Genomic DNA, 72,089 nt, shown 5'->3' on the forward strand with positions numbered 1-72,089 from the left:
CCAATGTGACTGTGTCACTTAAACTTTTGTAAAGGGAAGAAAATCCTCTGAGTCTTCTTATGCATATTCTGATCAGCTCACAGAAATGTCAGAATCTTCACACAAGTAACTGGTGTGTGAAAGTCTTCAGCATTCAAAGGAAAAGGGAAGAAAAAAGCCTGGATAATCTGCCTGCACTGTAATCATACAGGTTTGTAATCAAATGGTACTATCCCACTACTAATTTAAAGAAGTTGAAGAGCAAGTCCAGAACAGAAGCTAGTCAGATAAATGGGACAGTTAGAGCTGGCCTTCTTTGACACAGGAGTTTCACTTGGCTCTTGATCATCTTGTCCACTAAAGTCACCACGTCCTTCTCTGGAAAGCTGTTTTTCAGCTATTGGTCCCCAGCCTGTGCTGGTGCCTGGATGTTTTCTATTTCAGAAGTTCAAATTTGTATTTGGTTGGGTTTTTTTATTTTGTTTTGGATTTTTTGGTTGTTTGCTTGGTTAATTTTTTTGTGGGGGTTTTTTTGGGGGTTTTATCTGTTTGGTTTTTTTTTCTTTGAGTTTTTGAGGTTTCTGAGGCTCTTAAAAATTCGTAAGTCAACCTATATTCAACCCTAAACTAACTGAACTTTTTATAGATTAAAAAAATAAGTTAAAACAAATTAAAGGATATTTTCCTTCAGATGGAAAAAATTTCTTCCCTGAAGGGCTTGTCAAGCACAGGGACAGGCTGCCCATGGAAGTGGTTGAGCCACCATTCCTGCAGGTATTTAAAAGACATGTAGATGTGAAACTGAGGGACATAGTTTAGTGGTTGTCTTGGTAGTGCTGGGTTAACAAAGATCTTGTCCAGCCTAAAAAGTTGCATCATTCTATGGTTCTATGGTTCTTGGAGGCATTGCAAACCTGCAAGGCTGCATTCTGCTAACCACAGAGGAATGTCTGAATGCAACTGGTGATCCTTACAAATAACCCTTGGTTAGAGAATTATTTTCAAGAAACAGAAGGTCAGTAATTCACACAGTACTTTGGTTCATCTTCAGACCCACCATTTTGCTTTGACAGAGCATCAGTGTAAAGATTTTATTTTAGGAGGAAATGTAGGGCTGAACAAACTTCTCAATTCTTTTTTTCAAGCTTCACGCTTCTTAGATCAAACATTTTCATACTGAAAGCAGACATTCTTACTTATGAGCCTGATATCTCTTCTTCATGAGACAGCTTTATTTACAGCCTGAAGGCATAGACAGCCACAACCATTTCAGGAAAAAAAGTTCCTGGTATCTTTATCATGATTATGCAGGTATTACTGGTAACATATTTTGCTTTTAGGTTCTCCATGGACTACAAATTATGGTAGTCTTAACAGCCTTTAATCTTCTTATTTGCAAGAATTATTCTTCTCTGGAAACTGACACTCTTCTGCCTGGAATAAAAAAATAAAAGGAAATTATCTTATTACTGCTATTATTACTTGCAGCACAGTTTCTCCTGCTGATGGCAAGGGTAATCAGGGTGATGGAAACCCACACACTTGATTCTCACTCAATACATTGAAAGATGTAAAGAGGCAAGTCCTGAGCTCCTTAAATCAGATAAACTTCAACTGAAAAAAGGCACCTGAATAGCAATTTACACTTAAGTTTAAATTAGACACATAGTAGCCATTTTTTAATCTGGGTCTCAGTTTATGTTGCTTATAGTTATATTGGCCATTTATAAACTGAGTTGAAAAAAAAAAAATCACATTTTACCCCAACCAGATAACCAGACATTTAACATAACATATTTATATGCCATGTTAGGAATTTAATGTCACAAATTTCAAAATTTGCTTTACCCTGATAAACTCGCTCTATATAAAGATGCATATTTCAAACTACTCTGCAGTGTTTCAAAACAATAAATGGGAACATTAAAATATTTAGTTTAAGGTATCTTTATATCTCTATATATATCTTTAAAGTGTGGTAATAGATAAATTCCTTGAGGAGAACAAAGGATGAGGAAGGTCCTTGAAAGAAAGTGCTGAGGCATTTTCAAATGACAAGTTGGCAGCACCAGAACAAGCAGAAATAAGTGATCTTGTAACCTTTTATTAATGCTTACATGTTTGTGCCTAAATCAAGCCTCAGGACAGAGACTGCATGCTTTGGTTAGGTTTTGTTTGTTATTTCACTGTTACTGATTTCCTGTTGTCAAGTAAACCAGAACAAACTATACACTATGCTAGGAATAATGTGGTCCATCTTGCAACTACCACAGCAAGGAAGGAACTCTGGTGGGGATGGTCTAACCTGTACAGAGCATCATCCCACCTTCCCCTAAGAGCCCCTGAGTTGTAGGAGTCCATTCCTGTGGCTGTCCTGACTGTGGACATCTGGGCTGTGATTGATAGATGGAAGCTGGATCTAATGGACAATTGCCTTTCCCTTCCAGTTAGCTAGATGGCCTTCACTTTCCCTGAGTCATTTACCTGCCATATAATTTTTCATTCCACACATCCTTACACACATTCAAGATTGTTAATTTCAGGCACCCAACTGAGTTTTCTCAAAGGTGAGAGGGAAATGTCAGTGAAAATGCACTTGCCTCAGAAATGGTATCATTTTCTAGGAGCAATTCTCTTGCTTTCTTGGTCTTGAGAGGGGATCTTAAGAACATTTTCTCGATTTAAGGAGGGGTCATGACTCCTATAGGCTTATAATTGGATAATGAGGAAAAAAAAACCCACACTAAACACCTCCCCAACAGATTGTCTAAGTCTCTCTGAGATTGCTGGAGCTCACTGAAGTAATACTAAGAACATGATTTCATGTAACAGCATTAAAAAAAAAAAAAAAAAGAGTCCTGATCAGTCAGATTTTGTCATCCCTGACAACTGTATCCTCCTGCATGCACAAAGTGATTTCACTCATGAAAACCTGTCTTAGCAAAGCTCAATTTGCAAATATGGAAAAATGACAAGGTTCTGCTTGGTACTTCTGCTTGCTTTAAAAACTCTCTGAAAGACAGTGGTGAGGGCTGAAGCTAAGACAGTCACTAAGGAAAGTGGGATGCTGGCATGAAAAACTAGTGCAACTGCACTCACCCACCATCAGAGAAACGAGTAATTTATGGTCTTTTTAACTGCAACACTTCTTTTTCTGTATCTCCATGGAGCTGAGCTGCAGACTGGCTGACCTGATGGGAAGGGGAAAATGGGCAACTGTGTAAAAAAAATGAGTCACATACTGCCTGTAAACCAACCCAGCAAGATCCTCAGGATGACTGAAAGCCAAACCCATGCTCAAAGCATCTTTACATTTTATTTTTTCTTTTTGTTTGTGAATGGACACCTAAAGGTCACTTAAGTCAAATCTGGCTTGAGAGTGGTGAAGTAGCAGAGCAAGCTATCAACATTTCCTTGGCAAGGGTATTGCTAGTGGCTTGCTGCAGTCCTGCATTGCCTCTCTTGGCACAAAGCCCCTCTGGCAGCTGTGAGGAGTGAAAATTCTCCCTCAGTGGCTGTTGTTGGTCATTCCTACTGAGTTTCTGTGCTCTGTACTCTGGTGTGTTTTCCAGCTCATTAGAGAAGGTGATACATAATCCTGGGACAGAAGTCTGGCCCTGCTTTCTGGAGACCAAAGCACTGCACAACATAAATATAAAACTGTCAGAGCTTCTTGTGGGAATGCTTCCAGGTAGCTCACAGCAGGGTGCCAAGGGACTTGGTCCCAGACAGCATCTATGACAGATCTACATAAACTTGGTGCCATTGTAATGACTTGTACAGCCACACAAACAGCACTCAGAAGAACAGTGACCCAGGCTATCATAAGATTAAGAAAAACTACCCCTGATGAGGGACAGGCTGTACACCTGCCAAGACCATGGAGTCATAGAATCCTAGAGTGGCTTGGGTTGGAAGGATCCTTAAAGATCATCTTGTTCCAATGCCCCTGCCACAGGCAAGGACAGCTTCTCTAGACCAGATTGGTCAAAGCCCCATCCAGCCTGGGCTGAAGACCTCCAGGGATGGGGCACCCACAGCTTCTGTGTGCAACCAATGCCAGTGTCTCATCACCCTCGCAGTAAAAAATTTCCTCCTAATACCTAAATCTACTCTGACAGCTTAAAACCATTACCTTTTCTCTTCTACCATTACATTCACTTGTGAAAAGTCCCTCACCTGCTTTCTTGCAGGTGGCTTTTATGCTCTGGAAGGCTGCTATAATGTCTCCCCAGAGACTTCTTTTGCCCATGCTGAACAACCCCAACTCTCTCTCTTAGACTGCCTTCTTATAAAAATATGATTATTATATATATATGAAAATGAATATTAAGGGAAATAGTTTTAGGCAGGCTGTACTATGCTGTAAAATATCTAGAATGAGTTCTGAGTGCCTGAAATAATTCTATTTTGGATATACTTTGAATAACCAGATAATACTTGAAGAATTACTAAAACAACATTTCCCCTCTCTTTATATGCTTCAGGAGATCAAAGTAATAACTTCATAGTAATACCTTCATTTGTTCAGAGTTGGAATACTAATAACTTTATTTATTTATAGTTAAAATAATCAGAGGAGTTTATATTCTCCTTGAAAGCAAGCTGTGCTGCAGTAGCTGCTTAATGAATTAACAACACTGACCACCTTGGCTTCTTCTGGCAGGGAGAAGGCAGCTCAAGTCCTTTCCAAGGAAAATAATCCCATTTCACTACATGTGTCCTTGTTTTGTACCACAGTGGAGAAGTTCAGAGGCAAAACTCTTGCATTCCTTGAAAATGAATGTTCATAGAAGTTTCACATTACAACACACCAGTATGATCCAGCTAAATTTTTCAAGTTAAGTCAACTTAAATATATTGCTTAGTTTTCTATGTCCTTTACAGACACTCATATGAAATAGTTGCTCTTTACTCTTTTCATTATTAAATTATGAGATTGTAAAACCAGCATTCAGAAACTTGATGAAAAGAACAGCCAAATAAATGATGAGTTTGAAAATTCTTTAACCTTCATTTTAAGCACTCCATACGGCAGCGACAAATCATAATCTGATAGTGGGAGACCTTTCACTGTGTTGGTTTTGGGGTTTTTTTCCCAGAAATCCTGAATACTGGAAGTGATTTAATTGTGCTGCATCTTTTCCCTGCCAACACATGGTAGTTTCAAACCAGCCAGACTGATGTGCACGGCAGTTCTGAAGGGAACTCTGCAGTGGCAGTCATGGTGTTTAGTTTCCAACAAAACATTCCTGCTAACTCATTACTGGAAGTTTGAAAATGCCTTGAAAGAAAACAGGCCTGTGCTTTCATCCTTCCAAAGCTGGGGGAGAAAAAGTGTGTGCTATCATTACAGTCATGTGGTATTTATTTCCCATCTAGCTGAATGTCAGCCTTTTAAAAATCCGCCTTAAAGGCTCATTACAACAGCACACACCAAAGGCAGATTCTCAGGTGAGCTGGATGGTGTGGAAGAGTAGACAATAAACAGTGATTTACAGACATGGAGAGTGTCCAGCTGCAAAATCAAATTTCTGTGTTAATCTTAAAGAGAGTTGAAGGAAAGTTGAGAGTTTAATATGCTCTTTGTTCTTCTGGTCTATTTTTGCTTTGGAATGGAGAAAATGTTGGTTTCACCTTTCAGTTCTTATGCAACAGAACAAATTTATAAAAATGTTTACATTTTTTCCTGAAGGTTTTTGCTCTGACTGTGCCTATTATAAAAGTGTTGTAACAACAAGAGCTTAAAAAAAGTGTATCTTGCCCTTAGGTTGTGCAAACAGCAGCAGTGTGTGCCCTCTGCCAGCACGACTCAGTGACTTTTAAGATGAGTAAGAGGGTCTTTACAACTCAGTTGGTTCTCCTTCCTTAATAACTATATTTTCCTAAACCTACCAATTTTTTCTGGTGGAAAAAAGTTTCAAAGATAAAAAAAAAGAAAAAAAGAAGCAAAGAAAGGGAGGAAAGCATGGACCACAGGCAAGGCTAGTTCAGTTTCCAGCTCTTTGAAGAAGGAAGCAGAAGGCAGAAAGCAGAACTTTGTCATATAATTTTTTGTTATTTCCTCTGCTTTTCAAAGCACCTTGGCTATTTGATCTCTAGCAGAGAGGCACTGTAGCCATTTTTATGCCAGAGGCTTTTTTCACATACACTTTTCAGAACTATATTTCACAGTGAATGGCAAGGGAAACTACTGACTGATCTTCAAAACCACTTGCAAGCAAAATGGTAATCTATCACATAATTGTTCTCTTAATTCTTCTTTCTGAGGCTCACTTTAATTTTTTTCTTTTTTTGTTGGATTATGCTCTCCCAATGAGTGAGGTACTACTTGACCTTTAAATGTCAAAATCCCTTTGAATGGCATTACTGTGAACTCTGGAGCCATAAACCACATCTGAATGGCTAATACATGTAGGAATCAATAGGTATATTTCATGATGCACAGCCAGGCTTATGAATTAATTTTATTACTCCTCTCACCTCCCCACCCCCACAAAACCAAATTTTCAACTAGCACTGCTATTTTAAGAAGAGAGTAGGGAGAGAATATACTGGCAGGCTGATTGACATAAGTCAGCCAACTCTTCCAGCTAAAGGTCTGAGTCTGCAAGCTGTTTCTTGTGGGTGGATCTCTGAGCTTAGATTGAAAAGCCTGAAGAATTCAAACTGAAATCAGCTACAGCTAAGTTACAAGCCATAAACTCACACTTTGAAAGTTATTGAAGTGAAAAAACAGATTGAAGTCAGTTTTCATATTATTATTATTATTACCATTTTCCATTTGCTCCCAATCAGTTTTAACGTACAAATGTTCTCCATATTTTTTGTGTGCGTTTCTCTCACTTTGGGCAGCAAGAAGAGGTTTCCATCTCTATATCTACTGGGAAAAAATCCAAAATCTGAGTCAAATATCCTATCTCTTCCCTTGAAAATGTATGGAGAAAGTCAGAGCAGGGGAGCCAGAGATGAGGAGGGAACTGAAAATATTCCCAGTACAGTTGACAGTTTCATTCAGGCTCATGTCTCTAAACCAAGGGTGTTTGGCAATGATTCAGTCATAAGGGATGTTCTGTACCAATCTCAGCTAGGACAAAATAGCAGATTTTGTCCAGTTCTCATGCCAGTAAAGAAAGGAAGATTAAAGGACCCTTTCCTGCATCAGTTTCTGAAGAAGAACGTGACAGATTTTGAAACCATAAATTCAAAGTAATGCCCAAGGCACTCTGCAAGAGAGACTGTGGATTTCTACTTGTGGCTGTCCTTTTGCCTGCAAATTTGGACTGCTCTGTTTTACCCTTTGGAGGATCCTTGTCCCTACAGAGAAGATATTTAGCCTTCAGGAAGGGAGAATGAGAAACATTATTAACTCGCCATGATTTCTCACACTTGGTCTAGACTGGTGGAAGTGGCTGTCACAAAGAATCAGGATCAGGGCTCTGCTGTGCTGCAGATGCAGACCATGACCTGAGCAGCCTGCAGGAAACTAGGCACTGCAGAAATCTGGATATTACATCTTTCTGGATGGCCAGCCAATAAACCCAAATAATCCCATTTTTTGGTATATGAAAAATATAAGCAAGCACAGTTTCCACCATTCATTCAATTTTCTTGTTTCATTTTTCTGAGTTAGAGGACTCTTGCAGGATTTAACTGGTAATGCCTGTCATGCTGAGGTGGAAACACCTCTAGAACATGACAGAATTATAGTGCCTACAACGCCCACAGGAAACAGTTGTTATCCCACAGACAAGTGAGAAATTGAGTCACTGTATCATCATCATCTCCTACAGCCCAGCCGAGTGTCCTAATTATAACACCATTCCATATTCAGAACTGGCTAAATAAAATGAAGCCTTAAAGGTAAGTGCCTCCCCATACTGCATTGCCTTGCTGCCTCACATCTGAATTACAGACACCTAGGCTGGGTCAGGACCTGCAGGGGCACCTTGGCAGGTGGTGTAGACCAAAGCAAGGGCTGTTCAATATTCACCTAGTGAAATGCTTTATCCTGAAGAGCACAGGTCATGGCCATCACTGGGAGCTTTCCACCCAGCCATGCAAGGCTCCCTCCTGTGTGCTGACCCAGCACTGTGTTAGTTTACTGAGCTTTCCTCACAATCAAAGGAGCACATTTGATTACTTAATGGCCCTTAGAAAGCACATTTAGAAGTGATCATCTATTTTTAGTTCAACCACTTCTCCTTTTAAAAATGTTTTCCCAAGAGCCCAGCCCAGATGAATGGGATGTCATCCACGGAGCTGTGCAGCTTGCCTGCAATTTCTACCCACCAGCCTGGAGAAGGCACCTAATAGTTAAAGGTACAATACAGAAACAAGAATAAAACCCCTCTTTTTATGAACCCAAGAAAATCCTTTTTTACTTAGGTAACTGTCACCTGAGAATAAAACTACAGGAACTGCAGATTTTTGTGGATTGTCTTGCACTAGCTTCAAGTTTTCTCATGGAATGCACATGTCCTCCAAGTGGGCAGACAGGCTGTACATTCACTCCCTACCAAGCATGATTCCACTGGTAATAGTGATGGCTATAGATAATCCTAGAAAGCAAAATCTGGATTCCTCCATGCTAAAACCACAGCTTCCAGCAGCTGGAATTGTGCCTTCTACCTGAAAATTCAAAGACAAAATAAGAGACTCATAAATATGAGTCACTAAAAGTCATTAAAAACCTTTGGTATGAAATACTTCCCACAGATGTGTCCATTTTTTAGTAGAAAATAAAATACATATTTTGGAAAAATAAACATTAATATCTAGTAGTGTATTTTTTATTTAATTAATTTTTTTCTGATATCAAAAAATGTCTTTATTCCAGAAAAGCTGCATGCACATGTTGTCTAGAACAAATTCAATTTCCTAGCTTTTCTATCAGAAAAATCAAGGAGTTTTTCTTGAAAACTATTTTCATTTCTCTGGTTTGTGTTTCCACCACCCAGTTAAGGGTCAGATGCCACAAAATAACTTTAGATATTGTCACCTTTAATGCTTCCAGCACAGGTTTAAAAATGCAGGACAATATGTATAAAAATAGAAAATGCTTATTTGATAACAGTGTCATACCTGGAGAGAAAATATTCTGGCATTTCTACACACACTGAAAAAGCCTGAACTTATCAAGAGATACCAGCCTGACTAATCAGCTCATAGACAAAAGACTTTTGATATCACTGCTTTGTTAAAATTGTCAAAATCAAAACTTCAGGCTCCTAAATATCAGTTGTATTTAAGGTCAATGAAGAAATAGAAGAGGGAGACTGACCTGTTATATTTAAAATAAAGATTCTTGGGCAACAGCAAAGAGAAATAACTAAACTGGGAACAGCATTGCTCCCAGAGATGTGCATAATCGAAATGTTGATTTGCCTGTTGATTTGAGTGGGTGAAAAGACTACACAAAATCTCTTCAGCATTCCTTATTAAGGAAACCTTTTTCTTTCCCTTGATTAAGATTACTCTCAGTATTTTTATATACATACATTTCAAAATGTGAAATGGTATTTAAAAAAATAAGGCAATGAATAACCTAGTTTATTTATTTATTTTATTTCAGCAGAGTGTTTTCTGTTTGTCAAACACCAGAGAATTCTGAATGACTGAGAAAAGCACGTGTGTTGCAATGTACATAGAATGACACCAGTGATGAATTCATTTCTGCTCTGTAGAAAACTCCAGTAACAAGAAACCCTCCAAAGGCTAAGCTGTTCCAAGGACATTTAAGCATCCTGAAATCAAGCACAGTGCAGAATTTTCTGGTTAAGTTGCATTTCATCATGAAATGGCCAATAATTGAAATGGAAGCTCTCCCCACTTGGGCTGGATAAGACAAAGCAGAGTTGACAGGAGTTCTCCACCATTCCTGCTCATCATTCTGGACTACTGGCTGGCTGGCTTAGGCTTCCCCCATTCAGCATCTGAGTACTGAAAATCTCATCCTACAATTTTTAACTTTTCCCATTCAACACACAGCCTCAGCAGCACATTCCCCTTCTAGAAAATAACTTGTCAGTCCTATATAATTCAGGCCCTCCTTGATTTTCCTCTGTAAAGTCCTTTGAAAACCTGATTCTTAGAATGAAATACATTTTATATTATCTGGACCATTTCTTTTTAGGTGTCCAGAAATCTACTAGATGCTCTTAGGCCATTTTCACACCAGGCAAGTAACTCAGCTATGCTTACACTCCACAGCTCTTAAGAATGCCAAAAGCATGCAAGTTTACTTTAGAATATCTCTTTTTTCTCTATATAGGAGCATTACCAGTCCATTACACTTGTTAAACTTTATTTTTGAAAGTAAAGAAATTATGGCCTCAGCAAACTTTTTTTGTTCTGTAGCAGAAGTTATCTTCCTTGCCTCTGAGTACTATTTTAGATTTAAAATAGTTCCTTGAAAGTATTTCTTAAGTAAACTTTCAAAGGCTTTTATAGGGTAACCTTCCTCCTTTTCCCTGCTTTGTACCAATGCTTATTTAAATTTGAAGTTTATATGAATTTTGATTCTACAATGTTTTTATAGTCATGATGAACTTTTCCTCAAAACAACTCTAAACTTGTATGACCCAGTTCTGTCTTTCACTGTATAAACCTGTTATTAAGATTTTAGGAGGGGTCATTTTGGGTTGGGGATTTTTTTTGTTTTGGTGGGGTTCTTTTGTTGTTGCACCTCATCAGAGCACTGGCTGAGAAAGCTGCAGGGTGCTTTGCTCTCTGTAGTGTTAGCATGTTCTTTTTCCCATTTTCTCTATCTTTGGGCACAGACTTTGGGCACATCTTTCCTACTTAGAAATGCCATAGGCACTGCTCCTAAGTGATAGTTGTCCATAGAGCCATCCTAAGCAGTACAATTCAAGTAATTTCCAGTGAAAGTTTTGATGGTGAGAGGAGACAGGAAAGACAGTTCAGAGAGGACATAGCAGGCACTACTGTGGCTAGTGCTGGCACTAGTAAACAGATGGCTACCAGGCCATAAAATAATAATTGAACTCTTCTATGGCTCAGGCTGCAGGTGACCAACTTTAACAAAACAAGTTGAAGCTTTAAGTCTGCAGCCCTGTGAAATGCTGCAGTGAGAAGGGATGTGCTGCAGACATCAGAAAACAGAAGAACCAGCAGTTTAAGCAATTAAGTAGGCAGGGGAGATTACCAGGAGGAGTGAGAGAGCTATTTTTGCCAAGAGTTTTGGAATTTGTGCCCTAAAAACTATTATAACTTCCCCCACTGAATGCTAGCCCAGGGGAACAGTGTGAAATGCCAGATGTCTGCAGAACCCCTAGCACAAGCTCCATCTTTGTATCCTTCTTCTCCTTCTCAGGAAAGGCTAATTGCAATGATATCCACATAGTGACAAAATGAGTCAATGGAGGAGAATGTGCTGCTATCCTGAACCATGAAATACTGTCAAATGCTGATATCTACCATTAAAAGCCTTCATGTTGATTTAATTGTTGATTTTTTTTCTGATTGTCACATGTCTAAAACATGTGGCTTCCAGTTACATGAGAGATCTTAGCATGAAGCAGGGTCGTGGAGAGGACAGAGCAAGTGCATGAACCCACCACCCCTGTAAGGTAACTCTTACACACGTGCCATGTGCTAACACTGTAAACCCCAGACTGCCAGGAACAATCTGGGGCATGATAATCCCATAATGAGCAACAGCAGGTGCTAAAGTGCTTAAAGTAAATCACTCCTGCAGTCAGCGAATTGTTATTTATGTCAGCACCACCCAAGAGTGCAAATCTGACAGGATGGGCAGCAGCCAGTGACCCCTGAAACTGGGGACTGGGAGCTGCACGGGATTCCTGGGCAGGCAGGGCAGGGCAGGGCAGGGACCATCTCACTGCCCTCACCAGGAGCAGTACAAACTGGGGATGGAGCACCAGGGGCATCTCCCTGGGGACAGGGACAGCCCAGGCTGGGGCAGGACACCTGCCTGCAATGACTGAAGCATCAACACAGAGCCAAGACACTGAGTGTGGCTTTATAGTTTGTTGTTTTCTAATTTTGATTAAGATGGAACAAGATATTTCCTCTGTCTCTTCAAGCTTTTTTTTTTTGCGATGAATTCCTATTATTTTTCCAGTTCAGCATATCTGTAGGTACACCCAGAAACACCAGCCACTGGAGGTATTGATACATTATTGGCCAAAGCAGGATGAACACAGCAGAACCTCTCCCTCTCCCTCTCCCTCTCCCTCTCCCTCTCCCTCTCCCTCTCCCTCTCCCTCTCCCTCTCCCTCTCCCTCTCCCTCTCCCTCTCCCTCTCCCTCTCCTGAAGGACACAGAGCTCTCACACCTCTCTGAACCATGGCACAGGAGCAGTGTCCATCCTCACTGCACAGGTGTCAATGAAACTGAAGGTCTGGCCTGATAAGTGCTTTCTGATGGGCAGCCTAAGGCAAGGTAGATGATTTCATCCAAACATTTTAAGTATTTGGACAAATTATTCTTGCCCTAGGAATATATTATACTAATGAAATTATGCTGTCAGCCATTGCAGACCTGGCAGGAATTGCAAACTATTTTAATCCTCCAAGAACATATTTGCCCAGGCAATAATTTGATTTGTCATCAGTAAATCCTTAGCTCAGCTTTTCAAGAGACAGGAACACACAAAAAGGAATTGATCTCTGGTTTATTGATTCCTATCACAATTGCATCAATTTTTCTTCTAAAGTCTGTAGCAGATTGATCTATGGGCTGTATTTTCCTACCTGTATATTGGAGGTCTACAGGCTTTAGGGAGGGTTTTTTAGCATAATGCAGCAGCTTGTTGGTTTGATTTCAAAAGGACTTGGAGCTTGCCAAATGTACTCAAAGGGAAGAAAAAAAAGAAAGGTAATTTGTCCTTGTAAGTACTGATGCAACATGAGAATAGATCTGTGGCCTTGTAAATTCAATGCCTAGAGAACAGGTCCTTTGTTGAGTGCTGGGCTGCTGCAAGAGAAAAAGATCAGCCCAAAGAAGAGTCAAATTGCAGCTCAGTATTACTTCTTGGCTGAGACCCTCTACTCATCTGTCCCTAGCCAGATCAAGAAAAATAAAGAAATTTACAAGAACAGGATTCAGCTTACCTTTCTACATGCTGGACAGGTTATCCTGAGTTTGTCATTCTATATTCTCTTTCTAGTCAGGGGAAAGAAATCCAGCTGATGTGTCATCTGATCCATTTTAAGTATCTCTGTTAGAATGAGAGAAGCTGAAGGTGTCTGTTTGTTTTTTTTCTCATTGACTACTCATTGAGTATACAGTGATTAGTTCAGACTTAGATGTATGACTTTTAAGCTGCAAACTGGGACAGATTATTCCCAGGTTAATTTTTCTTCTTTTCATCTTTTTTTAAGATTTCTCAGTATCCTATTCCTAATCAGCACAGGACATGTCAAGAGTGCAAAGCCTTGTTGGTTCATCCTTCCCCCAGAATAACCCTTCAGCTGTGCCTAATTTTTCTGATCTGCAGTCTGCATTGCTCTGTTATACCACATCATTCCTGAGCAGATTCCCCACAGGACACTTGCTTGTTGTGTGAAGGGATCAGACAGATGCAGGAGGAAGTGCCTGTTGTAGGGTGGTGAGGGAATGAGGCCTGTCCTGGATCTCAGATGGGGTCCTTCTCTTTTCAGAGCTGACATTTTTCCCTGTGACAAGACTACCACAGCAACTGGTGTCACTGCTGTGTCACACTGGGTTGTGTTCATTAGGAAATACCCTGACATCAGTCTTTACTGGTAAGTCTCTTTGGAAAGATGCAGCAGCCACAGCTGTTCCTGCACCAACAGAGCACCAATATTATCCATCTTCATTGCAAGACAAAAGAAAACCCATTTGATTTAGGTCAGACTTACTCAGACACATCATGGTTTTACCAGCTGGCTTCCCTCCAGCACTGGTGGATTTATTTTTGTGTCACTTCTCAGCACCAGAAACATACTGCTCTCCCCAAATTACAGTTGGGCTGCAGAAGCAAAATTCATCTTCTCCCAGGCAACAAAGGGAGGGGTGAGAAGTTACATGGGAACCAGAGCAGAGGAACTTTACAGCCTAGGAATGGAGCCTGTGAGAGGCCTTTCTGTGGGGTGGTGCACTGAGTTGTGCCCAGAACCATGGGCAAAGCCTGGCCCCAACTGCATGCTACTCCTGCAGACATGAGAGCCTCATTTGATCTCTACATGGTTCTTAATTGGTAGTTTATGGCACAGATTAGTGAAGTGCAGGAAAACTGGATTCTAAGATGTAACCTATAAAGAGCTAAATCCAATGTTTGTATTTTTGGAAGAGAGGGTTAAACTGATCTGCCAAATAAATAAAATACTGCCACCTTTGAAAAGCCTCATTATCCAGTCTGGAGCTGTCTGCCATTAGTGTGACACCTGTGAGATAAAACTGTGGCAATTAGCTACAATTTTAGTCCATGCACATTATATCTGCTTCCAATCAGAGTTAGTTCAAAGTACAGTTTATGTTTGACACCAGCCTGGCAAAAACAGCAGAAGCTTAATAACACAGAGGTTTGCTTCCTTATTCATTAATTAATTCTTGCTACTGTGTCTGCATCATATTTGTAAAAAGGGCTGCACAGCAACCTCCTCTACTGGAAATGTATTAAAACTAAATTATGCACTTCATCTTTACCAGTGGAGATGGAATATCATAGGAATCAGGGAAACTGTCAGCTGTACCACCTAGTCAGTTTAAATACAGAGAACTCATTAAACAAAGTATTTATGCAACAAAATACCTTGATTATGATTAGTGATATCTTGAACATGAGGAAGCTCATCACCCCAGTTCTCTGCAGCCTGTGGTTATGCTGCATAATTACATAAAAATCAGCCACATAGTCAACTCCTGTCCAATAAATATTTTAATTTTTTTGCATCATAGATGAGAACACTGATGCTAAACTGATTAATTAAAAACAAATATCATTACTCAATACCATCTTTAATCATGAGACTTCAAAAGAAAAAAAAGAAAGATTTTTTTTTAAATAAGAAATGTGTGCTTACCAGCATTTGAGATTTTAAATTTATATTTTCCAGAAACACTAAGGGTAAATAGTTAAAATTACCTCAAAATCATGAGTCATCTGAAATCAGTAGAATTACATGAGTAACCATGTAAAGGAAGCATACTCTTAAGTGCTGAGTTAGGATATCAAATTTCCCAGTCCATCACTTAAAGCCACCTACAAACTACAATCAGTATATCTGGAATCCCAAGTACATTCTACACTGAAAGAAGAAGTTTGGCCAGACTCAAACCTTCACCCCTGATCCTGTCTTCCTCTGATGTTTAGCTCCATTCAATCACTGACCACAACTATGAGCTATTCAGTTTCCCATTTTTGGTTTCAGATTCTTTCAGTGTCATGTATGATGCACAGAGACTTAAGAGCAGGCAGACTTTATCTTGGTTTGCAGCACTACAAAAGATCACCCTGTTGTGAAATCAGGGGAAAATCAGACACCACTACACTCCCATATCCCCTTTAAATAAACCTAGCTCAATTTCCCCTTTAAATAAACCTAGCTCAATTCTGTCTTCTAGACCTAAAATAATACTGCATACTGTGCTTTGAAGGATTAATTAATCCTAAATGAGCTGAAATATTCACACAGAAAATATTATATAAAGCCATCTAACTGTTCATTGCCACAAATTTCATCAAACCTCATTTCACAGCACAACAATAAGAAAAGCCCACACAAGATAAATCCAGCAATTTCAAAACACTCGTTCACCCAAATCCACCAAATCAAACAAAAAATTCCTACATGTTTTGGAAAAGCTGAGAGTGTAAAAGTTTTATTTAGAACCAAAGAGAGCACACTTTTGAAACTAAAAACTCTCTTTTCACTGTTGCAAAGAAATTGGACTAAACAAATATAATTATCAGGTTTGTCCTTATTTTCAGAAAACCAGGAAGAAAATGAAATGCCAAGTAATTCAAAAATATGACTATAGAACTATAACAATTTTGCACAACAAAAATTACAGCTGGACATATAATTAGAATGTGGTTAAACACCACATGTTTTAGCAATTAATTATCATACTACTGTATTTTGAACCCCAGATCAAATCAAATTACCTGGCAAGGTAAAACAGGGACTAAATACGACATAGTCTGCTCTTTTCTCAGGTCATTCCTGTACCAATAAATGTCTCTTTTAAGGCTTCAAAAAAAGTCTCTTTTTAAGTCCTCAGTGAGGACTATCCTTGAGGGAAGCATCCAAGTCTCCTGTTGTGAAGAAATGTTCTGTCATATTTGTGCCATGTTTCCAGTAATTCTGAGGTGCTACACGGACCAGACTTGACTGCACTAATATTTGATTAAGAGACAGCAGCAGGAAATGTTTGCTGCATGAATCCAGGAACTGGATCTTCCTGAGTACTGCAAATGTCCCTTGTCTTTTATGCCAATAGAACCATTATGGTGATTTTTCCCCTATCTTTCACCACATAGACAAATGCCAGCACAATGAACATCTGGAAATTTTTCACATGAAAAACACAAGCAGAAGAGTGCTAACCTAACCAGCTGTGCTATGCTGTGAGGAAAAAACTTGCCAGGAAGACCACCTTGCTTATGAAAGAATGATACCATGTGCATCATGGTATCATGACAAATATCTGTAATAAATTTCATACTATGTAAGAGAAAAAAATGGGATTTCCATACTGAATATGCTGTACAATGTTGCAGGTCTTTAGTCTCTGCATTTTAGAATGACACCACTGGTTTGTCTTCTACTGTGGGTTTAATTACAGTGTCACTTTAATGCTGCCAGTAATAAGGAGTTAGGACTGCTCTTAAAATAAAGGGCAGTTCAAGCAACCATATTTGCTTGCCAAGAGCTTTTAAGATGTAACCCAGAGGATTGAAGCTTCATTACCAAAACAGTTTTCCTGTTGCCACTTGAAAAAGTTTTCTTGAATTTAATGACTAAAATGTAGGTAATAAAACTGCAACAATAATTGCATGCTTAAGAATGAAAAGACAAAGTAGTTCTACTTTCACTGAAGAGATGACTTTAGGACTGGCACTATTTTGGACCCTTAAAGGATCAATGCCACTGAAGAAGACAGATTTTTATGACCCCAAGACTGTGGATACAAGGGTCATCTGAGAGTTCAAATTCCAAAGATCAGCATACCAATATCAAGATATGTGTTTTTTATAGCACATATATAGTATTCAAAAGAAAGATCCCTTAATAAAAAGTGCTCAGTCTCTCTGTCATTTCTATCCATTACTTATCCATTACTAGTGCCTAAAGCAGCTGGAAATGGTGCTGTGCTTCTAAACCTTGCAGACAGAAAGCAGTAGTCAACACAAGATCTGTGGCAAGTGGCAAGTCAGCTTTAAAAAAAACTTATATTTAGACAATACTTCAGGTTATATCAGTCTGCCTTTTTCTTCTTGGTTGAGAGGTCAAAAATGCTAGAGGCTTGTTTGTTTTCCATGGCTGCATAGTTCAAGGATCTACACAGTGTTTAAAGACATTAAAAATTCTCCAAGTCTTCCAATTCCCTCACACTCAGAATCACTGATGTGAAGCAGAATGGAAGGGTCAGAGATCACCAGTACAAAGATGGCAACTAGAAGAGCAATTCCATTAGGCAGAAGAACACTTACACTAAGGCAGCCAAGAAGACATTCCAATGTGTGTCTGGCATTGCAATAAGACACAAATACTTTCATTTTCAATTTAGAAACTTTCAGTCAAATTAAATTTTTTAAAAGTGACTGGAAGTTCTTGGCATTAATATCAAATCAGTGCTTTAGTTGTGGAAGCTGGTTCACTCCTACAGTCTTTTTAATTGATTGTTTTTGAGGGTTCACCATCTTCAGATTTCCTGGAACACTGTGTCTTCCTCTGAAATAAAATGGGTGAAGTTAGTCAGCAAATGTCACATTGCCTGTAAGCTTTAACTGCTAAAAATGTGCATGCTTTCTATATTTGCATATCTGATTACTACTGTGAATTAATAAACCTGAGAAAGGAAAAAACAAGTATATTTCTAGGTTCACAGGTCAGCAGAGCATCTAATTATTCTGCAAACTCAATTTTCATCTTATGATTCCTGCTGCCTAAGTGATGTCATTTGCAGAACATGAACAGGATACTAAACATTGGCACTAGGAGAATGATAACTGGCTACAGAGACATTTTCATCAGTTAAAGAACTCCCATCAGAAAAGGGAAAAACATTTCATGTAGATGTAGTTACAGCTCTTTGCACGTATTCCACTCTGGAGAGCCTGGCTCTTGAGTCCATGATCTCTAGAAATGCCTGCAGGAGATGCTGCCAGCAGATTTTTGAAGTGGTACTCATCATGGATATATACACCATCTACATGAAAGCAGCTAGAGCTTCATCTTGATCTTCTAAGAAATCAGTCTGAGTGTAAAAAAAAATCTCTAGGGAAAGAATGGTGTTTCCCTAGGCTGGAGGGTCATTCTCTCTGCTCCTATGCAATGTCCCTTTGTTTTTCTTCCTGTTCATTACTGCAGAGGAAAGACAGCACTTTACATACTGTAACAACAATATGCAGAGCTTCATTGTCTTTCTCAAGCAAAGGCATTTTGAAGGAAAATATATCACAAGATCACATAATTATATTTGTCATGATACCCATATATGTGATAGAAGCTAGGATGATGGTATCTGTGCAAGTTTCAAATTTGTGGGGAAAGAGTCAATGAAGCCAAACCTAGTGTTCACTAGTCTTCTTGGGACTGGCACATACTTTGTTCCAGCTCTAACAAGCAGTCTTGGTCTTGAAGGGAGAAATGTGCCCATACAGATATGAAGATACTTCTACTCAGAGTTGGAAGATCACTATCCAAGGCCCCAGTGTGCTCGACAATCAATTATTCAATTACAAATCAGGTGACTACTCAAAATCAATTGATTAAACTGTAGATCACTGTTCAGCTGGACAAAGCAGAGAGAAAATGCCTGCGTGGAATTCTGCAGGCAGCAAAACCTCTTCCACTTAAAAGCAGCTGAACTTATAGACTTAGAAGCCAGGTAATTGCAGCAGTGCAGTGTTGAAACTGAGCTAACAAGCCCCACCACAAGCCTTAGTGTAACAGCAAGGGTCAGAATGGCAATAAAGTGGCTGCACATATTGCATCAGAGATATAAACCATCAAAACATCCATGCTTTTCCTAACTGTCAGCTAGCCTGTCCTCTTGTCCTGCAATAAGCACAAAAAGGACTTCTGCTAAACTTGCTTCTGTTTTGAACAGCCAGGAAACTGAATGCATCAACAATTAGTGTTCACAGCTACTACCCAAAAATATTTCAGTGCTGGTTTAATACACAGGTTGGGCTTTCTGTACCTGTTCCTACAGTTAAAACAAGCATTAAGCAGTTTGTTAGTATAATTTGAATTCCAATGTGGGTATTTTGTGAAAGGGCAGCAGAGGTGAGATAAGAACTCTACATAGAAAATTTTCAAATTATTCTCAAGAACATGCGCGTCTTCTCTTATTTCAATGAAATTATTTCTCATTAATGTTAGCTTGAACAAACAACCCCCATGCTATAAATCAAAACATAATTAAAAAGGAATAATATAACAATGGCTGTAGTTACCTTGTGATGTTCATGAGGTGCATACTTATATTTTAGTATTTTCTTAAAATACAAACTATACCAAATCCCCATTCTTACATCCAAATTTGTCCTGAAATTTCTAAGTCTCTGGTTATAAAAATCAATCATTTGAAAACTAAGTCCTTTTATACTAAGGACAATTTAAATGATGAAAAATTATCTTCATGTTTTTAAAGAACATTGAAAAGTAAAAAAAAAAAAATTTATTTTGTTATACCACACATTTGCTGAGACAGCAGTTACAGGACCTTTTATTTTCTTTTACACTTAATTTTCTTTTGTTTGATATAAAAAAAAATTACAGAAACACACTGTCATATAATTTCAGGGTAAGTAATGGTCTACTAAAATAGCTTGTAAAAAGGCCCACCATAATCACAGATCAGTGCTAACCCTCTGCAAACCTCAGTATCTGGCTGATGATATTTAATCTCTCTGCCTGGTTTTAGCTTTTTGACCTTCTCCATATGAACCATGTTAAATATCACTGGGGCCAGAAGTGATACAGTGGCATATGGGGCATTTCAAACCCACACAGTGCTTTTTATATATTGAGAAACTTCAGTTATAGAACTGAATTCATATTGTACTGCATTAATTCATATTCTACTAATATCCTCTCCTGGAACATGAAGATCTACTGTTCCAATTTATGAAATCCTGTGATTCTGTGCTTACACAGATGGAAAGGAAAAGGCTGGTATGTCTACATAATACCACCAATTTATATTTCTAACCCATAAAGAGAAGTCCGTTAAACAGTGATTTAAACAAATGTATTTTCAACATTTTCATTAAATAAAACTGATTGAAAAACAATATCAAAAATTCTGTTGAGTAATATTTTGTCAGTGGGATTATGCTGTGATATTATCATAAACAGAAAGTTGCAATGTTCAAAACATGTTGAATCCTAATCACAATCACAGCTACAGAAGGATTTGCACAGATTTACTTTCTTGAAGGCAAGAAATTTTTGTACTTGAGGAAATTCAGTATTAAAGATAACAGCTAGTATAATTTATCATCTTATCATATCTGAGATATGATTCTGTGACATATGAGACAAGAGCAATGCCACAGTTGTCATCACTGTTTTGGTAATTTACATGACTATAGAGTGCTGTTATATATGATTATTATCCATAGCACTTTTTGCTGGTACAGTTTACTCCAGGCCTATCCCAACTATAATTAGCCATTGTTGTACAAGCAGCTTTCCAGCTGTAGCAATCTATAACTATTTCATTTCTATAAAGAAATCTCAGTTGCAAGTCAGATTCTACTATGCAAGCAACAGCTTGTGGCAAAAATCTGGCCTGAAAGAACGGCCTTTTAAAAGAACTGCTATAGCTCTTCTTTGCTTGGCTCTCAAATTAATTTCTGAACACCACCAGAGAGTGCCTTTAAGATCTGTGGACTCCAAATCCCAAACCAATGCTTCTCCAGATTGAAAACAAAACAAAAAAAGTAAACAAGAATACATAAGAAACCATTGGTGCCTCTAGCATGAATTCCCAAGATTGTGAATTTTTAAATTTATTTTAAAGCTCTCATTTAAAACTGACTGCATCCTTATGGACCAGACAAGACAAACATCAAAAGCACTCAGAAGATAAATATATTTTTAAATATAAAAAAGCAGAAAAGCACTCAGTAGTAAAAAGGTAAATAAAAGAAATGGTTGCTCAGAAGCATCTTTGCCTTCTGCTTCTGCCGCAGGCTTCAGGAGGGAGCCAAAACAAAGCAGGAAATATCTAAAACAGCTGGCATTTTTTTAATACCTACCAGTAAAAAACTTCCATTCTATGATATTTTTTCCTTACTGTCAGCTATGAAAAAATTACAAACATAATGAGAGAAAACAGAGGCTTAAAAGAACACTATATCCATTCTCTGCAAATAAGAGGGTGTCATTAGGATACACTGTTGTCACAGGATAGCAATACCCTGTGGTATATTTACTGTGCAAGGAATGGAAATTGTTAGCCTATGGGCAAATCCTTCTAATTCAACAGCAGCCAATATTAGTGTGCAGAACACTGATATTTTAATACAGTTGAAAGAGTATGTACTGAATGTATGCCTACTTCTGCCTCTATTGTTAAAGTGGATGGTTAAAAGTGAAGGCATACATATACAGATTTTAAAATAATATAAAAGTCAAATCAAAGTCATGGCAGAAGAAGACCTGAAGGGAACAGATAAACCACTGATCCTTTTGAAATTAACAGTAAACCAGAGAATCATAGAATATCTCAAGTTGGAAGGGACCCATAAGGATCATCAATTCCAACTTCCTGCTCCTTGCAGGACTACCTAAAACTAAAGAGCGTCATCCAGTTGCTCCTTGAAGTCTGACAGGTTTGGTGCTACAACTAATTCTCTGGGATCATGATCCAGTGATTGACCATCCTTTTAATGAAGACCCTTTTCCTGACGTTCAATCTGCCCTTCCCCTGATGCAACTTCATTCCCTTTCCTCATGTCCTGTCTCTGGTCACCACGGAGAGGAGATCAGCACTTTCCCCTCCTCTGCCCCCCTGGAGGAAGGTGTAGTGAGGGGTGAGGTCACTGCTCAGCAATGTGCTCACCCCTCAGCCTTCTCTCATCCCAGCTGAATCAACCAAATGGCCTCAGCTGCTCCTTATAAATCTTGCCCTGCCCTGCTCAGATCAGCAATGTACAAGATAGATGTTTAATCTAAACTACTCACTTAGGCTCTGCTTACAGCTCAGGAGGAGGGACAGAAAAGTCCCTGGGGAAATTAATTTCATCTTGACCTAAAACAGATGTGATACTTTGCACCTTAGATACAATTCTTTCTTCATAGACTACAGAGGATTCCTCTACAACTACTTTAGAATGGCTATTTGACACTTAAAGAACTGAAGATAAGGATATTAATCTGAAGATGACTATTTGGTACTCAAATATTTTGTCGTCAAAATATGATACTGAAATCATGAGAGTAAATAATAAATTCCTGAAAATATTATGCACTAATAATACTACCTTGAGTATTGATGGCAAAATCTTAGACCCCAGTGCCCCACTATGCAACATGCCAGTGCCTATGCCTCACTACAAATGGTGTTTTACACATATTTAAATGTTTTTATAGGGAGCTGAACATAGGCACTCCTCTTGCTAGCATGTTCAGTAATAAAATCTGCTTTTATTTCCTTTCTTCCTCCAGAAGTTCTCAGTTTCACTGCTAATGTAGAGATATTAACAGTTATCAAGAGCATTTCCCAGGCTTTTTCCTGGTTTCATGCTGGAAAGTTCATTTAAGCACTTCTTTTAGATTTCCCAAAGTAGCAATGAACCATGTAAGATAATCAGTTGCCCACTGTGCAAACACAGTGCTAATTACAGGCTTTTACCCCAGTTTGCTATGAAAGGGACTCAGTGGCAGCAATTCTTGAATATCACACTAAGCATTACTAAAAGTAATTTATTACTTTTACATTATTTAGGAATTTAGAGCTTTTCTAGAATAAGAACTACTATGAATCTTCAGAGATTCCTTTAGAGGTTCCTCCAGTTTGTAGTATAAAACTTCAAGTATTACATAATTTGCAGCAATAAAATTTAACCTGTGATTTCACTAAAACAAGGTGTCTTATCCCTGTTTTATAAAGTTAACAGAAATATGTGTTGTATTGTATTCCAAACTGGTCAGATAGTTTGTCTTTAAAAGAAAAAAGGACAAATATGAAAAGAAGGAATTACTACTTAAGGTGGGTGTCTCTACTGCTGATAATTTGCTTCTGTTCTATTCAACTGCATAGCAGTCTTGTGACTAATGGATGGCCAAGCATCAGAAAATTGCTTTAGTTTTCTCAGTTATGGGTACTCTACTATGCTAGGGAACACTGAAACTCCAATTAATACAAAAGCAAGAAAAGAAAAATTTAATACAAATAAACTGTACAATCTTTCAATTTATAGCTCTTAAAATTTTTAAAAAACAGCTTCTGCAAGGTATTTGGTATACAAATGAAATTATAAAGCACCCTGATCTAATGGCATTAACAGATGCTGTTGTTACATTAAGAAAGCATTAAAAGTTACTGAGTCACACGTTTCTTACCTGTAGGATCTCTGAGAGGTACATGCACTGCTCATCATTAACTTTGTGGTAAGCCTACAGTCAAAACGAGATACAGGCTACCATTATGCACAAATTCTAAACGCTGAATGATACAGAAGATTCAGATATACAGCAGAGCCTTCATCCAGTGGCACATTTTGTGCAATTATTCTATTGTGCGTTCCACACACAATATCTGCTTGTCACACAACATAACCGCTTTTACAGTCTAGAGGGATAGAGTGATTACAAACCTGTGCTTCTTGTTCCAGTCTAAGTTGATAGTCCTTTAGCTGATTCTGGAGACTTGTCTTCTCCTCTTCTAGCTGTTTAAGAGTTCTCTTTAAGGAACCCTGTGGTTATTTTACAATTATTTCCATTCTCTATAAAGATCTCATCACCATAGTCCTTATTCTTCAAGCATAATGATGTTTGCCATTCTCTTTGGTTCCTGTGCATTTTTTTCATGGTTCTGGCTGGAACAATGCAGAGACAAAACAATTAACTATATGCTACAATTATCAGCTATGCATTACACATTTCCACTGCTTTAAAATGATGCAGGTACAGTTTTCCATACTGCTGCTCCTTGGCATCTTAGCAAAGTCACCTTGTGGTGACCAGAAAGAATTGCTCTTTTGTTCTAAACAAAATTCCCCCTGATGGGTCTTTTTCAGTAGGAAGATTTCACATCTTACCAGCACACCCATTTTCAAACCACTTGCTGAGAGAGCTGCTGGGCTGGTTGAAGAGCCATATGGAACATCAAAGGTAACTCATACTAATTTGGCTAGAAAAGCAGTACTTTGTGGGGAGACTGTCTTAGGTGTGCAGCATCTACCTTCTCTACAGCTGGAATGAGTATCAGCAGTAGAGTCCATTTTGGTTACTGGCACTGGCCAAATCTTTGCTTGCTGTGTAATGGAAGTAAAACATACACCCAAGCAGGTGTTCCTCTACTTCCAACACAGGAAATTGCTTTTCATAATCCCATTCCTAATTGTTTCATTCTATCCAGTAGAGACATTATCAAAGAAGTCTCTAACATACAGTTTCACCCTCCAAGTTCAGGAACACTGCATTACAACAAAGAGGAATTTGGGCAAACATGCCAGAAGGCCTGTGTGGATGAACAAGTAGCTCCTGAACAAATTCAAACACAAGAAGGAAGCCTAGAGAGGGTAAGAGAGGTAGCCTGGAATGAAATACAGGGATTGTTTAAACAGTCAGAGATCAGTTTAGGAAAGCTACAGCCCTGACAGAATTAAACACAGCCAGGGATATCAAGGGCAACATGAAAAGCTTCTGCAGGTACATTAGTGATAATAGGAAGTCTAGGGAGAATGTGTCTCCTTTTCAGAGAATGGATTGAGAGGACTCTTTAGAAGGAGGATTTGGGGAAGTTGGTAGATGAAAACCTTGGCATGATGTGGCAATATGGCTTGGAGTCCAGAAAGCCAACTGTATTCTGGGCTGCATCATAAGAAGTGTGGCCAACAGGTCGAGGGAAGTGACTGCCCTCCTCTGCTCTGCTCTCTTGAGACCCCACCTGAAATACTGCATCCAGCTCTGGGTCTCTCAAGATAAGGATGTGGATCTATTGCAGCAGAAGGACCAGGGAAGGACCATAAAAATCACAGGGCTGGAGCACCTCTCCTCTGAAGACAGGCTGAGACATTTGGGATTGTTCAGACAAGGGAAGGCTCTGCAGACCTTTTAGCACCCTCCAGTATCTGGAGAGGGCCTACAAGAGAGCTGGAGAGGGACTTATAGTGACAGGATAAGGAGTAATGGCTTTCAACTGAAAGAGGACAAGTTTAGATTATATACTACGAAGAAATTTTTTTTACTGTGAGGGTGGTGAGGCACAGGTATACAGTGCCCAGAGAAGTTGTATATGCCCCACCCCTGAAAGTCTTCAAGGTTGGATGGGACTCTGAGCAAAACAATCTAGTGTAAGGTGTCCCTGTCCATGGCAGGGGGGTTGGAAATAAATGGTCTTCAAGGTCCCTTCCAATCCAGATCATTTTATGATTCTATGATTATTCAAGGTCAGTTTACACCTGTTTGTTCTTGTACTTAAATGTATTTTAAGATAATTGTTCTCCTTCCTCCCTGGTGTTTGTCCCCAGCATGCATAAACTGAAGACATGAGCATCTTTTTTCCACATTCATTTCACTAAGATGATTAAGCTGAACTTGGAAAAATGTTCTTTCACACAGCAGGCTGTCCTTTCATCTAACCATCCTTCATCTAATCAACTTTTCATATACCAGGTAGGAGCTCAACCTTCTTATGGCTGGAGAACAGAACTGGCCTACAGCATGCAATACTCCAAGAGCCATCTCACTACCTTGAACAATGTCAGTGATTCTACTTCTCTACCTATATATATTTCAGGACTGCATTTTCCTTTTGCACAGTTGCACAATAATGGTTCACAGTCAACAAGGCATCAGCTAGAATACCCAGATGCTCCTCTGCAGTTGTATCAGTTCACAGTAAATAACATAATTTCTTTATTATTTTCTAAATCCTTTGGTATACACTATTAAATTTTACTCACATTTTTAATAATCTAGTCTTCACTGTCTTTCTAAATCACATCCAGATCCCAATTATATTATATAATTGGTTTCAAGAGAGAGATATCACAATCTAATTCTACTTTGTGTATCAAGGTCATGCATTAAATATTAAGATTCATCCTAAACCTGGTCCTGGAGGACCTCTGCTTGCTCTTACTCTCCCAGCAGACTCCTTCACTAATCACCGCTATCATGTTCCATTTGCCAGCTCTTTACTCATTTAACAAATCTACTCATTTTCATTTTCTCAAAATTAATCAGTTACTTCCCAAGTGGCATGATATCTTTATCAGAGGTCACAGTGAACAAGATTACTATATTCTTGTGACAACAAATCTCTTGTTTTACTACAGTATGTCAACAGGTTTGCCAGCCATGAGCCCCTTTTAATATATCCATATTTGAATTTTATTTTGCAACAACTATTCCTCTCTTTATCTTAAAATTGGGAAACAAAGTGCTTTTCCCCAGTGCACACAATGTGCACATGTTTATTAGAACCACTTGCTATCAGATCACTGATGTGACAAGCCAGTTCTTTCAGATATGGATTACACATTTCCCTCATTTTAAACATATCCAGCTCCTTGAGTTTTCCTTAGGAATTGGTTGTCATTCCTTCTTCCAAGTACTTGTTGACATTACTATTTTTCCTCTGTCCTGCATTTTATTGTTTATGCCTTTACTTAAACCACAGGCAATATATACATGTTTAATTTAAAGCGAATAAATTCATGATCATTTCATCTGACAGGCTTTTTTGCAATGTTCTTGTACATTTCAAAAATACAAAATAGTATTGTGTCCCTCTCGTCTATTATTTTCTGATAAAATGTGTTAATTATCCATTGAGTTTTGTGCCTCATTGTTAGCACTTGGTTTTTAGTCTTTATTGACAAGTCTAACATACAATATAATTTCTGTCAGTAGCCTAATAATATTATATCCAAATTCATCCATCCAAATATTATATTTACATGTATATTTGACTGGATGGGATTCAGTCTGAGGTGAGGGTATTGACATTTGAGTGTCCAAAAGTGAACAGAACTCCTACTAAGAGTCACAGTGAAGACAATCCATGATGTGCAGTGATTTATTCAGCTAAGCAGCTAAAGAGCTCAACTCAGTTGCATTTGAGTTGCATTAAGGAGTCCAAGACACATTCATGTGTGGCAGATATAACACATAGGTTACACAAGACATGTCCTTCTAGAACAGTAATGGGTTACTTTGCACTGAAACATCTGCAAGACTCTTTGCTTAGACAGTTATTCCACTGAAGATGCCAACCAAATAAATCTAGATACAAATCTCTGTACTCAGCTGACTGTAACTGCCTATAGTAGGAAATAAAATCCCTAGCAAGGAGGTAAACAGCTACATATTGAAAAGTAAACATTTGTGCCCTAATATTTAAGAGAGTCATATTGTTTCAATGTACATTTCAATATTATTTCCCAGTATTATTGTGACTAAACTTTGTTTTCCAATCCATTCTCAAGATGAATTCATCCAAACAGCTAATGAAGAAAGAATCAACAACATTGTCAAAGTCTCTCACACCTGCTACATACCACATCTATCTCTGTTTTGTTCTTTCCTGGCAAGTGTGTACCTTTAATACTTGTTATCCCTTCATGTTTTTGCTATCAATGCTATTACATTCCTGGTCAATCAGGTTCTTCCATTTGTTTGCTCAGATCCCCTGTGTAAAATAAGTATCTGTTCCAGATTTTTTTCTAACACAAGCACCTGCTTAGTCAAAATAGATGAATCCTTTCCTTTCTATACTGATTACTTGACCATTCCTTTAATAATCAATTTCTTCTCATGACTTAATGCTTTGCTAGGCCTTTGTTTACCAGATTTTCTGGTAAACACCGAAACAAGATAACAATTCTCCAAATATTTTCCCTTCTTTTTCCATGGGAATTTTTTTTTTTTCCAATTTATCATGCTAGTCTCAGACCCAGAAGACCAGTATCTATATATGGTTTATTTCTCAGAGAGTTTATGAATGCTTGCTGCTGGTAAAAAAATGACATCTGCCTGTTTTAAGTCTCCAGTCTTTTCTAGCAACTGCAGATTATTACAACTTTTATTCTTTTGCATAATTTTCTGCGTAACATGTTACTTATTTGGCTCCAAATTTTATTCTTAATTTTAAAAATACTGTGTTTCATGAGGGTTTCCCTAGGAACAATTTCTGTTAAAATCAAGATTTTGCAGGAGCATGGCAAAAGGCACAATACTTTTAAAACATGTTGCAAGAGAGAATAACCCCTCCCACCGTTCAAAAGGAAAAAAAAAAAAGATACAGAAGAGCTGTATCTTTGAAGAGTATTTTTCCCCTGATTGAACTGTCATTACCTTTAATTTGTTACAACTGGCATACTGGAGACATGAAAAGAATTGAGGGGTAGTTGCCAGTTTTTTTCCTAATTAAAGCAGAAGTACCTTGGATGCAGATGAAATCTTTGTCCAAATACAGAAGGCTCCTACAGTCAATTCAGGCAATGTTGGCCAATTCAAGGAGAAAAAGTAAGCTGCAGATTAAAGAGAAGATTTGTCTTAATTCCACTAGGGTCATGTGCTATTTCATTTCCACATCAGTGTCTCTACAGAATTAAACAAGACAGAGAAGACCTCAGCACTACTGAAATAGGAAACGAATTTTTTTTGCCTCCTTGACTTCACTGCACATTAAAGATTATAACCATGTGATAGCATATTTTGTACATCTTTTGTACCACCTACTACATATTTTGTATCACCACAGTAAGCTCCAATACAGTACATACAAAAGTTCATGCTGCTGCCCAGATTTGCTTTATGTAAATCCACAACACACTATTTATTTCTTTACTAGATTGTCCATCAGTGTTATATAAGACAGCAAGACTTGCTGTTGCAGCTGTTACTTAAAACAGAGCAATTTGGTATCTCCTCAGTGATGGTACTCATCTAATTTCTTTGAGTTCTTTCACTTAAAAAGTAAACTACTTTTAGATCTTTTTTCATTAGTCCTTTCAGAAGCACTGTCTATTTTTTGCTGCCAATGCAGCTGGTCCACTGTAGATGCCTGGGCATTCATTCAGCTCTGGAGCAAGGATGTTATCCAAATGCAAGCAAACAAACTGTGCACTATGCTGCTTTTGATGAGCAAGCAGACAGAAATGGGTTGATAATGTGTCTAAAAGCATACAGTTATCTCATAAATTGTAATAAACCTACCTCATAAATTGTAATAAACCCATGATTACAAATCTCTTATGAAATAAGAAACCTATAAAATACTCAAAATTTAGAGATTGGTAAGTAAAGCCCAAAATCAAAGTAGGACTGGAGCTGCAATTGCACTTCAGGCAGAATTGAACATCTTAGTGCTAATAAAGCAGTTTATGCAATGTCTCACATTCTTCACAACTGCTTTTGTCAAATAACAGGGAAGCATCTGAGCTGTTGCTGCATCGAGCTGCCTGGTTTGCTGCTGAAAGCCTCACAGAGTCTCAACACAAACCTTCCAGTGGTCATCCCTCCAACAGGGCACAACATGGCAAGAATGCTCTACACATATAACCTGGGCAAGAAAGCCTTTTCTATCTAACAGCCTAAAATTTAACCTAGAAATAAACTGCTTGAGTTACATTTCCTACAGACCTTGCATTCTCATATCTAACAGCCTTAGAATGCCCTTGCCAGCACCATACTTAACCAGTGCTGAGACAATTTTTGAAGCCAGGCTGTCAATGAGTCAGAAATACAAATATTTGTATGGAGGGAGATGGAAAAAGTGAGAAAGGCTGAAAGGTCATGGCTATTTCTGGAGAAAAGGCAGGATTTCAGAGTCACTTCTTGAGTTTTTCTTATCAACTTGCTATTGGTTTTCCATCCCTAATTGCAATCTGTTTGAATCCAAATCTAACTGCCTTTTTCTCACAGCTAATACCTAGGAAACTTACTCAGTTAACCCAGCCTGAGAACTTCTAATCCTGCATCCATGAACCCAATTGATGACACAGAGCTCAGTATGGAAGTACTGAAGTTCTTGTGGAAATCTCCTGACACGGATGTTCCTACTCAACTGAAAGACCTCTCCAAGTCCCCAAACACTATAGAATGCAATTTCAAAACCAGACACTAAGAAACTTTAAAGGAAAAAAACTTCAGAGAGGTTCTAGAGGTCTACTTTAGCCAGGACTGGTTGTAAGTGATCTCCCACTCCTACTTTCAAGGCAGTTATTGGGGAACTAGCAGAGTCCTTGCAGGTTTTAGCTGCTGTACATCAATACAAATCAAGTGAGAAACAACAGCACATAAAATCAGCCAAATCATTAGGAGCTGGATTTGCCTTTCCTGAATTCTGTGGGAAACATGCAGAAAGCAACCTCACCAAAACAGATTCAATTCTCTGTGATCATGGTTGTATAATCAGCTTAGTGCTTCATACTGCAAAACAACACAAAAGTTCACAGAAAACAGAACTTAAAGCATTCATTAACACCGACTCGTAACAGAGTTCTTACATAACAAAAAAGCCTGAAAACAAAGCAAGGACCAGTGAGAGCTCAAGAGAACTGGAAAGAGCTTCCCAGCTATGCAGATTTTCCCCAGAACAAAAACTGTCAACAAAACTCCAGGAAGAACCACTATGATAAATTCTGGAAAAGCTTTTTAGAAGTAGTTTAACTGAATCCTGACTTTTTTTTTTTTTTTAAGAAAGATTCATTACAAGTTCTTCTACTAAGCCTTGAATAGCAGGACATTGTATGCCTGAAAAAAAGACATAAGCTGACTAAGGTACTTAACCTGAATTTAAGATCCTTAGTTTTCAATACATCATCCATGTCAAACCACTCTGAGCAAGCTGGTAAAAAGCTATAAGACACACTGAGATTTTAAATGAATACTTCCTTTATATAAAAGAATTTTGCAGTGCTTAGCATGATTCACTCTCAGAGGAAAGACACATTAATCTTGTGTCCAGCAATGACAAAGGCCAGAGTTTCACAAAGGGAACACCAATTCTCCAGTTCTTTTTTTCTCAACGTTTTCTTTTCACTTGACTGAAGTTACACATTTGGCTTAATATTGCAGGAAAATGAAAATATGGAAAGATATTGCAAGTGAATGTTAAGGCCACCCGCACAAGTTGCTCTCATTCTGGATTTTTCCTTGCCCTGCTCTCAGTGGCAACAGAGGTGACAATTTCTAACAATCATTTCACAACAGACAAGGTGACAAATCCATGGGATCATCAAGCAGCTCAAACTTGTTTTCTTCAGAGCCCTGCTCATGTAGATTAATGATCCTTATGGCAATTTTCTGCCTCTTGAATTTTTGTCCATGATTCAGAACAGAAGCAATATATCTGTCACTTGTGCTGGAAAAAAAAAAAAAAAAAAGCAACACAAGAAGCCTTTTGCAACCCATTCTACTTGACATTTTTAATTAAATTAAGTTTTGTTTAGAAAATAAGCTCCCTTTCCTCCAACATGAGGAGTTGACATTCATAAGATGACTTAACTGAATCCTTTAACATCATTTTAAACTCATTAGTAGCAAAACCAAATAATACATCTTCAGTTTTACTGAAATGGAAATTGGTTTTAGATTGGTATCAATTAAGTTCACGAGTCATACATAACATAAAGAATTATACTTTAAAATTATTTAGCATAGCCTATTTCTCATGCAACATGCACTTGGATGTTGTAAAAGCATCAGAGCAGGCAAGGAAAGGCTCCCTGCACTTGTCTAAATGCCAAGTGCCCCCTTGTGGTCAGCGTCATCCTCAGATGCCAATCCAGACCCGGAGTGGAACTGCTCCAGTGCACTGTAATCGGGGTGGGATGCTCACTCCCTAAATCCTTATCTCAGTGGTCTCCAAACAATGCTCACACGGGTCATGCACAGACTTGGCAGGGGAAGTTAAAAGTTAGACCTCCAGTGCTGGTTCAGATTGACAGAAAAAGGCATTGCTGATTCAGAAATGTCTCCCTCAGCATCTTCTCCTAGTAAGCCTGAAAAAGGCTAGATTCCTTACACATTTTCTCTGAAAGACATCCCAGAATCCCCATAAATTACAAGGAATTCTTGAGAACAGACAGATAGGAATGTCACTCGATTCCAAGATTTTTCTCTGCTTCTTTTCTTTGAAACACAAAGTGTATGCTGCACACCACAGAGGGATTTGAGTAAAAATTTGAGTCTCCTGGTTTGAGCAAGGCCACCAGGAGGAACAACTAATGTCAACTTGACAAGGAAAAGAAAAAAAGGTCTTTTGGAGGTATTCAAAGAATTTATTTGAGGTCAAATGAAAGGAGTAAGAAGGGGAAGTCTGTGAGGAGGCAAGATAACAGCTTAGGGCAGCCAGACCAGAAAACTTTGGAGAACTTTCTCCAGAATACTTCCAAGTGTCATGAAAAGCTAGGATTCTAGATTTCTTCTTTCCATAGATGGCTTAACCCAGGAAGAGCAACAGGGTTCATTTAAGAGTCACTTGCTAGGAGAATTGTAATCATTTCCTATGTGATTATAAGTGCTGATGTTCCCCATAGGCAGTTATCAACGCCTACTGAAATACAAAGTCTTCACTGCATGTTTTCACAAACCCAAGATTCCCTTCCTGTCATACTGCAAACACGTATGTCTCCAGAGAGACACAGCCACACATTCTGCTTATAGTTTAAAACTGACAGCAAAACCCCTGACATGGTTGTGTGAGGCTATCAGTTCTGTGGTCACTGTCCTTATAGAAAGGCAGCTTTGCAAAGCAAGTATCTGGCCCTTAATGTCATAATTTTCTCCTTTGTGGTGCTGGACATTATGAAAAAATTGTGATTTATCACAGAAGCCCTGGTTCCTGGGCTAATCTTAACTAGAGCGTTGCTAAGGCAATGCTATCAGGAGTGTGCTCTTCTGATTTTGCAGCACGCTTTCCAGTATTTGCATACTAAAGCTGCTATCTAGGGACTTGTTCTTGCAGAAATGGTGAGAGAGAAAGGAACAGTTTTCTTTCTGTTTATATGGGAAATTATGCTTAGCAGAGAACATGCATTTTACCAAAACTCATTTTATGAAAAAATGCTAACACATGAAAGCAGCCTGTTTAAAAGAAGCAAGTAAAATTCGCATCTTGTTATTCTTTAGAGAGAATGCTTTCATTCTGTAATTATTTCTGAAATACTGTATGACATTTGTATTATTCATTGGGACATAAAGGAAATTACTGACTAAACAGTTTTCACTGTTGGAACTCCCTTGTGCTTGTCACTGTTATTTTAAATCTGCCCTCAGTACACAAAAATTATTTTCTAAACCCTGGCACTAAGAATTTTTGTGTTTAAGGTGTTGGTTCTGCACTTATTGCTATCCTACATCTACATGATTTTTCTGAATCAAAAATGGATTATCCCATATTAGTATAAGGACTTCAGAAAGATAACTGTATATATATAATGTTTTTAATAGAAAGAAATTATTCATCAGTACAATTGTAATTGCAAAGTAAAAATAGTGCTAGCCATCTGCAACAATTACTGCAATTTTTCAACACAGAAAATCCTCTGTGCTTCCTTGTTCATCACTCCAGAATTTGCATTTGTATTCTTCTCTTTCATTCAGGTTTTTATAGCTTGCTGACTACCAGGGTCCCTGATGACTAATCTATTTTTTTAAAATTTTCCCTGTAGTGCTTGATATCAAGAAAATATTTTATGCTACCTATGTCTAAATAGGTTGAATTACTCTACAGACATGTTTTCCTCCCTCTTTTCACTATAGTAGGACCTTAAATGACTAGTTTGAGGGAGCTAAATCTCTTTAATATCTTTGAGATAACTGAAAACTATTTAGTAAATTAAGAATTGTTAGAGGTTCTTCTAATAAACCTAATTATAATTCTAAGTTTATTGGGAACAGAGAAAATAATATTTTGTTTTCTAAATACATTGCTTAAAATCTACTGTCTACTGCTTGCACGTTCTAGAAGTTGTATCATCTTGCTGAAAGAACCACTTTTCAATCTTTCCACAGAGCTTCACACAATCACAGAATCAACCTTTTTGGGATCACCCATTAACCCAGCAGTGCCAAGTCCAACACTAATCCATGTTAGTTAGCCAAGTGCCCCAATGTGTCTTTTAAATACCTGCAGGGACAGTGACTCATCTAGTTCCCTGGGCAGCCTGTTCCAGTGCTTGACAAGCCTTTCAGTGAAGAACCTTTCCTGTGCAATATATTTAGGATGTATATTTTCATATAGGAATATATTTCCTATTCATATGCAATGGCAAGTTGAAAGCTGAATATCACAGTGTACTTTTGATTTTACAGACACACACGTAATTCTTTATATACCCCCTCTCAGCATTTTTAGTTTGAGCAAATGTACACTGATGACTGGTTGAAAACTCTTTGTTTTTCTACCACTCACATCTGCTTTCTGTTCTCATCTGTGAAGAAGCTAACATTCTCTCCTAATCCCTGAACAACTCTCAAAAACCCCAAAAGAATTTTAACAAATCTAAATGCTTGAACACCAGAAAAAATTACTTGTGTATTTTTACCAGTGTTTTATCTTTTAAAATTATATCTATAAAAAGCAAAGCAGCTCTTTATTCTCCAAGAGTATCTATAAATAAACACTGACTTTTCTGGTGGCTTCAGTTAAAAAAACAATATAAAAACAAACCAAACCAAAAAACAGCAAAGTCGTCATAATACCTCAATATTTTTCTGCTCTTTCCATCTCCCCAAAATCAAAACAAGGATAAAATGAAACATTTCATTAAATCCTTAAAGCACTTTCCTTTCTGGTTAGCAAACAGGAGGATTTGTTAACCCTAAGGTGGAAGAATGAAGGAAGGACTTGAAACTGCATGCAGATGCTATGGAGTTTCAGATTTTCCCAGGCTTCACTAAGTGAGCCTACAATTCTTCAGGCTCTCTTCTAGACTCCTCCTGGCAGTATGAACCTTTCAGTTGGGCTGGCATTCTTCCTGTCATGGGAACAGTAATCAAACCTCTCAGGACCATGGCTCATTGGTGAGGAGGCAATGCAGCATTTAGCTGGATTGGTGGGAAAGGAGATTATCTCGCTGGTAATGTCTCCTGGAGAGCCTGGCAAAGTGTAATTGGATTGGTTAGGAGAGTACTGGCAATTGGAAGGAAACAAATACTTGTGATACTGTAGCTATGCACACCAGTCTGTGCTTTACAGGCTGACTGGAATAACATCGCTCAAAGCAGAGTCTGCTGCAACTTTTCTAGATCAGTGTTCTGTCTTCAAGACTTTTCTTTGAACATAATCCCAGTTGTATTTTCAGATGAACTCTGTGAAACAGGAAAATGGGATGGGGAAGATTTTGTTCTCTTTTTAATTGGCTGTTAAAGAAAAGAATTTTGCCTACCTACAAAACACCATGGTCTCTAGGACAACACTGAAACTGGCAAAAATGTCAACTGTTTGAAAGCCATGGATCAGAACAGAAAAAGCAGTTAATTATTCACACCCTGTTTACAGCAGATAACAATCCTTCCCACTAAAAGAGCATGCAACCTCCTCGAGGGTCATTAAACTCCCATTAATCTTTAGAATCTGAAGCACCAAAAAAAGTCAGATGGTAACACTTCTGTAAGTATAAGCAACAGGAATAAAAATCATATCAGCCCTGCTTCATAATCTTCATTATCACTGCTTATGGTACAAGGCATTGTCACATCTTTATCTACCTTCCCTATTTCTAAAAGTGGGTAAGAAGCAGAAAAGTTGTCAAATATTTCAGCAGATAATAAGCTAAGGAAAAAGCAGGTCTGAATTTACAATGATTTTTTTACTTAGTTTACTACTTTAGAAGACAAAATGCCCATAATATTTGCTGGTGTTTTTTCCTTGGCATTTTCTTCTCAAGATTGCAGAAAAGAAAACATTTTATGCTGTGTTGAAATAAAGGATATGAAGTATGAGTGCATTAAGGAATAAAATTTTTAAAATGAAAGATGCAAAAATTTACTGCAAAATGAGGAGTTTTCCTGTGACTTTATTATGCAATATGTTATTGCAACTATTCATCTAGCTTATCACAGCTGATACAAAACTGGGATTTATTGACTGATACAGCAAAGGATTGTGTTGCCATGCAGAGGGGCCTCAAGAAGCTGCAGAAATAGGCAGAGAGGAATCATGTGGAGTGGAAATGGAGTCCTGCCCTTGGGGGAGAAATAATCCTAGGCATCAGTATATCCTGGGGCTGGCTGGTTGGGAAGGAGCCTGGGAGACAATGACTTTGGGGTGCTGGTGAGCAAGGTGCCCCCTAGAAATCAATGCACTCTTGCTGCAAGGGTGGCTGCCTGGCTGCATTAGGAAGATGTTGCCAGCAGGTCAAGGGAGGTAATCCAACTCTTATCCTTAGCACTTGTGAGAGATATCTGCAGTGCTTGGTCCAGTCCTTGACTCTTCAGCACAAGAATGATATGGACTTCCTGGAGCAAGTCCAACACAGGGCTATGAAGATGATTAAGAGACCAGTGCACCTGACAGATGAGGAAAAGCTGAGAGATCTGCAACTGTTCAGCCGGGGGAAGAGAAGGCCCAGGGGTTCTTATCAATGTGTAAAAATATGTGATGGGAAGGAATGAAGAAGACGGAGCCAGGCTCTTCTCAACAGTGCCCAGTGACAGGACAAGAAGACTGAAACAGCTGGAATTCCATTTGGTCACAACTGAAGACATTTTTTATTGTGAGAGTAGTCAAAGACTAAATTATTCCATAAGGTTTAATGTTTTCCCATTTATTCACAAATCTAGTCCAGCTATTCCATCTTGCACGCCTTACTGCAGATTCAATTATAAAACCTTCACCCAGGAAAAAATTCCACTACATAACTCCTCCCAAAATTCAGGTTTTATGTACTTCCTATGTAAGAATTTTACTCTATATTTTATAAGCAATTGCATATATGAAACAATAAAAACATCAGCTGTACTGATTGTTTGGGCTTCTGGACCAGGCTGCTGCTATTTTTTCTCATAAAAAAACAGAGGCCATATGAGTTTCCCAACTAGACTGTGATTTGTTGTCAAGCCAAGTAAATGTCACAGTACTTACCACAGGCATTTTATCAAAGGTGTGAACAACGGACAGTTTATCTACAAATAAGCAGAAAATTGTGACTTGGTGATATAATTTCAACAAATCTAATCATCACTAATTCTATTTAAAAAGTTAGGAATATCCATTTCTACCTGCTGGATTTCCACGAATAAGCTCCACCTTATCTCGGAGAATATTAATTTGCCTTTCCAGCTGTTTGTTCAATTCTGCTTGTGTCTCATATCTGGTTTTCCATTAATTACCTTAAAAAAATACAGAATTATTATATTTCCCAGATTAGTTCATGTAATTTTAAGCAAAAGCAATTTTAAAAACTATTCCTTTTAACTAACAGAGAAAGTCTTCACTTAGTAATCCTCATAATAAGCTTCTTTGCATATAAAAGAGCTTGAAAATATAAATCAAGGAAAAAATTTCACTAGGCTTACTGTGGTCAGAATATTAACCAAGTCTGTGAATTCATATTATTCATAGTTTCATTAATAATTAACAACGAAAAAGCTAGCGTGGCCACATGTAGTATTTCTTAATTTCACGTGTGAAGCACCACAGTTATAATAGTTACATTTGAAAAGTGAAAATTTAAATTTCTAAATAAAAATTTGAATCCCTGTAGGACCCTCCCAAAAGTACTATTTTTCTGTCTTTCTGAAACATTTAGCAAGAGTGTTGTAATTTCCTTACCTTCATTGTCAACAGTGTTAAGACTTTTTTTCCAGTTCTGTTACAGTGTTTCTCAGTTCAAATATTGAGCTATCAAGCATCTGCCTGTGGTATTAAAAGAAGACAATAAATTGATACAATAGCCAAATGGCTCTTGTACTAGTCCTATTCTTGAAATTAGAAAAAAAAAAAATAGACCAAATATATTTTCAGAAATATCTCTTGGTCATTCCTATGTAGTTACATTATCTTGTTCATTCTTAAATGTATTTTTCTCTGTGGTTAATACAGTGCCTTTAAAACAATGAAGCATTTCTACTGAGTGAATAAAATTACTTCCACAATAAACCCAAGATAGACATTGCCTAAAACACAATAATTTTCTAGCCAATCATCAGAATTTAAAAAATGTAGAAGGGACATTGACCCTAATTTTTCATCTAAAAGAAGATGTCCCATGACTATGTTTTCTTAAAACAAGAATATGCCTGAGAGATGTGTTATTTGAAATTCTGAATTAATTCTTCATTTTGACTTACTGCTCAATGATTAATAGCAATTTCCTAAATTGCACCCATATCAAATTCAATCAAAACAATATTTTATGACTATCAGAAATGAAAGCCAGTAATTAAAGTAAGATAAGTGTTTAAAAAAATACAGGAGTTGAAGCCACCATTTTTTAGGAAAATATATTTCTGCCCATTGATTAATCCTGTACACTGATCAGCCAGAAAGCTGAAAGGTACCATGGAAACCAGGCTCTTTCTCCCTTGGAAGGTCTGAGCAGAAGCAGAAGGGAGCACAACCCATCTGGCATGCTTCAGACAACGTGCTGGGTGACTCTCATCCTTCAAAGTGGCTAGGTGGTAGTTTAGTGTCTTACAATGAATCCTGTGGTCTTGATCACATTAAGAGGGCATTACTGATAAATTATTGACCATATTCATGCTAACAGCCTGGTTCTTTGAGGAGATGTCTATGGAGAAATGCTCCTGCCTGTGAGGTCTCAGGAAGTCAGACCACACCAGGACAGGTGCACAAAACACAATGCATGAAAATGTGGAGGCAATCTGTGGTTTTGTCCTTTCAACTTAAGTTTGAAAGGCCAAAAATATTTCAAAAATACAGTCAATGGCTCTTGGACACCTCAATTTTTCATAGCCTAAATAGAGATATTCCTGAAGAACTGAGAACACATACAAAGAAGGCCCTTTGGGAAATGCTTTACAATACCAATACAATGACTGGTGGCTTTGAAACTTAGCCTAGTTCACTATAACATGCAAGAGACAAAATTATTAGGTTGCAATATTTGGGAAGGGGGGCTGGGTGGGGAGGAGGGATGTTTAAAGGAGAGCTTTAATTTTCAACACAGATACTCATTTTCTGAACATGTCCATGAGAAATGCTCTTCAAGAAGTAATTATCTAAGTTCTAAGAAATCAAAGCTCTGATGACAGAGAAATTGCATCACCTCTTGCACTCCATGTGCTCACATTCAGTTGGTGACCCTTCTTTTTCACAGCTTGAAACAACAGATTTCAACTGCAAGCCGCAGAAGCAAACCAACTCCATAGGGAGTTGACTAGGTAAGCTTGGAATAAGGAGGGTTGAAGAACAGAAATTTTAAAGAAATATAAAAAAGAGTAATTAAGGTAAGCCAAGTTTTTTTTCAGTGAAAGAGACACACTGGAGAACAGTAGGACAGACATCTTAAATGGCAAGGAAGAAGTGAGGCTTCCAAGCCCTCCTTGCTTTATTTGTCTTTACCAATATTAAATTAGACAGGGGGCACATTGGAAAAAATAATGGTAACTTGCTAGAGACAAAAAGGATAAGATGAAACCCAGCCAAAGATAGCCTTGAAACATGACTCAAAAATCTTTAGATGTAGGAAAACCAAAGGAAATCTGATTGCTGCTGCCTGGTTTCTCCCACTCCAAATAAAAGAGGCAGATGGCTAGGAACAAGAAAGACAAAATCTTACTACATTGCTGCTATCATTTCAACACAAATAGATAAGGTTTCTGCAAAGCAGATTTCTATCAACTTCTCAGAGCTTGGAAAAGAGGAAATTATGATGACAGTGAGTGCTAAAATGGGATTTTTTGAAAGGAAATAATACTGAAAATTAGAAACAGTCAAAGCTGTAACCAGAGCTGAGCTGTATCAAAATGAAATTGTTTTCATTTGCAAAGAAATCTTAACTAAGTGCTCAGATGTAGAGGAAAAACACAGGAAGAATGAGTTCTTTAAATCTAGTGTTTCCAGTTTTCAATTTCTATTACCATTTCAAGACTATATACAAAATTTCATTTATTAGATTTTATTATTCTTTCTGCACCATTAACAAAACTGGAAGCCAAATTCCAATTATATTTTGTTCTGATTTATATATGCACAGAAATGGTAAATTGTCATGTGTCACACTGTAATTGCTACACTGACAGAAAGTCTTTCCATATGGCAACAGAAACCAGTTTTTTAAAAAAATGTAATTGTTATTAAACATGTAATACTCCACTAGCACCCAGAATGCATCCAGGGTGAAACTACTCTATTTTAGGCAGAGTATACTCACTAAAATGCAATCTGTGACCTGACAGAGAAGGGATGTAGAAAAAAACCACTTTGAGAGGCTTGGCAAGTATTTCTGGTGTTTAACGTATTGGAGTATTTTGCATTTCTGGAGTTATTTCCAGTTGTGATAGGAGATGAAGGTCATGCTATTTATCTGTTAGTATGAATTTAATGCAGCTGTGTATGGCTACCTACCTGCCCATAAGAGACTTGGTCTGTGCTTAGAGGGACTGCACTGGACTTTTTACCTGCAACTTCACACGTGTTAAACATAACTAGATTATTCAAGGCCTGTAAATCTTCTCCATGTCAATGGACAATTTACAGTTATCACAGAAGAAAACCTGTAAATCCTGAAACCTCACATGTAAGTAATCATTAGAACCTAACCACATCCTTACACACTAAGTATAACAAAATAGCTCTTGTGAAGAAAATGAGAAAAAAAATGTGCAGTTCAGATAAGAAGGCTCTGATTGAAATTACAAAAGAGGAAAAAAATGCTAGATTTCTTTTTAAGACTGTCTACAGGTATTATTTTACTTGACAATGGCAGCCACTTAGGATGAAAACCATTTTCCTGCATGTTTTGCAGGTCTGGATATCTGGAAGATGTATCAGGTAAAAGACTGCCTGAAGCAATTTTCTATAGTGAAGAGAGAAACTCAGGAGAAAAGTCAGGAGAAGCTCAGGGCAAGTCATCAGCTCTAGGGCATCAGCTCTGTAATATGGAAGATCTTTACTGAGTCCTGTAGAAGATAAAATGCACAGATTCCTTCAGAATCTATGAACAAAGCAGAAACAATATTGCACAGTGCAGGGGCACCACATGGAAGAGCACACACAGAATTGAAAGCTATGGACTCCTGACACTTGCAGTCAGCAGTGTGCTGGGAAAATGCTGCAGATTTCCTGGCAAGGAAAGCCACAGGAAATGAAATCTCACAAGCTGAAGTAGCATACAATTCCATCAACATTACTAAATAACCGACAGGCATAAATATGTCTTTAAGATCTCTTTGTTTAATAAGAAGTACACTGCAGAATTATATGCTTTCTCTCTCCCTCCCAGAAACATTTGCCATGACATTTCCTGATCAAAACATGTGCTGAATCTTGATCACAACAATAGTCAGATTTGAGCTGACTTTCATTACAGTTGGGGGAAAAAAAAATTAAAGATTTCACAGTACTACATCCACAATCATCGAGAATCAGTAGGTACATTAGGAACAGACCCCTTATGGACATGGATGATTCAATTTACTGTGTGAAGTAAAAATCTCTTCTTCTTGACTGCTAAATGAGAGTGGTAGGTGGGCTGTTAGCAAACTGCCTAATTGGTGCAATAATCAGATATGCCAGTAAAAAGATGACAAGGGTGAAATGGCAGTGAAGGAATGCAGACATCTATCTGCAAGCCACTCATCCTCAGCTTGCTTTCTACCCAAGGGAGAGAAACTGGCACCTCCTAGGGTGTGAGTCATCTCATGCTAGAACAGTCAGGCAAAGTAGGTCAGATGAATCACACCTTCAAAAAGCTCTTCTGTATTCATTGACTATACATGCCACTGGTTTAGATGGAGAAGTCAAACGAGCCTGGTCATTGGCAATTAAGCTGAATAAGCAGCTCCTGGGAAATAGACAATAATAATACTGTCTATTTGCACAAAAAGGAAATAGTTATAGAACCCACCTGGAGCTGAAAGTCTTTTACTGTCATGCCATCACCATAAAGGTTTTTATTAAATATATATTTTGCTTTTATCCATAAGTAAGTCACCATAATGTAACTTTTTACCTGAACACCATTAATATCAGGATCATGTGTCAGGTAAAAGAATTCTTGCAGGCAGAGGATAACTGATCTACTTACCCTGAGACACTACTAAGTCAGGAGATTTATTAAAGATCATTTGCTTACACGTTGGTGCAAGTATGTCCAAGTTACTTTTCGTGCCATTTTGAATAGATAAGGCACCATTTTGTCTCTGTTAGTGTTGCGTTTTCCCTTTCCATTTATGAATGAACATTGTTCAGGCAAAATGTATGAAAAGAATGCTTGAAAATGGTATGTGAATGTAAATATTGAGGGTCTGAATTAAGGCAGCACAGGAGATTCTCACATTTTCTGTTTTCATTTATTAGCACTCAAAAGGCAATCATGTTGTTTAATACAGGGAAAAACATGCAGCTTCCTAAACAAACTGGGGGAAAAACAATCCCACCAGGCATGAGCACCAACAATTATCACAGCACTGAAACAACTGCTGCTTTAGCAAGCTGCTAACAGGAACAAGTCCTCATTCCTGCAAACTGCATGCAGAGATGTTATGCCTTACCTAGAGGTCTCAGAGATATTTACTGACACTAGAGGTGGGTGAAATCCAGCTTTACACTTTTACTCAATATTGTGGAAAGCAGTGTTCATGAACTGAACATTGTCCATTTTAGTCGTCCTACCCCAGCAAGGCATGCAGCCATCTAAAAGTCTTCTGTTTTTCCTCCAAAGTACTGTGCTTGCCTTGGACACATTTAATTCTCTCCATAGTAGGTGGTATGGTATTGTGTTTCAGATTTTTGCTGAAAACTGTGTTGATAGCACAGTAATGTTTTGGTTACTGTTTGGGTCAAGACCTTTTCTGCTCCTCATCCCACGAGTGAGAGGTGCACAAGGATTTGGAAGGAAACACGGCCAGGGCAGCTGATCCCACTGCCCAAAGGAATATCCCAAACCATATCATGTCATATTCAGAAATAAAAACGAGGGTGTTGGGGCTTGCTGGGGCTGCTTTGCCTCGGGAAAGGCATTGGCCCGCTGGTGGTGAGCACCTGGAGTTTTTTTTCATCCGTTGCTTTTCTGGGGTTTGTTTCCTTTTCGTTGTTGTTATTCCTTTTTAGTTATTAAACTCTCATTGTCTCAACCCCCCGAATTTTGTCTCTTTCACCCTCCTTCCTTCTCTCCCCCACCCCACTGGCAGCCGGCCCCATCTTCCTTTTCGGCTGACATTATTTATCCGGCTCCTTCGGTCTCCCCGTGCCTGTCTCATCCCTCGTGCCAGCCCTTCCCGGTGCCCACAGCGCCCGCGGCGCTCCCAGCCCAGCCGGGCCGCGCTGAGGGGCTCCGGGCCCAGCCGGGCCCAGCCCGCTCCCGTCGCCCGCGGCGCCCGCCGCCATTTTGCCGCAGGGAGGCGGCGGGAGCCCCCCACGGGCGGTGCTGCGGGCCCGCTCCCGGGGCGGCCGCCGTGCCCGGCCTTGCTGCCGTGCCCGGCCTCGCCGCGTCCCCCGCCGGACTCACTGCTTCCGCCTCTCCCGCCCCAGCTCCAGCGCCAAGCGCTCCGGCTCTGCCGCCCGCCGCCTTCCCCCATTGCCGCCGCCCGTCCCGCTCGCATCCCCGCGGGGTGACGGCTGCGAGCGGCCGGCCGAGCCCAGGGAGCGGCGCGCTGAGGCCGCCCCACGCCCGGCTCCGACACCGTGTTCTCCGCGGTTCCCGCGGCTCTCCCGCTGCCCAGGGAAAGCCGAGAGGGAAGACGAGGCCGGGCGCCACGGGCAGCCGCTATGGCCGGTTCCGCCGGCACCTGCCCCGGCCCCGAGGAGCCGCCCGCGCTGGACGGGCTGTTCGTGCCCTGCCCAGCGGAGTGCCCGGCCGGTGGGGTGGGGGAGATAGGGCACAGCTTTGGCCCAGTTCAGAGTTTTGACCGTGTAGGTTGAACTGTGCGCCGAGCTTTTCATGACCTAGGGAAACACAGATGTGTGCAGATGTTTTCAAACATTTCTTCTGAATGACAAGTGGCACGATTTTAAGTAGACATTGTGACCCGCATGTGAAGGCAGGCACAGTACGGTAGAACCTGGCCTACAGCATGCCCAACCCATCTTTTAGCATGCTCGGTAATTGTGGTCTGTGCTATTCACAGATCAGCATGTAAAACCCTAACTTGAGACAGAAGAGTTTAGAATAATTGGCCTTAATCCTCATCACTGACCAAGTCAGTTGTGTTATTTAGTCAATATATACTAGAAAATACTTTAATTATCTCACATTAGTCTTGATTGATGCTTAAAAATATTTTATGTTGCATTTTTCAAACAAGGAATTTCAGATCAGTTCATGGGTTTCTCAAGCTAAATCTTTATGGGGTGAGTTAATCAGATTATTGCTGGAAAAGTGGTGTCACCTCTGCAAGGTTCTCCCCGTCACCTTCTCTGGCTGCTCCAGTGCCAGCTCTTGACATTTGTGTGACTTCAATGAGCCAGTACAGTTCCTGAAACACTGAAAACTTACATAAGGGGAAATGTTTAATGTTTCTGCTGGTTAGTGATCTGAAGTAGCTTACCAGCTGCACAGGAAAGCACAGACTTCATGCAAGGGACAGGGTGGGACAGGGTGAAACAGGGAGTAATTATTGCACTCTTAACTCACCATTTCACAAGACTTAATGCTCACTAGAGCAACTATCACTTTCCCAGGAAGGGAGGGGGTGGACTTTAATTTTCCTTTACTCATGAATTATGAAAAAGGGTATGGTTTTCTCAGTTCAAGTAATTCTGTTCCATGAGTGTCAATGAGTTGCAAACCAAATGCCACAGCCCTACCACTTGCTGGGTAACAGAGGCACTGCTTTAGAAGCTTAAAGCATGGGTTATGTATTACCATTATTTTAATACAGCATAAACCAGTATTGCCATCCATAAGTCAGTCCTGAAATGCTGTGAATTGTAATCTTAAAGGGGTAGTGTGTCACGTTGGAATTGCTCAAACTAATGCCCCACCAATACTGCAATTATGCTGGGCATAATCCAGCAGGATTTAATGACTGGGAGTAGAACAGTAGGATGGAGAGTGGGAAGCTTGATTCTAAGAAGAAAAAGTAATTTTAATTTCACTTGTCTGATATATATTAGAGCAAGAGATTATTTTTAAGTCTCAAGTTGTAACTGATGCTATCAGCTAATCAGTGAATTATCATCTTTGGTGTGGGCTGAATTCAGAATTTTCTGATATTATTTAATCAAGAAGCAAATTTAGAAGAGCACTGTAACTGCATTTAAATTTAGCTGCTCATTTTGCCTTCATCTTTTACTGAATGCTACCTTTTTAAGATTCATATTGAAAACACATTTCATAGCAAACCCACTAATTTAAGTAATGACTTGGACCTAGGTTAGCATTCATAACTCACTGAGTGTACTGAATATTAACAGGAAAGGTTTTAATCAGCAACCATTTTTCTTGTTACCCGTTTTTGTGAACAACTGCTTCAAGATTCATGTAACCAGCCTGAAGAATTGTTCTCAATGAGTGAGCACATTCAGAAAGCTCAGAACGAGCCCTGGAATCACAAGAAGTCTGAGAACAGAGGCACAGGGCAGCTGAGGGCTGTGTCCCCACCCACAGTGTACTCTTTCTGCCCCAGGAGACTTTAATTTGACCTTCTCTCCAGGATACTTTGAGGTCCCACCCTCACCCAGGGATTACTAGACGTCTTAACCAGGTAAGCTCTCAGGAACCAGGTCACTGTGCACATAAGGATCAGCTCAGAACACACTGGCTGGGTAGGCACAGCACAGCAGGTCTAGCTGGGTTAGATTGCTTTGTCTGATGGTTTGGGAACAGGAGTGAGAGAAAAGCCAAAGTGTCTTGTGGACTGAGGTCTTGAGTGAATGTGTCAAACTTTAAACCACCATTATTTTTAACAATCACAGCAGTAACACAGTGACACTTGCAACATGTAAGAATTTTCCTCTATTTCTTTATTCCAAATAAATTGGTTAAAATTGTGTATATGGACATCACTAAAGGCATTATCATTTAAGGCTTTTAATGGGTTAATTTTAGTAACAACAGTTAGGAAATTTGATCACAACACAATGTGTTTTGAAAACAGAATTTTATACTTAAATATGTATTTATGATATGTGAAGGCATTAAACACCTAGAGTTACTTAAAAGCAAGGTAGACCAGCTGCTGAAGGTATAAATTAATTTTTACAAAGAAGCAATTTCTGTAGCACCAGTAACTAAGGTATGATGAATGGCTGTGTAGGTAAGGGGAGACTTCTGGATTTGTATTTTGACTTTACCAAGGACTTTGATGTAGTCTCCCTAGTACTTTCATAGATGAATTGGTGAGTTCTAGATTGGATAACTAGGTCATAAGGCTGCTGGAAAATTGGCTGGGCCATCAGGCTTGTAGTGTGGTGATCACAGTATGACTGCTTGACTATGGGATCAATGCCTGAGCCAATACCCTTAATTCCTGATTGACAGTCTGGAAGACTAAGCAAAGACTGACTGGCTCAGCAAATTTGATGGTGATTTGATGATGAGTTGAGAGGATGCAGGAGGAAAAGGGTGACCATTCACAGGTGTGTGTACAGCCTGGAGAAACCTAATGAAATTCAACAAAAATCAAGTGCAAAGCCCAGTGTCTGGGACTGGTAAATCCCATGGATTGATACAGGCTGGAGCAGTGTCTAGAATGCAATGTTGTAGAAGACACAGGCTTCCTGCTGAAGCTGCCATAAGCCAGCAACAGCTTACAGCAAACAAGACTGAGGGGCTCCTGGGCTGCCATAGGAGCCTGAGGGAGATGCTTCTTCCACTCTGTTCAGCACATGCTGAAGTGCTTAGCTTTTGACTCCCAAACAAGTGCCAAGGGCTGCATTAGGTCAGGAACTTGCCTTTGTTCAGGCTGGAGAAGGCATAAGGAGGGCTTAGTGCTGTAATCAGCTATGTAATATGGAAGTCTAAATGAGGAGAAACCAAAGTTTCCTCCAGTGTGCATGATGGAAGGATATGCAATAAAATGCACCTGCATATAAAAATGTTTGGCTTTGTATAAGGGGAAATATGGAACAGAGTGAAGTTGGGCAAAGGTTGCCCAGAGGGGCTGTAAAGTTTCCATCCTTGGAGATAATCACAATGTGAGCAGAACTGGGGCAGTACTGTGCTCCAGGCTGGACCTGTTTCGAGCAGGAGGGGGATTACAGACCAGGGGGTTCCTTCCAACCCTCATCATTCTATTGTAAGATGGTCAGCATGTTTTTTGTAGTGGAAGGTAGGTTTACCAATTCTTTTTAAAGGATTATGGATTTATTCAGGAAACATTAAAAATAGGCTATTCTAAATTGCTACAACCCAATCAAACGACCCTTGGAATCTAGAGGAATCCATTCAAATACAGGGGTTTAGATTTGAAGTAAGAACCGTGGTTTGTATCTACACAATGATTAAAATGCCAGAGATGGCAGTAGCTTAGAGTGACATAGAGATCATTGAAAGTAATCCTCTCAAGACAAGATCTGAGACCAATATTGTAGCAGGAAAGACTGAATAAATTTGGAAATAAGAATGCCTTAGGAAATCAGGTAGTAGTTCATGCACTACACAGCTTAGTAAAACTTCTAGGACTGCCATGTATCAAAAGATGTTCAGCATTCAAAGAAACAAAACCAAGCTGTGAATAGAAAGCCAACCTAAGACAGGAGGTTTGGGGAGCTTAATGTATCAATGAGGCAGTAAATGTAAGAAGGCTATTGTATAAGGTAGAAGAAGGGAGGAGAAGCCTGTGGAGCTGCTACCCTGGGCCCAAGAAGTGGCAGGTGAAGCAAGGTAAGTTCAACAGCATCTTATTATTAGCTGGCAAAAATTAAACTTTGGAACAATGTAAACAGGAAGGTTATGGATATATCACATTACAAACTGTTAAATGGGGTAGGCATCATCCAAAAAAGTTTTAATCTATTTTGAAAGACTGGATACATGTGAAGAGAACACAGCTGGTTAAGCAGGACACCACTACTTGCCTGATACTGATGGCATTTAAATGTTTTTCTTCAGTGTGCTCCAATGTGGTCTCTTGAAGACTGTAACACCTTGATCTTAACTGTTGTTTTAATACAACTTGTTGTTTTGATGGTTTATAGACTAAAGGGTATGAGCTATATGCAAAACCTCAAAATGGGAGGAAGAAAGAAGATACAAATGCCTATATCCCTCTTGTAAATACAGCTCAGAGCAACAAAAATGTTTTTGCTAGTGTGAAATCTTTAGCAGTCTCTGAGTGGTTACACAAGCTGGCAAGTGGCAGACTATGTAACAGAAATTGTTGCAGTCTACCTTGGATGGAACCTTTTAGTTTGAAATATGTAAGCTGTAGTTGATGAGCTTGTTTATACAGTAGATATACCCCAATATATTTTATAATTTCTGAAGGAGCCCTAGTTTTTCCACTTACGGATCCATATAGTAGCTTCATATCGTAAAAAGGTTGAGCACAGATTTTATCTTTATTTCCATAAGTCAAAGTTACACTTCAAGTGGTTAGATCCATTCTTTCACATTTCTCACCCTAAGCACACATCTGCAGTAGCTACCCCAAAATATGCACCTATTACCATTCTAACAGACTGTAGCTGTTACTGCATTTTTTCAATCTTCTACAAATATCACTTGCCAACAACAGTTTATAGTTATTTTCTCCATCTATATGAAATGGAGATGAGTTGTAAATTGTTGACATTCTGTCTGTTGCAGGTCCAGCCAATATTAGAATGTGCAGCAGCTTTAAACTCAATAGTAAAGTATTAAATAAGTAGCAGTGTCAAAGCATCTCATGGATTTAATATTTTGAGTTATTGTACACTGTGCTACAAACAGGACGACAAATCTACACAGCAGTATCTATTCTACACAGCTCTTCATTAAAAGTTTTTCTTCATAGTCTTATTAAACACTTCACACCCTTGTGCAACATATGAATTTAATGGAATAAAGATGATGACCATTAGAACTATTTGTTCAAACATTAGGAATCTTCCATTAGGAGGTCATGATATATGATAGTACTCTAATATTTTCACAGAAAAATAATTTATGCAAAACCATACTTATCCTCTCTACATAAAAGCCTCAATTTCAAAGAATCTTTGTATATTCCTTATGGAGTCAACTGAAAAATGCATTTTTCTAGACCTGTAAATATCCTCTTTTAGAAGAAATGCTTGGTATCTTTGGTTTACTTATATGCTGGATGAGAAAAAAAAAGACAAAGGGAATGACTACCTAATTACCTGAGGTTCATCTTTCATTTCTCCTAACATGAACTTGGGATAAGATCAGCTGTTTAGTAGGTGAAAAGAGAAATTCTCTACAAAACAATGAAAACACAATGCTTATTTTAGTAGTGCATATTAAATAAGACAAGGCTTGATTAGTAAAACTAATTCTTAAGGATAGTTATAAAGTCAAAACTGGTAATTTTACTTGTTTCAGAAGTAGTAATCCTACTCTTTCTGCATCACCACCTTCTTTATAAATATAAAGTGTTACAAAAATATTCGCAATAGTATTTCTATATTAATCTATTATTCCATATATATTATTTTGAAAAAGTGCTTAAAGAGGCAAGTATATGAATTGCAAACTCATATTCTTCCAGTTGCCTAAAGCTTGATCCAGTTGTTTAAACCCCTTGTTCAGTACAGAACAAGGAGGTGACAACTTTCATTTTTCCTCCTACAAATGCTCTTCCTACTTTTACGTTTTCCTGTCAAATTAAGTAACAGTTGCTTGAAAAGTACAGTGTGACTTATGTTCAATGTCAGATGAGCAATGTACTTCTAAACAGGAAGTTTCATCTCTAATGTAAGGCTTTGAGAAGTATTTAATTGCTTTCATTTTTTACCCTTTTTCTCATTATCTAATACTTTATATTCATCTAGCACAGCATGTCCGGTTTCCTTTGCAGTTCTCTTTACAACAGATTTGATACCAATATTTTCAATGTTAAATGCTGTAACACCAACATTGATTGCAGAATTCATAGCATTGTCTGTAGCATGGCCAGCATCCTCTCCATACCTAAGGAAAGAGAGCAGTTTTGTAGATTTGTATACTTAATTTTTTAATCTTCACAGGAGTTCTTTTGAGAGCAAAAATTCAGGCATTACCAAGAAAAAATAATAAGCACAGTGCCCAAATATCTAAAGAATAAAATTAGAATTTATGAAGCCATTTCAGTAAAGGCTGCTCCTCTATCAGATAATTGCTCTTTGAAAATATCAATATGCTTCTGCTCTTTTTCTTCAAGAATGCTTCCAATCGTTCTCCCTCTAATTTTGAAGAGTAAAAAACGTACCTATAAGAATGGAGGGGAGAGAAGTTTTGTGCAATAACTAAAGGTTCTTTTTCACCTTAGTTCTTAGGTAAAATTCCTACCTCTATATAGAAAGCCAACTTTACCCTGGGCTGCATCCAAAGTAGCATGGCCAGCAGGGCCACTCTTCTCTTGTGAGACTCCCACCTGGAGTGCTGCATCATAAAAAAAACCCCAAAAGGCTCAACAAAACTATCTTGAGGATGTGATGAAAATTACGAAGAGATAAAAACCTTTGGTCTCTCCCATGGGCTGATTCCAGCTTCTTTATGCTTTAGTGGGAAAGTTGGCAGTCTCGGACTAATGACTCAACTGTGCACAGAGAGCACAATGAAGGAAGACAAGGGTACAGTGAGGGCAGTAACTGCAACTGTTCTAGGTAGCCAGACATTTCTCCAGAGAGCACTGCAGTCAGACAAACCAGGGCAAAGGGAAGTATTCCTGGCAGAATCAGAATTCCAGCAACCAGCAGTTACTTTTTTTTTTTCCCTGTGCTTGTTATGACCTGAGATGCTTTGAGAACCTCAATATAAGGTTAGAGAGAAGCAAAGAATATCAAAGAATCAAAAAATCTGTAATACAGATTTATATTATCTATAATATAGATACAGCAGCCAGAGTGTGTGGCTGGAACTAACAATGAGACCAAATAAAAATAATTAGTGGGTTTTTTTTGTTTTGCCTTTAATTCTCTGATAGAGCAACAGCCTTGAATCATCAACATCAAATTTGCAGGTCAGATAATAAATCTCACAGCAAAAGTATTTGTCAGTTTGATTAGCTTGTTAATTTGATTATTTTCACTTCAGAAACATCATAAGCCAGTATAGTATCAGTAAAATAAGTAACCTTACTTAAAGTAGGATTGTAGCATATCCAGTGCAGTAAGACTAACAAACTCTAAATGTCTGATAACTAATTTTTTTAGTTTGCCTGCCTTAATTGCATAATTTTTAACTTTTCTTTTTTTTTTTTTTTTTTTTTTAATTGTGCAGATATATACACTGCATCTATTTAAACAGTTTTTAAAAAGGGTAGTAGCATGGGACTTTGGCAGACATATTACTTCTGAAGCTACATTTTTCCCCCATTCCAATCAACATGAATATGATGAGCATCTCTTTAAAATTCCATCCAGAAGGGTGTTGCAGCTAAGTTTTAGCCATTTTTTTTATTTAGAGACACTGATGGTGCTCCTTTAGCTTTGTTTCCATTAAGTAGAATTTAGCTCATTCACTGGTGTTTTGAGTGGCAGACATCTTTGTCACTGAAATAAAAATCAGCTTTTGAAAGGGAGATTATGTAACATTTTAATATAATTGTGAGGATAGATTTTAAAGATTACATATCAAATATTTTCAATCATATTGCAGTTAGCTGCAACAGGTAGTTACTTATTGTTTTTCACTCTTAGTGTCTGTTGTCTGCTGATCTCCATATTTCCTATATTTGTATCTAAAACAAAAACATCAATGTGAGTTTATGTGAAATGAGAACCAGTACAGTTTCTCCTGACATTCTTACTGCAAACAAACATTGGCAATAAACCACAACTGACTACAGCTTTGCTATTTGTCCTCCTATTTGAAATGCATCACAACACAACCCTGAATGCCAGTCTGCTTAATACTGTATGCTGATGTTTATCTGGTTACCATTGGCTTGTAGCCTGTATGCACTTTCAGCAATCCTTTTAATATCTCTTTTGCTACACTTATCACTGATTCCATTTAGACTGCTTGCTTCTGCTTACTCTTCACTTTCTATTACATCTACTGCCCTTTTTGTGAGGGGTGCATTTCACATTTCAGTTATTTCAGTATATTCCTTTATTCTCCACAGCATATTCCAGTACATGCATACAGCTTTCATCTTTCCATCAACTTAGTAACATCATCTTAATCCCAAATGTTATTGTCCTCTTCCCCAGTATCTTTTTCTAAGAACATCTGTATTCTGCAAGTTGAGGCTGGTCTATTATTGCTATATATGCTTTGGATTTCCTTAAAAAAATTTTCGTTTTTTGTACTGCCTTGCTTTAACCAAACTTGCTGATACTTGAGGTTCTTTCATTTTTCATAAATTTAGCTAAGTTTGCAGAAATTCAGGATTAGAGCTGAGAGGTTTAAACCAGTAATTTTTTTCATTGTATTATACCATAGAGCAAAGATATAAATCTGAACATTATCTGTAACAAAGCCTGAAGCTGTAATACTTCTACAAAGAACTAAAAAATAGTTACTACGATCATCTACTCATTTCAGATCTTTCCATACAGGAGATGCTCATTACTGTGCACTTACCACCGTATCATGTGCTACATAATTATAGCAAAGGATGCATTTCAGTTAGCTTCCCTGCACTTTCATAAACTTTTTTTTTGCCAGTATTCAGAAGCAATAACAGTGTGCTGTAGAAGATGAAAACAATAAAAATAACTTACTTGTATTTGACCGTTTTTACAGTCTCAGTTGAAACACTTTTAGCAATGCACTTCGCTGCACTTTCTAAACCTTGCCACACTGTTGAAAAACCTGTAGAAACAGTCAGCTTGAGTTCACACCATTAAAAATATGCCATTAAAAAAGTGTAAGGAATTTTTATTACCTTGAACTCCGCTTGCTGCTACAACCAGAGCACCATCAAAAGTAGATTTGCCATCCTTATCTTTCTTTAGGGATTCTGGAACTAATTTGCTGCCATGTTTCTTCACATGTGGAGCCAGCTCCTTTCCAACACAGCTCGCTATAGAACACACTCCTTCAACTACCATAAAACAACAGTAAGCAGATCATTTAGTGAGAACACAGAACAAGCTTCTTTAAAAATCTTTACTCATAATTAACAGGAAGCTTCACTGAAGTCTTAAGTGATACTTGTATTTAAATACACTTGTATGAAAGACAAAGACTAATCCACATGTAAGTGTCCAACTGATACAGAGCAACCTTCTTTTTCAGGTTCTACCCAGCTCCAAATCCTAAGAAACAAGTAAGGTTGGCCTTGTGATTAAAAAGTGCCTTAAAAGACATACATACACACCTCACACTCAAATTTCAAGAAACTGTTTCCACTGCTTTGTTACCTCTAACTTGTAGAGAGAGAAAAAGCTGCTGCTTTCCTGACTTGTCTTCTGTAGAAGTCTTTCTTACAAGCATTCCAGCTCTTCAAAGTAGTTTTATAAGATCAGCACAACTTACTTTTAAACTTAGGTGAGTCACTAGACAGTAAATATAAACATTACATGCAAATAACAAAAAATGAAGTTACTGAGAGCTGTTAGGGTTGCCAGACACCTCTGGATACCAGGCCATTTCTATTTTGGTATTTATATATAGTCCAATAGACTTCAGGTGTGAGTGTTTAAAAATATGCACACACACATTCTCCTGTGGTACTGTATGTTAGCAACCAGTGAGAGTAGAGCTTTTAAAAAACATAGTTATCAACTTTTAAAAAAAGAGACATCATTTTGAATTAACTGTCTAAAACTTTCAAAAGCATGTCAAACTTATTCTTTTAGGAAAGAAAAGGATGTCTTAAGGCCAAGTAATATGTAGTCTTAAAGCACATCTGTTACAGGAGATAACTAGGCACAAACTACTGATCTCTAGTTTATCAGGTCAGTACCTCCTCTAGTTTACTGGCTAGAGAAACCAGCTTGCATTTTACGAAGTTTTTATTATTTAAGGCAAAAATATCATATTCTATGAGATGGAAATTTTTACCTAAGAACTGGCTGACTTTCACAGCTCCTCCAGTAGCCTGTTTTGCTACGTGAAGTCCCTTTGCTACAGTTGGGTTGACTTCCACAGGCTTTTCTTCTGGTTGAATGTGCTCTCGCAGTTTAGAAGCTCCTTTGTGAATAGCTTTACCCGTGTATTCTGCTCCTTTCATTAGGCCCCAGCTTACCCAAGATGCACCTTCAAGGCAAAAATCGTTTTTCTTAGTACATACAATTTTATGGACTGTCATTCCTTCAGCTATCCCTCCCCTGCAAAACAGGAATGTTTAGAAACATTTCTGATTACAGTCTGCAATTATCTTCTCCCCTTAATGGGCCAGCACGGAAGTCCTGCAGTAATTTCTGCACCTATACCACCACTTTTTACATTCATTTTATTTAAGTTTAATACAGCCAGCCCACACCCAAATGTCAGCCTAATACAGATACTCAGGTTTTTTAATGGATATGCAAGCAACAGCGGAGCCAGAAGTGATAAAACTGCACATCTCAATGCTATTAATACTCAGGAAAACATACAAACCCAAGCCTCTAGCCCTCCTTGCAGATTCATATTTATTGCAATCAGTTGGTGATCATTAGTATACTCTCAGAGGAAAAAACCCACTGCAGAAATCCTACAGATGCCTGCTGTAATATGGGTTCATACAGGGGTAAAATTGTTCTGTCACAGTGGTTTGAGTCCCAGCAGGTGATATTCTAACAGAGTCAAATGTGGAGCCAAACTCATTTGCAATGAACAAACTGCTGGCAATGGAACAACTACTTCTGATCACTTAGCTTCTATCAGCATACATGTATTTAGGTGAAAATACTATTTTTATGTCACTCACATTGGTTTCTATTCAACAAGGTCCCCTTATTACCTGACAAGATTCCATGGGCAACTTTCTCACTCCATTCTGGTAACTCTTTCTGATCTTCTGCTTCTTCAGGTTGTGGCTGGATATGCACAGTCTGAGGCAAGTGAACTGCATCACTAGAGGCTTCAGAAGGCTGACACGTGAAAGCAAACATCTGAGCATCTACTTTTCAACACATCAACAGTGTTTCTGGTTTAGATCATACACATCCATTATCAAATAATACTAAAGTTGTGCAAGCCTTGGGTAAGTGTACAGAAACTCAAGCTAAATTTAACACTCAATTACTTTTTCCACAGAAATCCTAGACATCCCCAAAAGCTTATCAGACAGGTCAGCTTTTTTGTACACATTTTTCATCCAGCTACAATGAAAAGATTTGCTTGCCAATGCAGCCATATGGCCAAATAGCTAAGCAGGGAAAATTTACACTACTAGTTCACCAGCAAAACAGATAAGAGACTGTCCATCTCTCATTGTTATCTTCTCTGACAGAAGTCAACTCTGTTGTTATTCAGCATGGGAACTGCAGTCTTTGGTTAGAGAATCCAGCTGCACTGAAGGAATGCAGCTGTTGAGGTTGTTTTGTTCCTCATCCTTTCCTCCTAAATTCAAAAATAAAGGAGATTATTCATTCTGTGTGCTGTTGCTGCTTTTTCAGACTGGCACAGCCAAGGAAAACATCAAACTGTGCACAATACTGGACCCTGTTTAAGGCTGGGTGGACAGGTTCTGTGTTACTTCATGTCAAACTCTACAGTTTCTGGAATAGATGTTAATCATTCAAACACAGCAGCAACTATCACAGGCTGCTTAGTGCTTCTAAAATGTGTAACATCACTTTACACAGTTCACAGAAAATGTATAATTAAATTTTAATTACAGAAAGCTAAAAAAATGTAGTAGGTTTTTGTTAAGAGAAGCTTTCCAACATAAAAGTAAATAAACTCCCCAAACATTACAAAGATTGAAACACTGCTAATTAATGACAGAAAGAAAAAACATTTTTGTTTAGTCTAGAAGAGTCTAAATGAGAGCATTTATAGATTAAACTCAGGCAGATCAGAACACACAATACAGAACAGTTTTTGCTATTACAGGGAATCTTTAAATTCCCCTGAAATATTTACTGGATATAAAACCAGGGTATTGCACATAGCTGAATGTTGCAATAAAACCAACATTAACAGGAGAGAGTAGATTGAACCCTAGGAGGCTGCTACCCAGAGGGTTAACAATGTATCACTGATATGTACTACATCATCATTTACTGCTGCACAGCATTGTGAAATCTGGAGTTCAAGAAATGTCTTCAGCATGTGATCAAAACACTCTAAGGGCTGGGCAGGAGAAATTACCTCAATAAACAGCTACAGGTAAAAAACAAACAAAAAAACCTATCTGAAAACCCAAACTATGTTCCAGATGTAATTTTGTTACACCGCAGGTTGGGGCACTGTAGAAAACCAGTCAACAAGACTTTGAAATGAAGAGCAAAAATGGATTCTCTAATAAGAGAGGAGATTCAGTACTGCATATTAAAGTATACTATATTAAATATAATTAGTCAATTAGATCCTCATGATTACTATGTAAATGGCCATCAGACTAGCTTTTAGAATACTTGTGCTATATCAGTTTTTAAAACTTCAGAAATATGCTGATTTGAAAAATGTGGCAGGCTGCAGTAACTGAATTGGTGTTTGACAAGAAACCAAACAACAACACAAAAAAGCCACCCAACAAAAAAAATAACCACAGGACACAGCATTCACAGCTGCTGTCAATCAAATCAGCAGTTCTAACATGCATTTCTGTAACAACTTTTTTTTTTCAACTAGAGGATTTTGGAATGTCCTGGGATTTACCTGGACTTTGTGGCCAGACCTCTGTTTAAATTTATCTTCAAAATGTGCTCTCTTAGTTGCTGGGAGCTCTGAAGGTAACCCTACTCTCTCATGGGATCCTGGCACCTGCGACATCGTATCAGGGAACATTAACAAAAACACAAAGTTTTAGGGAAATAAGGAACTAATAAGATACCAAATCTGAACTATTTCTATGCAGGAAAAAAGACAGAATTTTATCCAGTGAGTTGGTATCACATAATTTTGTAATACTTTCCCCTTTTAAGTAAAAATTATTGGCCTCCTGTGCTAGTGAAATTCCCTGCTGAACTCACCAGGATTTACACAACTCTGCCCTCATGGGATGCTCCAAACTGGTCCTTCATCATCACTGAATTCACATTTTGGTGATTCAACAAAATTCTTGCATGAAAAGATTTAATCATGCTAAAATCTTTTAAGTAGTTACTGGTTACCACTCTTCCTGAAATAATGCTCCAGGGCTCTCAAGAGTGTATTTTCCACTTTGCTACAAATCACTGAATCTTACTGCACATTTGTTAGACTGGGTTTTTTTTTGTTTTCTCTACCTGTCAACATCTTAATATCTGGTGCAATAAGGCATCAGACTTATCTACTTTGAGATCCCATTGGAAGGCAGATTTTTGAGGTACTTACTATTTTCACAGGTCTTCTCTGAGGCAGCTTAAGATTTCTGAACTGCAAATGTGAACATTTGGGCACAATATTCCAAGAAAAGCATCACCAAAACTACACAAAGAGTTGTGTGCATGCACACATAAGGAAAAGCATGCTTTCTGCTGAATACAAAATTTCATTCTGGGTTCTATCTTCTTTTTTGGAAAAATAGAGAAAATATAAAAACTGGTCTCAAATTCCACTCTGCTTAAAATTTGGTATTTTAAAATTTTTGCTGTCTCATCTCATAGGACCTACAGTTTCATTAAAAAGCTGCTTTATTGTGGCTACTTTATCTATTTCTCACGGATGAGCTTATCAACCAAGACAAAAATCTGTCTTTTTACACAACTAAATGTAAATTAATATATCAATGATTTCCACCTTTCCTTACTGGCTTGTAACAGGCTGCCCAGAAATTTACCTGGATACGTAGGTCAGACATTTGTTTCAAGAGATCCTCAAACAGCTCTCTGTCAGCTGCAGGAAGTTCTGAAGACAGCACGACTCCCACGTAGGACCCTGGTATCTGGGACATGGTGTCAGGGAACATGTAGACCCCAGTGTTGCAGCACAGAACAGGAGACTGGGTACACATCAGAGGATACAACCAGTCACAAACCTAGGGAACACAAGCACATAGAGTCAGAGGATGCTTTTAAAAAGAAAGATAGGCAGAACATACTGATACACATCATAAACTTGATTTTCCAAAAAGTTTCAAGTGGAACCTTCTAGTGAAAGGTTCCCTGCTGATGGCAGCAGGATTGGAATTAAATTATCATCTTTATGGTCCTTTCCAACTCAAACTGTTCTACGATTCTGTGATGAAAAATAAAAAGCCTTATACCATCCTGAAGAAAAAGAAAAAAGAAAAACAATCCCCACATGATTCTTGAACTATCACTCTTGATTATTTCCGACATTGTAATTATGGAGAAAATACTAATTTTCACAGGACTAGAATTCAGGCTGGTACCCTCTTAACAGGTCTCGAGGCCCAGATGAAAAGAACTGCCAAACAAGTCAGGAAGCACAGTGCCTGTCCACTCTGGAGATCTCAGGACAGGTTTATATGACAGGCCAAATAGAAATGTATGGTTGTCACTGGCCTACTGTTGAAGACTGCTAACATGAGTGGAGCTGAACCAGGAGACCCCAAACCAGGATCCAGCACACCCCAAACCAGCCAATCCCAGCAGTAACAAGGAGATCCAAACTCAGAATCCAGACCAGAAACACAATGTTCATTCCAGAACATTGCTTACATGAAGCAAGTAAAGACTGAAAAAAATAATGCATCCTTTTGTATTTGTAGTTCTGAGTCTGGATTAACATGGACCCCTAAAATGCAAATTATCCATTGTCATAACTGCAATACCTTATCACTAATTGAAAATGAAGTGGGCAGCACCAAACTCCATTTTATCATGATTTGTTACAACAGGTGAATCAAAATGTCTTCTCTATGTGATGAAAGAAATCAATTTTATGAAATGGTGTTAAGTCCTTTACATACTGGATTCACCAGAACAGCGAGCACTTGAAAACCCTGGGAAGACACAGAGGTGCTTTTCACAGAAAGAGTTGTACAAGTGTGTACTTGCAGAAAACCATTTCTGCAACACCTGTAACATCTTTTGTATTATCACAGGGATATTAAGGCTCAGAAGAGCAAGCACCTAAGAAGATTGCCTGTTAGAGCTTTATGACAGTTCTTGAAATTTTAAAGAAAGGAGAGAACTATTTTCCTGTTACCTGAAGAAATGCTGGTGGACGATTCCGAGCAGCTTCACTATCTGTATCCAAGAACTTCACGATGCGCAGATATCCAGGATACGAAGGAGCACTAACCTGCCCATCAGGAGTCACAAAAAATATCTGTACTCCTTGGGGAATTAAGATCAGCTCATCTGCATCCACTCCCAGGTTTTCCAGGGGAGGTGGCTGAGTGCATTTGTTGCTGTAGTAGTCCTCACTGACAGAAGAAAACTCCCCAGAGTCTGTGCCATAGGATACAGTGAAGTGGCCATTGGTGGCTTGAGGAGTATAGGCAGGTGGTGCTTCATTTGGCAGACAAAGAGGTTTTGCAGATGATGGACTCATAGCTGGAATTTGCCCCTGACTCACAGCTGCAACACTTCCATCTGCTGCAGGCGGCTGACTTGGTACCATCAGAGAATTAGGGGGAGGGGGTCTTTCTGGCTTTTCTTTGGAAGGAATGGAGGGGTATAACTTGGGCACCCCAGGAGGGGTATCCATCCTAGCAGGAGATGCTTGTACTGGTGGGGTGTTTTGCTCTAGACTGCCGAGTCGAGCACGAACATTCTGCAGGGTCTCCCTCATCTTCTGCTGCATTTGCCTGGCAGACTCCCACTGGGACCCTACACACGCAGGACCCTCGGATGGAATGCTAACTCCTCGGAGCAAGTGGTCAAGCCCTTGCTCATAGTAACTTCTTGCCTCTTCCCTCTGACCCAGTTCATCTGTATTCAGTCCTTTATTGACAAAAATAAAGGCTTTCCTGTACTCTTCACTAATGGCTTTAATATTTGCATCTTCTTGTGTAACCGGATCCCGTAGTTGTTCCATTACTGCAAATTGGAATAAAATCAATAAGAATATACAGAGAGTAAGCCAAACAATGTTTACCTTAGAATAAAATGTCTTCTTAATGATGACCCTATTGCATGTATTAGCAGAAAACTATCTAGTTGCTTGGAACAGTGTCTGATATGTTATGGTTATCTCCTAATAACATTCAGATTCAGCTGACATGATTCCAAGACAGCAAGGAATCTATAACCATCAAATGTAGTTACATCACAGATATTTATTTCTTTAAAGTTAAACACCAGAAGAACGTGGACAGGCCTGGTACTAAATTTTTCATCTTCAAGATCAGTAGTAAACAAGATGAATAAACAAAACTTTAAAAATCTAACTTTTCCAAAAACATCTCTAAGGTAATAAAAAATTCAGTTACCATTTTGTCTGTTTAAATAAAGGCTGAACTTACAAACAGTACATTTCCATTTGAATTATTTAAGAGAAAACACCCAACAGATTTTTAGACCTTCATCAACTAACATCAACACACAGAACTGTTAAATACTTTGAACAGTTAAAACTGTGCTTTACAAAATGAAACCATGGGATTACTTATTTCCTTTACAGTATTTATAGAGTGAGAAAAGGCAATTGGTGTTTTACACTCCTTGCTCCCCTGGTGACAAAAACTGGAAGTACCAATATGTCCAAAAGTTTGCAGGTTCTATGTCTGTTTTGAAATTTCTCAAACTGCCTCATGTATTTAAACAGAAGAGCAGCACAGAATCCAGTAGGTTTGCTTGAATTCTAAAATGTGTTAACTCATTGCTAACAACAGATTGTTGGTCTCAGCCAAACACAGGAAATACAAATAATTAATTCTGATGAATTTGGGTTAGGTTTGCTTTTTTTTTCCTGGCAGTCTTGAGAGGCACTGTTAATTCAGGAAAATCAGGCAATTATACTAGAAGAGAATAATGATCATGGACAACAAAAACAGGATAGTATATTAAATTAAAGATCAGATATTTTCAAGCAAAACCATGATTCTCTGCTGTAAGGCAGATGAAAGAAAGGAGACATCTGTCAGTCACAATGATTAACTTCTTAATAAGCCACAGAAAACATGGGGGTAAATAAAATCCAAAGTGCAAAAATAAAAATACTTCCATTACGTGGGCAGAAGCGTTAACACCACCATGCAGGGCAGTGGTGAGAATTCACACACTGAGCCACACTTAAGGAAGCTGTGCCAGAAGAGGAAGAGGTAGGCAGGTTACTGATTTTTTCCTGATGAATCAATCACTCTTCCTTAGAAAGGTGTAAGTTTGGCTTACCAAGGCAATATAACAAAGGCTAAGAGATTTGATTAGTCTCTACAAATACAATGAATTAAAAGAAAGTAAATCAGTAAAGAAAAAATAATTATTGGGAAAGAAAAAATAATTAAATCCAAACTTGTAATAAAATCCTGAAATAGTACCTACATTTCAGTTTACTTAATGTCTCTTCTTGTTTTAGACTATCAACAAACTAAAGAAATGATCTGGAAAACATCTTCTTCTATTCCAACAAAAACAGAGTGCAGGACATGAAAAGATTTTAAAGAGGCAAAGAATGCTGTGTTCTACTCCCATGCTCTTTATAATCAAAATGCAGACAGCATTTAGATGACTGAAGCATCTGCAGTCACACAACAGAAGTGACATGTAATCTGGGAGGCATCTGTTCTTATGATGCTACAGAATCCAATTTCACATAAAAGTCAAGATGTGTGGTTTCAGTACAGTAACAGACACATAGCTCAGAATATAACAGGGGTAGTTTGAGAAGGGAGCCCAGTGGAGTGGGTCAGCAGAAACTCAAGCCACCAAGTTCACTGCCCATCACGTAGCAAATTTTGGGCTGGAGATTGACTGGAGTCACTTGTTGGCAAGAGGCTCAGCATCTTTAAGCAAAAGAACAACACTGGCATAAGTGCATATTTACTAATCACCAAGGACATCACCTTTAGAAGTTAAAAGTTTGATGCTGACCAGCACAACAGCAAGCAATTAAGAGTAAAAGCAGTTGGAAAGAACTTCTTACAAGGTCCTGAATATAGCTGGATCCTTACAGCAAAGAAACATAGTGACAGCCAAACCACATCACTGTAAGTCAACACTAGTATTTACTATTGAAAAATCCACTTTTCCTTTTAAATAGGATATGAAGCTGAAAACCAGTGTAATAGTAAATACTTCTGATATGAGACTTGTAGGTTCTTAAAGCACAAAAAATGTTTAGAAGACTGAGAAGGACAGAAAAGTTTAATTTATCATCACTGTTTACTTCTCTATTGAACAAAATGTACTGGTTTGAGATTTTTAGTGCCTGTATTCCTAAGTCCATATAAAGTCCTTTCTCAAGGGTTGAAGTAAATGATTTATTTGTGAGAACACAAGTGCAATACAATAGTCCCCTTTGCCCCATGTTTATTGATTTGGTTTTTTTCTGGGTGAGGCTAATGCAAAGATAATTTACAGATTTCAAATAACCATTTTGCTAGTGATTGTTAGCATGTAAGAAGACGAGACATCAAGTAAAATCCTAACTATTAAATTCAATATTTACTTGATCTACTCTTCACTGTATAGCTCTCATACTGACAGCAGCACTGCTCTTGCTAAAGCCCAGTCTCTACTGACACTAGAAAAGGTCTGTAAGGAAATGGAGATGTCAGCACCATCAGTGTCCACACAGCACTGGTGCACAGCAGAGCTACAAAAGCTGGCTCAGGAACTCTGATTGTCTGAAACACCCCAAGTTTGGAGTATGTGTGCAGTGTGGTTACCTCCAAATAATGCACTTGGTTGGCAGAGCACTTGGAAAAGGAGGAAGGACTTCACAGTAGATTTCAAGCTAAACATGTGATAACTAAAAGGCAAAAAAACTGAATTTCATTCATTCTTAGTAATTGATTAATACAAAAGAATGGATGGTATTAATAATTGCTTATCTAACTGCTCCCTCACAACACAAGAATAAATATTCTCTGAAAGAGAACATTTAAATAGCAATCTAATCATATCCAAGGACTATCCTCGTTCACTATTATTTTCAGTATACAATCTTAATATAGCATTCAAGTGTCCTGCATGTGTTAATATTTACCTGTAATCCCCTTCTGTACAATGCTGAATCTTATTTCCTCTATTTTAAAGCTGTAAGGAATGGAAATGCATATTACTGAATATTGAGAGCACTGCAAGCCAATCTTTGGCTCTAAGGCCTGTTCAGATCAGCCCAGACCGTACCATTTAGCCTTAATTAAGACTCAGACAAACTTGTCTCAGAGAAAGCCAGTCCAACACTGAGAAAAGAGCTAAAGGGTACTGTAGATAATCACAGATCAATCCAGCACTAGAGCCCTTCTTCTTTCCTTAGCCCAGATCCTCTGTGGTTTTAAGTGACTTGACCAAGGGAGGCTACACTGCAACAATGAAACTTGAGTTTAATTTGATCTTGTAAACTAACATCTCACCCATCCTTCCTCTGAAGCAGCAAAGCCCACTTCATTGAAAAGTAATGTATATTAACAAAAATACAGGTCAATGGTGGATCTCACTGCTAGACTGTAAACATGAAGTCTAAGGCTTATTAAGAGGATTAAACAGCCTGACAGAGGCAGGACACACTTGCCAACTCACTATTTCTGAAGGAGAGTAGGGGAGGAAAATGCGAAACAAATCTTTAAAAAACACAAGCTAAAACATCCTTAATCCAAGTATTCTTGTCAACTGTTTTTCTCTCAGCCACCAACTTAGAAGTAAACACATGGAAACATAATTGTTTAAACCTTATTTCTGTATGAAAAGAGCACGTAAGAAAGTATTAGCAACTTTCAAGAATTTAAAGAATTAAATGGTATCTAGAATATAAACTAATATAACCCAAATACTAGCTAATTGATTTAATTTAAATAAGCTAAAAGCATAAAAAGGTAATTTGTTTAAAGAAGCCTTTAAATTTTTCATGAAGTGGTGGCCTACTCCTAGCTTTTAAGCAAAGAAAAAAAACTGTAAGGCTAGATAATATCACAGACTAGACAACAGAAAGAAGAAGCGATATTAAAGTAATTCCTACTTGCAAAATTACCAAATACTTCAGTAAACTGCCATCCTCTGACATTTCAACCTACATCTCCTTCTCAGACTGCTCTCCTAGCACCTTCATTCACTCAGCCGGCACGTCTAATTTCCTCAACTACTGCTGTTTTAGGATAATTTCTGTCCGAATAAAAGAGCTTCCTTCTTGCCTTCTGCCTTCACCGCAGAGCGCTCAGCCCCGGGCGCGCACTCGTCACTTCTCTAGAGAACGCAGAAGAGCAGTGGGGCGCATAATGCCTTCATCTCCGGCTGTGCTGCCCGGCGCCGGCGTTTTTCGCAGCGCCGAAGTACAAAGACATTGTACTAGCATTCCAAAACATTGCAAGATCGTCATGGAAAATCCAGCGTTATGTAAGACTGCTATTTAATACTATTTCATTAGCTGCGTCTGCCGGCTTGTGATCGCTACCAACCTTCTACCAGATCCAAGAAACTCAAACCTGTCAAACACGAATCCTTTAGAAACAAAACAAGACAAAACAAAAGGAGCGGTTTTCCTAAGCAGTCTGACAAATAACCTCTCAAGACATTCAATGCATTATTAACCACCGGGGTTACTCCAGCCTGCCCGGACCACGGCCCTCCCTCCCCCCGCCTGCCGGGGGCTCCCGGCTGGCCGCCGCCCGGGCCCGCTCCGCTGCCGCCCGCGGCCTCCCCCTGCCCGCCCCGCTACAACCAGCGACCCCCGGCTCCGCAGGGACCCCCGGCAGGCCCGACCCGCGATCGCCTCACCGAGCCGGGCGCCTCCGCCGCGCTCAGCCGAGCCAGCCCAGCCCAGCCCAGCCCGGCCCGGCCCAGCCAGCGCCGCCCCGCCCGGGTCAGGCGGCAGCGGGCGGGCCGCAGGCCGCGGCGTCACCGGGCGCGGGCGGGGCCTCGCCAGCAATGAACTGCGCCGGACTGTGCCGCTAGCCCTGCGTTTTCTTTTATTTTGTGTTTTTGTTTTGTTTCTCTGAGTTTTGGTGGGTTTTTTTGTTTTTTTTTGTTTTTTGTTTTTTTTTTTTTTCTAACGCTCTCGCTGTTTGGGAGGAGCACAGGTCTGCGTGTTGGTTTCACTTCACTATAAATTAGTTTCGCTGGGAACGTGGAAGATCGCTTCTCTTTTGTCTTGTGGTTTCTGTGGCTCGCACCACTGTCATGCCACACTGAAACATAACGTATGGCCCCGGTGATACCATGAGTTCTTCTTTGCCTATTCTTCTTCAGAAGCCGAGTGGTTTTGCCATTTGTAAAGAATTGAGTTAATAATTTAAATCCATATATCTCTTCATCTTTTAATAAGAATTGTAACTCTAATTAGCTGTATATGTGTGTACAAAAGTATATATACTCAAATTCTAGTTATGGAGTTCGTATGAATATGCAAAAAATGGAAAAATAAGACCTAAAAGCTATCATTCTGAAGTCTCCCCCTTCACGTCATGTTTTCACATTGCATTTTTACTTTAATTGTGCCAAAGAGGCAGGCTGCACTGATCAAGGTTATATTTCCAAACGTGTCTGTCTCCAGGTGAGACTTATTCACCAGCCTGGGCAAGCTGGAGCTGGTGGCTGCCCTAAGTGCTGGGCTGTGGGAGGGGGGAACTGGGTTTGTGCACTGGTGCTGTGAAAAAACAAAAGAAAAATGATCTTAACATCCAGCACTTTCCTTCAACACTCGTTTTCTCAGACAGACTTGCTGGGTTCCAGCCCTGTTAGGGCTCACAGGTACTGTGTGTATATACTGGCTGTGAATCAACCTTTAACACACTCAGGGCCACAGACCATAAGAAATTCATAGTAAATGTGGACTTTAGGTAGTGGCAGCCCTGTCCAGCACTGCCTTTGGCACACGGGTTTACCTTGTACCTTCATTTAGCTTCAAAGTATCTCTGGAAATTTGTCACACCCTGTGGTTTCTAGCATACATTTTTCTAGGAATTCTCTGTTCCAAACTTTTCATGTGCCCACTTTTCATTCCTTTTCCTACTGACAAGAAACAGAGAGCAACCTGAAAGAGACAAAGTTGTCCACAAATCAAGGAGAGTTCCTCTTTCTGAACAGCAGTGATGATGAGAGACAAGCTGTCCACAAATCAGGGAGGGTTCCTCTTTCCAAACAACAGTGAGGATGATATTTGTATGTGAAGCAGTATATGGACAGATGAGGGTTTGGACTGGTGGAGAGGGCCCTAAACATTTGTTTAAACAGATGGTAGGTTGTGCTCAGGTAACTAGATGCCACTGGATTATTATATGCATATATGCAAAGCTTACAAGGAAATAAAAAAAAAAATTTATAACAAAAAGTGATACTCTCTTTTGAAGCAAGGCTGCAAGGCAACAGAAGGTTTAAAGTTTTTTTAACCATGCTGGGGATACCTTTGCCAAAATTGTTTTGTGGGAGCAGACCTTGTGAGGTCCAGAAGTTGATGAGGGGCACAGCAGTGTCAGAAGAAGGGAGGGATGAGCAGGACAGGTGAGAACCAAGCTGTGCTCTGAGCTGTTATAGGAACACATGGGAACATGTGCCCTGACAACCCTTCCTTGCACCAGATGCTGCTCTGCTGTATCACTCCCGACCTCACAGGGCACACTGTATCTGCTGGGAATTTATATAAACCCTAGTACTTTTGCTTTAAGTAAGAATTAGACTGAGGGGTGAATAGCTATCATGACATATTCCCTCCTACAGCTATAGAAATAAACTGCTTTTGCCTCACCTGAATCTGCAAATTTTAAACTGTTTATTTTTCCTGCAAATCTTCAACCTCATTTGTGAATGCTGATTCTGCTTATGATAAGCTGTATCTTTAATGATTTCAATCTTAACATCCACAGTGGGCTTGCCTAATTTTTGTCTGCACTTTCATAAAAATAACTCCTTTTTATGCTTTAATAACATAAAGTTTATGCAAGCTAGGGAATATCTGTGAATAGATCTGTATTAAGGTATATAGGCATGTATATATATCTCCAAGCTATTAAATGCCACAAACACTAAAATCATAGAGGGATCTCCAACTGATCTGTAAATGCTAACAAACCTTGTGGAGTGAGGCTGTGAGTAAAAGTGATGTGAGAATTCTCCCAAACCACTTGGTCATATGCAAATAAATGTCATTGACTCACACCAAATGCCAGTACAGCTGTAACCTGGTTACAGATCCAATGGGAATCAGGCTGCATAAACAGAGTGCTGTTAGGCAGCAGCCCCTGAATCACTGATGGAAGCAAGATAAATCACTCTTGTGTGGGTACAACTGAAGATGTAATTATTCCACAGCTCCTAACAATAGTAAAAACTTTTGTGGTAGATGAATCGATGATCTCACTGTGATTATTACCTTTTTCCTGACTACAAACTCCATAATCATTTGTGGAAAATCTATCCTGAGGCCAACTGAGGAAACAGCAATAACAGCTGTCTGACAAAGGTAATATTGCACCTTTTTTTAATTATGCCAGCCCCTGACCTCAGACTGAACTGGCACTTTATTAAGGTGCAAGAACACATCTTCAGCATCTCTCTGCAGTGTTGACAGCCTTGAGCTACAAGCAGGAATAATGCACTTAGAGCAGATGAGTATGAAACGTCTGGAAAAGCACCTACAGCCTGAGATGATTCCATCTGGGATGGCCATCCCAAAGGGTGGTGGAATAACCTGGCTATTACCAGGAGGAGGAGGCTCTAATTCAAAGAAACAAATCCAGGTCCAGATAGCATCTATGCACTGCATTTGGCCATGTGCCAGGCTGCTGCCATCCTGTGCAAGGTTTTTCCCCTGCCTTTTGCTGGGAGCAGTTATTTGAATGTGTGTAATCACTAAATGCTGTCTCCCCAGTCTGCTGTGTTCTTGTCTTATGCTTATAGGGCAAGCACAGAAAACCAAGACCATTTTATGGGACCCCAGATTTAACATTTCCAACTGTTGGAGATACTACAAACATGGTCCTCAAATTCAGCCTAAGGAAAACGCTTCTGGAAAGGGATCAAAGTCCTCTTGGTCTGCTAATGGGAATAGCAATGGGAGAACAAGAGAGACAGGTTATGGACCAGTTCAGTTTGTTTATTCAGCAATACATAAACTGAGTTGACAAAAATGGTCAGAAGAGGGAATAGCAGGGAAACATCTGGCTCTATAAAGACTAGTGGTAACAAAGATCTCCTGGATGGTTTATAGGTGCTGCAACAGACCACAGCAAAGCTGGGCACCACAAAACACAAGTTATTTACACATGTTGGTACAATACTGAGATGCTGATTGTTCAGTTCAGAGGAAGAATGAACTCAAATGCTGATAGAGTGACTATTCCATTATGCCCCCTTTGTGGCACTTGGAGTAGTGGATACTTTATTAGGTAGCAGCTACATGCTTTCCAGAATGCTTTGATATACTTCCAAACTGCAGAAAGCAGCAGAGGTGTTGAAATATATTTCTTTCAGCACCAAAGTTGGAAAAGTATGCTGCTATCAAAAAAGCGAGACTCTTGAGGGGCACGTTGTAAGTGCAGGAGTGAAATTGTATACAGCTAATAAATAATTCTGAATAATGACTTTTATCCTGGGTTTCTTGGTTGTTTTACAGGTTTTTTTGAGGGGGTAGAAGGCTACAGAAGATTAAAAATGCAAGAGTGAAAGTGCAGAGTTAGAAAGCAGTGCATCTCATACTTAATCCATAATTAAATATTTTTTTATACTCTTGATGTTTAGGAGAAACAGAGGTCTGCATATTGATAACACTTCCCCATAAATTATTTTCTCTGGGAACATGAAAGGTAACTTCTATCTTCTGGTTTCTGTGGCTCACACCACCATCAATCACTAATATGTCAAACTGAAAACTAATGTACAGCACCAGTAAAATCTAGTGTTGTTTTTTCCATGTTATTCCATGTCCAAGTAGCTCTGCCTTTGTGATAAATTGAGTTAGTAATTTGATTGCATGTAGTCTCTTTGTCTTTTAATAAGAAGCTGTAATTCTAATTTGCTGTATGTGTGTGTGAGTGTGTGTGTACACAAAAGCACATAAACCCAAACTTTACACTGGGATATTCCAAATTATATCAGCAGAATTTGGGCCTTGTGATATACTATATCTACAAATAAATTTCATCAAGATTTTGCTACAGATGATGTGGGGGAACATCTGTTTTCCTAATGATTTAGATGAGGCAACCTGTGACCCTGCCCACTGAAGTTCTGGGTCATCTTCTTGTAGTCTCAGCTCTTCACAATTTAAAATTCAGACAAATCTCCTGTTGCTTAAATTAGAATGGGTCTGAGGACTGTTATTTTGTAAATAACAGCATGTTTTCTTGCATCTTCCTTTGATGACCCTGGTATTGGCCAGTTTTTAGACTAGAGAATTCTATTAACTAATCCGCTGCAGAGATATTTGTCATATTTTGTTATATGTTATATGTTATATGAAATACTAGATTTAAAGCACCTGCTTATGTAGATTTCCTCTCCTCTTATGTTTAAGGTATGTCTGTCCTTGAACAAATTTCACAGTCTATTTGGAGTCCCACTATGTTTGTGCTAGATTTTTTTCCTCAAGTGGGAAGAGGATAGCTTTCCCAACAGCTTTGTACTTAGCAACTGTGTGTTTAACTAGGTGGTTTATCTGTTCTGTAATTACATCTGTTTTCCCCACCTAGGAAAAAAAATTGAAGGAGTCATATATCTCTATTTGTTTTGAAATACAAGCTCCTCAAATTGATGGGCAGGGGTTCAACCAGAGTGATTGTAATTATCCCCTGAGTAAACTCAAACAGCAGTCTAGCTCTGCCCAACTCTGTACATAATGCTCTGCATGAGTTGTGAAAATCAGTTCTTCTAGCTCCCAAGTCTGGGTGCTGACACCACCCATGGCCTTCTCAGTATCAGGACAAGTCCTGTGCACTTGTCTTCTGTCTCTTGGTCCTTTTATTACCCAAAGATGCTTGCTGGATCAACATCTTGAGTGTGGAATGATCTTCATCCCAAAGTGCCTCCATATTCCCGTGGCAGAACTCAAACAGTACTATGAGAATACTGAGGGTTCAGCTGACACTGCATAAACACGTCCAAACAGTTTATGAATCAAACATAACAAAATGGATATTTCTTAAACAACGCGTTTTGTAGAAATGCTGATCTTTGGTAAATAAATCTTGAACTGGAAAATGGATCTAGACTTCGGTTTACATATCTGTGATTTTAACTTTATTAAACTATATTAAGTCCATTTAAGGCATGTATAAACCTTTGAAAAAATTAAATCCTGCATTTGTAGAATATGTCATTCACAAGGTTTGTTCACCACCAGATGCAATAATTTTAACCTTTCTTTTCTTATCCTTTCAGTTTGCTGTCAAAATAGTACTTTATAATACTATAATTTCTTTTTAATAATGAATGCTGCAGTCAACTTTTTAATTGACAGAAGGGCAATTGGGATTTTGTATTTCTAGTCTACTCTCTTCCAAACTGAAACTGAAAAGGTTTGTGTCTAGCAGAACTAGACTAGAGATATGCTGATACTGTATAGCTAGATGGCAGTATTCACATAGTTTTGAGAAAAACTATTGTTATCTGTACGATTTGGCTGCTCTGTTACAGTTAAATGGCATGGTCCTATTCTGAAATATGCTGCCTGAGAATGTCTGAATAACTAACACATCTGAAAATCTGACCATTTCATTTAGATTTCTAAACTGGAGGTTTATACTTTGGCCCTACAGATAATGAGTATGAAGTGTAGTACTTACCCATTTATCTAAAAGGATAAAAATCTGATTATGTGCATACACCTTTTAAAACAGGCTAATGTTTAACCTGTTTAGCCTGAAATCAGGTTTTGCTTTATCTTATACAATATTCCATTTATGTGAGAATTTTGTATCACGGAACAACCTACAAGCTTGTTTGGGATACACAAAATTACTTGCCTTCTGTTGCAGAACAAAATACTTGTTCAACAAAGTCTTTCTGAGTGTCCAACAAGCTCCTCCTATCATCTATTCCAAGCCTTATCAATCTCCTGAAGTATAACCCCACCACCTCTTTCCTTGCCCTGTAAAGGGACAGGGACACTTTTATGAACCTTTTAGCCCTTTTTAATCCCTACTCGTTGAAGATGCTTATTTGTCTAGTCCAGGCTACTACACACACAAGCATCCTGTCCCTAACATGTCAGCCCACATGAAGGTGAGCTTTGGAAGACCCAGGACAGGGAGCATGGGCCCTGCTGGCTCACATAGTCTGAGACATACACAGAACATTACTGTGAGCAAAGTTTTGGCTCTCTTCACCTTGTCCTTTCTGCTTTCTGCAGGATGACCTGAGCCCTGAGGCTCATTTGCTAAAAGCCTGCTTTGCAATTACATGCAGCTTTGGATGCCCAATGCACTCTGAGAAACAGATTTTGA

The 72,089-nt window shown here is 38.8% G+C and overlaps 2 protein-coding genes across 7 annotated transcripts; both read right to left on the reverse strand.

Moving 5' to 3' along the window:
• Nucleotides 1-809: 809 nt before the first annotated feature.
• Nucleotides 810-44,418, reverse strand: CCDC169 (coiled-coil domain containing 169). The gene is given in 7 exon segments (XM_056491648.1): nucleotides 810-1,413; nucleotides 23,987-24,085; nucleotides 37,435-37,475; nucleotides 37,572-37,682; nucleotides 38,125-38,146; nucleotides 38,148-38,208; nucleotides 43,985-44,418. Coding segments are annotated over 7 exon segments (813 nt in total). The 3' UTR covers nucleotides 810-1,368.
• Nucleotides 44,419-48,959: 4,541 nt separating this feature from the next.
• SPART (spartin) lies at nucleotides 48,960-65,527 on the reverse strand. Of its 6 annotated transcripts, none has more exons than XM_056486618.1 (10): nucleotides 65,431-65,448; nucleotides 63,704-63,753; nucleotides 59,759-60,594; nucleotides 58,425-58,622; nucleotides 57,323-57,427; nucleotides 55,458-55,587; nucleotides 54,575-54,769; nucleotides 53,454-53,612; nucleotides 53,290-53,380; nucleotides 48,960-50,551 (listed from the first exon to the last, which is right to left on the reverse strand). In XM_056486618.1, the coding sequence occupies exons 3-10, from the start codon at nucleotides 60,590-60,592 to the stop codon at nucleotides 50,365-50,367; spliced, it is 1,899 nt and encodes a 632-aa protein (XP_056342593.1). In that variant the 5' UTR covers nucleotides 60,593-60,594; nucleotides 63,704-63,753; nucleotides 65,431-65,448; the 3' UTR covers nucleotides 48,960-50,364. The 6 variants fall into 6 exon arrangements, with proteins under 6 accessions (XP_056342593.1, XP_056342584.1, XP_056342623.1 ...); XM_056486638.1 differs by lacking the exons at nucleotides 63,704-63,753; nucleotides 65,431-65,448 and adding exons at nucleotides 52,241-52,301; nucleotides 63,384-63,504 and having other exon boundaries at nucleotides 50,462-50,551; XM_056486609.1 differs by lacking the exon at nucleotides 63,704-63,753 and having other exon boundaries at nucleotides 65,431-65,527.
• Between the last annotated feature and the right edge of the window lie 6,562 nt (nucleotides 65,528-72,089).

The sequence above is a fragment of the Oenanthe melanoleuca genome, chromosome 1, assembly GCF_029582105.1.
Source record: "Oenanthe melanoleuca isolate GR-GAL-2019-014 chromosome 1, OMel1.0, whole genome shotgun sequence".
Classification (NCBI taxonomy): domain Eukaryota; kingdom Metazoa; phylum Chordata; class Aves; order Passeriformes; family Muscicapidae; genus Oenanthe; species Oenanthe melanoleuca.

Bases quoted from the DNA above. Each gene is read 5' to 3' on its own strand.
- SPART (XM_056486609.1), bottom strand. From the start codon at position 60,592: ATGGAACAACTACGGGATCCGGTTACACAAGAAGATGCAAATATTAAA. The intron at 54,770-55,457 runs GTAATAAGGGGA...TTTGCCTTGAAG, and splicing joins TGCCCATGGAATCTTGTCAG to GTGCATCTTGGGTAAGCTGG. The intron at 50,552-53,289 runs GTAAGTTATTTT...CTCTTTCCTTAG, and splicing joins GTAAAAACGGTCAAATACAA to GTATGGAGAGGATGCTGGCC.